Source organism: Silene latifolia, chromosome 3, assembly GCF_048544455.1.
Source record: "Silene latifolia isolate original U9 population chromosome 3, ASM4854445v1, whole genome shotgun sequence".
NCBI lineage: Eukaryota > Viridiplantae > Streptophyta > Magnoliopsida > Caryophyllales > Caryophyllaceae > Silene > Silene latifolia.
This window is the reverse complement of record NC_133528.1, coordinates 140,204,983-140,277,071: the sequence shown is the minus strand read 5'-3', so window position 1 is coordinate 140,277,071 and position 72,089 is coordinate 140,204,983. Positions and strand designations below refer to the sequence as shown.

The 72,089-nt window shown below is 37.9% G+C and overlaps 1 protein-coding gene and 1 non-coding gene across 4 annotated transcripts; both read left to right on the top strand.

The window, feature by feature from the left end:
• The first annotated feature begins 6,018 nt into the window (after positions 1 to 6,018).
• Positions 6,019 to 6,125, top strand: LOC141650761 (small nucleolar RNA R71). Its single transcript, XR_012546777.1, has one exon. It is a non-coding gene; the product is annotated as a small nucleolar RNA R71 (small nucleolar RNA).
• Positions 6,126 to 38,619: 32,494 nt separating this feature from the next.
• LOC141648182 (protein ROOT HAIR DEFECTIVE 3-like) lies at positions 38,620 to 66,079 on the top strand. 3 transcript variants are annotated; one of them, XM_074456674.1, is made up of 21 exons: positions 38,620 to 38,741; positions 49,078 to 49,221; positions 49,416 to 49,482; positions 49,577 to 49,679; positions 50,646 to 50,716; positions 50,812 to 50,875; positions 51,056 to 51,121; positions 51,224 to 51,271; positions 51,366 to 51,425; positions 51,502 to 51,558; positions 51,772 to 51,930; positions 52,002 to 52,070; positions 52,179 to 52,270; positions 55,036 to 55,114; positions 55,262 to 55,427; positions 55,790 to 55,914; positions 59,534 to 59,796; positions 60,746 to 60,836; positions 61,204 to 61,347; positions 62,456 to 62,572; positions 65,737 to 66,079. In XM_074456674.1, the coding sequence occupies exons 1-21, from the start codon at positions 38,738 to 38,740 to the stop codon at positions 65,866 to 65,868; spliced, it is 2,121 nt and encodes a 706-aa protein (XP_074312775.1). In that variant the 5' UTR covers positions 38,620 to 38,737; the 3' UTR covers positions 65,869 to 66,079. The 3 variants fall into 3 exon arrangements, with proteins under 3 accessions (XP_074312775.1, XP_074312776.1, XP_074312774.1); XM_074456675.1 differs by lacking the exon at positions 38,620 to 38,741 and adding an exon at positions 48,610 to 48,774; XM_074456673.1 differs by lacking the exon at positions 38,620 to 38,741 and having other exon boundaries at positions 49,068 to 49,221.
• Positions 66,080 to 72,089: the final 6,010 nt, after the last annotated feature.

The window sequence follows — 72,089 nt, the reverse complement described above, 5'->3', positions numbered from 1 at the left end:
CCTACCAAGGAAACAAAACCTCAAAGAATATGCAAAACAAAGGACTAAAGATAGTAAATGACCCAAATATGCATTAAAAAGAATAGGAACGAGGCTAATTCGGGGACTAAATATGCTCAAATATTTGTCACGTCACTTTTTGTGCCCATTCCCTTTTGTTGACAAAATGTGGTAGAATATGGAAGATGGTTGCATGGTTTCAAGGGTCACCTTGGAATAAACGGTAGCCAAGGAGTTATCACACCACAAGGTACTCTTGACTAGGCCTTAATCCATGGGTCAAAGGATACTAATATGACACATCCTAGGGTGTTTTACAAGTATTCTAACAAGCAAAGTCTTAAGAAGAAAAAGCATCTACTAGGGCCTATATACACTTGTCAAGCATCCCAAATAGACGGTTTTACAAAATTTTTCTAACCATGCAAACTACATGGCATGATGCAACTAGCATTATATACATCCTAATGCATATGCTTCTACCAACTAGTATGCCAAATAATCTAAATGCAAGTCCTAGATTCACATTGTTTATACCGCATCAATCAAAATAAAGCCACATAGTCATTAACATAAAGAGGAAAAATGAGATTGGAAAGATCATACCATGCGATTTTCAATATCCTCATGTCTCGGATGTGGCGTGGTCAATCAATGTGAACAAGGATGAACAAACACAATATATACAAAACAATATATACAAGACTACACTACAAAGGAAATGAACTTGTTTCTGGATTTTCAATTTTTCAATTTTTTTGAATTTTCAAATTTTTTTGATTTTTGTGGATTTTGAATAAGAGTTAAGTTATAATTTCCCATCCCCACACTAGTATGGGCATTGTCCTCAATGGCCAATACGATAGGAAATTATGCAATGAATAGGCATGATTTCTAAGCTAAATGCAAACTACACTAAACTACACTATATGATGCACGTGTTTTTGTTATGGTGGAAAGCATAATGTAAATTAGCTCCCAATGCATGGACTTCCCCAAACCAAAATAGACATTATTTCTAATGTCATGAATTTCGGGGGAGTTTATGCACATGGAATGCAATGCATGAAACTACAAATTGTCATTTTGGATTTTACAAGTCGGGAACAATAAAAATGAACACCTTAATGAAGCCAAGGTGTTAGTCCTCCAAGTTGTTAGGACTCTACAAAATGATCATGATAAAATAAGAACAAGAGAAGTAGACAAACTATAAGGGAGGTGTAAGAATGTAGGAGCCTCCAAAGTTTGCTAATCTTCACCCATCGTATCATTATCATCATCATCAACTTCTCTTGAGGCATCGTCAACCTCCATAGATGTGAAATCATGTCCACTCTCACTTTCACTTGCTTGTTCTTCCTCACTTTCCTCTTCTTGGACTTCTTCTTCTTGAACCTCTTCTTCTTCTCCTTCTTCGTCACCACCCTCTTTAACAACCATCTCCTATCCACCCGGTCTACCACCACTAGAAATGCTAGGAAAGAATACTTCCCTATCCGCCCAACTAGGCAAGGGATATGATGGATCAAGAAGTCCTTGCCTAGCTAGATGTAGGAGGGGCAGATATTGGGCCTTGTAAGCATCCACTCTATCATTGTAAGCTTGCTTATGCATTTCCCTCATGAGTAGAGTCACGTAATCATTTCCCATTTCGATATCTTTGGGTTTGAACTCGTGATATTCAAATGGGTAAGGTGGGGTGATAATGGAGGAGGAGGGTTCGACAATTTCGCCTCTTTGTTGTTGAATGATATACTCGGTCTCTTCGGAGAGTGGGAGAAGGTAGTTTGGTCGGTGAACATTCAATCGGCAAATTTTGGAAGGCAAGGTGAAGGATCTAGCTTCATTGGTTAACCACCCATATTTGTTAACAAGGGTGTCATGCTTGACCCATTTAAACTTGTGAATCATGATGTCCATATCAATAAGGTGGCCTCCTTTAACCGTCACATAAGTGTTGTCTTTGTTGAAATTTGGGTTAAAATGCTTAGCCAAATTGGTAACTAGTCCTCCATTGACAATAAAGGCGGTGCCTTCTTTGCCACAATCGACATTAAGCCATCGTTCAACCAAAAGTCTTAGAGCATTGTATGGCTTGGTAAATTCCCTTCCTATGTTCAAGGCCGACTCAAGAAGAATACAATCGAGTTTGGTAAGATGGTTTGTGTCATTTCTTGCTATCAAAGTATTCCCAATTACCTTATGCCACACTCTAATGCCCGGATGGTGGACTAAGAGAGCACGACAATCATGAAACGTATGAATTTCTTTCCGGAAATTGCCTCCCAAAGAGGAGCGGGGTCATATTTGATAGGGATCTTTGTATATTTCGGGTTATCACTAAGGCCTAATATCTTACCCAATTAGCCATAAGTTATGCGTCTATCAACATTTTCAAGACGAAACTCGATGTTGGTTCGAGTCTCCACCCTTGTGACTTTCAAAGAACTTAAAAATTCCAAGGTGAGGGAGGGGTATGTCAATTATTTCATGGTAAACAATTTACCCAATCCCATAGACTCAAAGAAGGTTTTGTTTTGTTCAAGAACACCTAACTTTGACAATGCATCTTCACAAATAAACTTAGTAGGCATAATGGTCTTCTTAGCAAAGTGAATGAATTTCTCCCTATGAGAGTCGGAAGTGAAAATTACCTCCGGATAATCGGATAATTGTGCAATGACCGGAGTTGTTGATGTTGTAGCTTCCATAGGGGGGTCTTGTTGTTGAACCTCCAACCTTGCATTGTGGATTACCAAAGCCTTTGACAATTTTTTTTCCTGAAGAGCTAGTTGCCTTTTGGAAAGTGTCTTCTTTTGGGGTGCCTTGTATCCTCCTTTAGTTCTTGCCATTCTCCTTTGCTTGATTACACCAATGAAAGATTGAAATCTTCAATTTTTAGTGATGCCCAAATCGATTTAGGATGAATAAATGTTGCTTTGTATCCTATGAATCGACTCAAAAGTTGAAGACTTTGGTGTTTGAATCACTTGTTGTTGCAAAAGGAGTGATTAATTTTTGTTGTGAGGAAGTTTGGATTTGATTTGGTTGAATTTGGTTGAGGAAATTTGTTTTTGTTGATGGAGAGGATGAGGGTTTTGGGGGTTTTTGGGGTTTTGGGGGTTTTGGGTTTTGGGTAGTGTTTGTATCTTGAAGGAATGAGAATGAATGAAGGAAGGGGGTTAAAAAGACTCGTTATATTTGAAACTGCAGGGGAAGACGAGCGGACCAGGTATCGGGACGCTCAGATTCTTCGGAATTTGGCTCAGGAAAAGACGCCACAGGACGAGCGAATTCCTAGAGAGACGATCCGATTCTTCATTGTGGGACGAGCGTCTTTCTAGGTGGATGCTCGGATTCCTTTACAGGGGAAAATCCCAAATTTCAGCGGCAAAAAGACGAGCGGATTTCTTGAAGGACGACCATCCAGTTTGAGACGAGCAGATTCTCAGCTGAGACGCTCGGATTCAAAGTCAGACCAAATTTTTGAATTTTGCAGCTCTACCAGACGAGCGTCCGGTGACATTGGACGCTCGGGTTTCTTGAGGACGAGCGGATTCTTCATTTGGCCGCTCGGATTCTTCCCTGACCACACGGATTCAGGTCCATCCGTGGGTACTCCATAACCCGTGTCATTTTCATTCTTCAACTCTCGTGTTCTTCATTGTAGGAGCACTACAAAGGCATGAATAGCCTAGGCAATTGATATCCACACGTTAAGGTAAGTCCCTCCCTCACTTCTCTCAAAATGATAAATATCTTGATCGAGGCACAAAAATATAAATCCAAAAATGACAAAAATGCAATGTAATAATTGAGATGCAAGTTAGGGAGTTAGAATATTTACAAATGGTGGTTTAGGGAGGACTCCACCAAACTCTCATCCAATGTGAGATGTCAAGGGGGCATGTTCAAGGTGTTGTTGATGTTACTCAACACCTTGAAGAAGTAGTCGAAAGCTTGCTCATTATCATGATAAAGGTGCTCAATAGATCTTTACACTTATTGTTCTCCATGATGGTCTTGGTTCATAGCATTACCAATATAGGGATTGAATATCCCTTCAAACTCATCATCCCAAAGACCGCAAACTTCGTCTACTTGATCACTAAAAATTTCTTGAGTTGATAGAGACAAATCTCTTTTCTTGTCTTGGCCTATGAGCCATCTTCTTCACTTGTCATGGGTGAGCTTTTCAAGCTCTCTTTGTTGCTATTCCCTTGCTCATTGAACGAAGCATCATCAACTTTCTTTTTCCATTGAAATTCCAATTTCTTCCTATCATCCTTCCGGCTAGAGTGATCAACCATAAAGCATGGCTCATGCAATCGGGGAGCTCTCATGGTCTTGTCAAGATTGAAAGTAATGGTTTCATCTCCCACTTCAAGGGTGAGCTCTCCATGCTTCACATCTATCACCGCTCCCGCGGTGTGCAAGAAATGTCTTCCTAGGATAATTGGAATGTTGGAGTCTTCTTCCATGTCGACAATAACAAAGTCCATCGGGATGAAGAATTTCCCAATTCTCACGGGAACATCTTCCCATACTCCTAAAGGTGTCTTGGTTGATCTATCGGCCATTTGAAGTGTGATGTTGGTACATTTAAGTTCTCCCATCCCTAGCCTCTTGCTAACCGAATATGGCATGACACTAACACTTGCCCCAAGGTCACATAAAGCTTTGTTGATTGTAGTGTCGCCAATAGTGCACGGAATGGAGAATCTTCCCAGATCCTTGAGTTTTGGAGGTGAACTCCCTTGAAGGATGGCACTACTCACCTTAGTGAAGGCAATAGTCTCAAGCTTCCGGATTGATTTCTTCTTCGTAAGAATGTCCTTCATGTACTTTGCATAGGCCGGAACGTGATTGATTAATTCCGTGAAAGGAATCGAGACTTCCAAATTCTTCACAATCTCCATGAATTTTCCAAGTTGGTCATCAAACTTAGGCTTAGCTTGACGACTCGGGAATGGAAGTCTAATCACAATGGGCTCCTTCTCTTTGGCCTTTTCTTCACTTTTCTTTGAAACTTCTTGATTTGTTGGTTCTTCTTCCTTAGAGTTTTGCACAACTCTTTCCTTGTCACTAGCTTCCTCAACTTCATCCTCAAATTTCTTCTTTGGTCCTTCATATCTTGTACCACTCCTCAAGTGGATGGCACTAACCGATTCATGTCTTGGGGGATTACTTTGAGGTGGTAATTGCCCCTTTTGTCTTTGAGAGCTTGAAGATGCTAGTTGGGTCATTTGAGTTTCCAACATTTTTGTGTGGGCTAGGATGTTGTTGATGGTGATGTCTTTTGCTTGGCTATCTTTTTGCATTTGAGTGAAAAATTCTTGTTGATTCTTTTGCATTTGGAGGACCGCTTTTTGAACATCGAAACCTTGGTCATTTTGTTGATTATATGGAGTTTGATTTTGGTAACCTTGGTTTTGGTTGTAAAAGGGTCTTTGATTTTGGTTTCTCATAGGAGGTGGGGTGTATGTTGGTTGAGGGTTTTGAACATTTTGGCTTTTGTATGAGAGATTTGGGTGGAATTTGGTGTTTTCATTGTAATAGTTGGAATAAGGGGTACCACTCTTGTATGCTTGGAAAATATTCACTTGCTCACTTGTTCCCCTACATTTACTTTTGTCATGTCCCAAAGTTCCACAATTCTCACATATCCCACTTGGGATTGATGAAGATGCCACCATGCCATTAACATGTTGCTTTGGTGATTTTGAGGCTTCTTCAAGCTTAGCCATAGCCTTTTCAAACTTCAAGTTGATGGTATCAATATGAGCACTAAGTTGAGCACCCAATTGAGTAATAGAGTCCACTTCATGCTTTCCTCCTCTAGTAGCCTTGCGAGGCCTACTATATTGTGAATTATGGACCGCCATTTCCTCAATCTTATTCCATGTTTGATTATCGTCAACTTCGGTGAACATACCATTTGATCCCATGTTGAGAATGTTTCTTGAGTCTTCATAAAGATCGTTCCAAAATTGTTGTACCAAGAACCACTCGCTAAGTCCATGATGAGGACATGAGCGACAAGTTCCTTTAAATCGCTCCCAAGCTTCATACAAAGATTCTTCGTCCCTTTGCTTAAAACCCGTAATTTGAGCTCTTAGCATGTTTGTCTTTTCCGGAGGGTAGAATTTTTTGTAGAAAGCTAGAGCCAACTTCTTCCAAGAGTCAATTCCAAGAGTAGCCTTATCAAGGCTCTTCAACCATTGTTTCGCGGTACCAATTAGAGAAAAAGGAAATAAGACCCATCGAATTTGGTCTTGAGTCACACCGGTTTGTGAAATCGCATCACAATAGTCACAAAAAGTCTCCATGTGAGAATGAGGGTCTTCACTAGGCATCCCCCCAAATTGGCTTCTTTCGACTAATTGGATAAATGCGGATTTTGCAATGAAATTTCCGGTTAAGTGTTGTGGTGTGGGAGTTCCATTGGGTAGGTTCTCCTCGGTTGGTACGGAATGTGATGAAAACTTAGGCATTGTGGGTTGATTTTGTGGTTGATTTTGTGTTGGATTCTCCACACCTTCTCTTGCAAAAGGGTTGATGAACTCAAGAGTATTTGAATGAATATCTACAACCTCACCAATACCTCTCGAGGTGTTTCTAGCAAGTCTTCTATTGGTTGTCAAAGTTCTTTCAATTTCGTGATCAATGGGTAACAAGTAACCTTGTGATCTTCTAGACATGCAAAATATCAAACAACTTGAAAACAATTAGAACAAACCTTGAGGAGTTTTACTTCCCCAAGGCAAAGAAAGACACAACTAATAACAATCTAAGAAAATCAAATCAAGTTAACACCGTCCCCGGCAACGGCGCCATTTTTGGCCGGACTCTCTTGTAGCTTAGATTTCGGTTACTTGTCGTTAGGAGCACCTAGACCAAAACAATATTTATATCTTCACAAACAACTCTAATATTAGTAAAGAGGCAAGTAAAGGTCGGATCCCAAGGGACGAGTATTGATGTAGGATTTTCGATTGCAAGTAGTGGTGTCTAGGGGTGTCACAATTTGGATTGAGATAAGAAGATCACTAAACTAAATAGCAATAAAAGTAAACAAGCAAGATGATTAAAAGGAGATGTAAACAATTGATTAAAAGCACTAGGGTGTCATGGGTTCATAGGGGATTCATGGGATTTGATCATACAAACATGTTTTCAACTAGATGCAAGCAATTATTGTTGTGATGGGATCGAGTTAGTGTATATCTTACAATCCCTAGGAAGGTTTGGGTCCCAGAGCCGAATCGATTAGATTGTACAACACCTACAAGATGACTTAATCCTCCCTATCCAACAATATGCATGGTCTAATGAGACTCGAGTTGGTTTATGTCTTACAAGTCTCATTGAAAAGATAAGTGATGGGTAAAAAATGCAAGGATTCATAGGCTCGCATTTCATCAAACATAACATGTGCATAAGTTGAAATCACAACAAGCAAGCAAATTAATTATGAAAGTATATTAGATTAAGCATGAATCATTCCCCATGTTGGTTTCCCCTAATTCCCCATTAACCCTAGTAAAGGAAACTACTCACTCATTATCAAGTTTAACATGTTAACAAGGTTGTCAATCACATTAACAAAGCAAAACATGATGAATAAATGAAGATGATTAACAATAATTAAAAAGCGATTAAGAGAGTTATACCTAATGATGATTCCAAAATAATAATGCAAAGAATAATAGAAGTACTTGATGATTGATGGAAGGTTGTCAATCTCCCAATAAACCCAAATAATCTTCAATTACCCAAAATAAAAGATGAACAATAGAGAAATTAAGGAAATGAGATTTGTATTAAGACTTGATTAGAAATTGATTACAAGATTAAAGATAGATTAGAATAATATAAACAACACTACAGATTGATAAGAAGAACATGATAATCTAATTAGACTAATGGGGTATTTATAGTGGGGATTAGGTGCACAAATTAGGGTTACTAAGGGCTTAAATGACGATTAAGTCCTTGAGGAATCGCCCCTCTCAAGAAGAGATGAGGGTCTTCTTTTAGCTAGTCTTTCAAAAATATGCGCATCTTGAATGGAGGAAGAAGAGGACGTGTTGCTCTGGAAGACAATCTGAGCGTCCAAAGGGTCGGGACGAGCGGATTGTGCAGTGGCTGGACGAGCGGCCTGGCAGCTTGGACGCTCGGATTCTGGTGCTTTTGGACGGGCGTCCCGACAGGTGAGACGCTCGGATCTTGGTCCAGCATGGCTTTTCTTCTTTTCTTCTTTTCTTCTTTTCTTCTTCCAAAAATCCTTCGGTATCTTGTCGGAGATGCAAGGATCTTCTTCATCATTGCCCATCTACTACATTATGTACAAAGGCCTTCCAGTCTTGTCTCCACTTTGATGCTTGGTCATTGGATTCAATCAATTTAGCTCTATTTTGCTATGAAAATGCAAGGTTTGCGCTCCTCTCCTACCAAGGAAACAAAACCTCAAAGAATATGCAAAACAAAGGACTAAAGATAGTATATGACCCAAATATGCATTAAAAAGCATAGGAACGAGGCTAATTCGGGGACTAAATATGCTCAAATATTGGTCACGTCACTTTCGTTCATCTCTTTCGCATCAGTTTCATCGGTTGTAGACACCTCGTTTCTGCACCTCCCGCAAACCACCCGGTGATGATTGGGCCGCATGTTTGGTACGCGGAACGATTTGTGACAGTTCGTAAGTTTATCGTCAAGTGATTGCTCAAACATTAATGTCTACCTCTTAGTTGTCATCTACGTGTCGATGCGGTCGTTTTGGCAGTAATTAGAGTACATTTGGAGTCCGGGTCAAAAACCGTCTTCATTTCCTAAAACCGTCAAATCCCGAGTCAAAGCAATGTCCTTGTCTACCTAAGGTTAGAATGTCATAAAATGTTGAGATTATATCTCATTTTGAGTCACATGTCACTTCTTTGGGCTAAACTTAAAGTTTACATTACAAGATGTGCATTTCATTTAGCTAAAATGACAACCCGACCTTTAAGCCCGTTTTACGAGGTGATATCGACTTTTTTGGGTCAGGCATATTTCACAGAAAGTTCTATATCTCTTTCTTAGCTTTCCAACGCCACCGAAATCACCTTATTCCGAGTCTTGTAGAGAAAGTTATGCCTAAAATACGACAGGCTGTCAAACGCGTTTTCTACGCGCAGAGGAACCTACCCGGGAAAGGACGCAGCAAGTGCTGCGCCTTTTCCCAGGGCTTTCTTTTTGTCCAAGTTTCCGTGTTTTAACCTAAGTCGGTTATTTCCGGATCTTTCCTTCCGTATCCTAGTCTTACCATAATTCCTTCGTGTGATTAGTATAAATAGAGACCTTCGGTCTCACATATTTCTCACGCGAGTGTCCGCCCTTCTCTTCTCCCTTTGCATTCTAGACCTTTGTTCTTACTTTTTGGCGTCTACGTGCTTGAACTTTCGACCACGTAAGCTCGGATCCTTCTGAGTACCAGCCTCGTTTGCATGACCGACCAATTTGACCAACTCCACAATCAATCAACTTAATTAATCTGATCGTTTTCCTCTTACGAGGGCACTTTCTTTACATTCGCGTTGAGCATCACTAATCGATATCTTAGTCCTTCTCGTTTCGTCAAACATGTAAGTCTGAGGGTGTATAATCTCTCTTTTATTTATTGTATTTATTTTATTGTATCATTAATGAAAGGTTTATGTCGAAGATATCATTAAAATCGATTTCTAAAACCATGTTCTAAAACCCTTTTTACGGATTTCCAGAAGACGAACCGTCGAGAAAGGACGCAGCAACTGTTGCGCCTCTTCGAAGGATCGCAGTTCCTGCTGCGCCTCTTCGTGAGGCTGCCGCAGTTCCTGCTTCCTTTCTTCTTCCTTCGTCCTCTGTAATTCGTCATTCTTATTTGTTATTTGTTTGTTCTTTAATTCTTTGACACGATAGCATATTAATTCATATGTATATTATTTATCATTCTTTAACACGTTTTAATTCATCATTAATTCCGACTTGAATCCCTTATAATCTCATATTTGCGGGTTTTCGTCATTAAATTCAATTCCGGGTTGTAGAAATTCGATTTGTTCATATTGAGTTTCTGGAATTCGACCTTTGATATATTTCCATCTGTTTATTGTCATATCCGTCATTAATTTGTTATTAATTAATCATGTTTAGTTTGTTTCATTCACCCATGTCACTAATTAACCATTCGTTCATGTAATTAGTTCGTTTAATTCCATCTCATCCATGTCTTTATTGTTTTATGACCCATTAATCACATGTAAATAACCTATTAATCACTTTCATCCGAGTAAATAATTTAATCAATCATTAAATTTATCAACGAGTATTAACAACACGCAATTCCGGCTTCACAACCAGAATTCAGGTTAGGAACAGACGCAGCGTCTGCTGCGCCTATTCCAAAGGACGCGGCTCTGCTGCGCCTGTTCCGGGTTGAATTCTGTCCCTGAACTCCGTTTTTGCCTTGACTTAGTTATTAGTTTACGTATAATTAACTATTAACCATATTATCACCTTCTCTTTGGTTCGTTAATTTATTCTTTTATTCTTTTTCTCAAATTGTCCGTTTTAAAGGTATTTTCGACATAAATCGCCTATCCCAATGTAATTATTGTAATTTTATTCATTGTAATATTTATTGCCTTGTATCATTTGTATGTTTTCACATGTAATTGAGCATTAAATCCAACTTTGACCTAATTGCATGATAAATTACTTGTTCACCGACTTAGCCTAATTCTCACATGTTAGGATTAAAACTTGGATGTTGCATTGCATGCATATAATCGACGATATATCAAGTACGAATAACTTCCCTAATCATTAGTAGAGGCCGCTATCGAGGCGGGCGGGATTAGGTGTTCGATCAAAAGAGCTTCCTAATACGTACCATCACCCCTTACTCCAGATCTCTGTGAACACCCGTGTTCATTGGCATCCACGAGAGTCATTCTAGACATAGAATGCTAAGGGTAACGATTGCTTAGTGTTCATGTCACTACTTTGTGTCTTGACATGACACGAGGTATTCGAACGGTTCCAATTTCCCATAAAAATTGGTAGCGACTCCAACACAAAATGCAAACGCTTGTTTCTCTTTCCTCCCAAGCGCCCCCGTGGGCCCCTGCTGTCCACATCGGTAAGTCAATAGTACTTTAATTTGTCATTTGATTAGATTTGTCTTTTAGGGATTTGCCCTAATGATTAGATTTGGGGAAAAGGTGGATTGGTATGATTGTGATTAGAATTGTTGTGAATGTTATTAGGTGAAGGATTCGTAGAGGAACAATTCTAGCTTTCGCTATGTGCTTGTGATTCGGATTCGTGATAAGGGAGGGTTTCCCTACTCAGTTGCTTGTTTAATTGATTTAAGACGGTGTTAATTATTGTATTGGCATGATTGGAATTGTTATTGGAATTGTCTATCTTGGATGTTGGAGTGGTTGTTGTTTGTCTAATTTTGCGAGGTGCGTCCTCGGCTGAGTGGAGTCATCTTCGGGAATGGCTTCACACCCTTGATTCGCCCCTTGTGGTTCCCGTCACAAAGAGGGATGTGTACATTAATGGACATGGGTTATTACTCTGCGATGAGCGGGCTTAGGCGGGCAAGGCTGCGGTCCCCCTCAGGCAGTGAGGATTACCTTTGCGATTGGTAATCTGGCAGGGCTACACATTTAGGTGTAGTAGAAAAATAAACATAAAAGAATGGAGTTTGAATTCATGAAGAGGAGGTGGTATAGGATTTCAAGCGGTTGGGGTGAAGATGGATTCTAACTCCATTCCAAAATAGCCCAACCAAACACTAGAATGACTAAAATCTATTCCGTTCCATTCCAAACCTCCCAACCGAACACGCATATGACTAGGGATGGCAATGGCTCGGGTCTAGTAAGACCCGGGCCCGGACCCGGGCCCCCAATTCTGGATCCGGACCCGACCCAAACCCTATAGGGCCTAAAATTATCAGGCCCTTACCCATAACCAATGGGTCCGCGTTCGGGTCGGGTATACCCACGGGTCTAGGGTAGATGATGCGTTTTTGTAATTTGAATGGTGAACATTGTAGTATATTGGCAAATTCTGAAATCTAAATGGGCAGTACACAAATCAATATCAGTTGAAGGTGTACCAATACACATTACTCCCTCCATTCAACTCCACTTTACAAGTATTCTATTTTCTTCCATTCAACTCCACTTTACAAGTTTCCTTATTTGGACATGTAAAAGACCTTTCTATCCTTATTGAAAATCTATATTTACAAAAAATGTCATTCATACCCCACACAAATCCAAATAAAACTCACCTTTATATTTTTTTTAATATCTTTAACCCCACCATTCCCTTTCCCTATGTACTTTTAATAGTTTTTTTAATCCGTTTCTTAATACCCGCGCAAAAAGCAATGTTGCAAAGTGCAGTTGAATGGAGGGAGTATAATATACTGGGTTTTTTGTAATTTAAAAGGTTACATGCTTCATTTCAAAGATAAATCAATACCAGTATACAAATCAGACCAAGCATATGAAATTACGAACATATTTAATATTAATTGAATATCAAATTTATCAAATTAATACTAATTTGAGGGTAAAGTAATTTGAATAAAAAATGAATAGAAAGTTAGTATGAGATATCAATATAAAATTAAGAACAATAAAAAGATTAAAATCATACTAAATAACTAGTTGAGATCTCGTGCTAAAGTACGGTATTTATGAGGTTAACTTATATAGAGCTAGTAAGAATTTAAAATATTTATATAAATGAGTTGTAATTATAATATATTGTTGTAATGTGCTGATTATAATGTTACTGATATTATAAAAAAATTGTGTTATTTAAAAGACTTTTAGATTAAGTTATTTTTGGGCGAACCTATTTTTATTATTGAAAATAATGATAGCCGACTATTATGGAAAACGTAATCTAATATAGGGTCACTACTTTATCATTGCATTGATCGAAAAAATTTATAGATGGGTTAATCTTTTAGTTTTAGTCATTTGTAGGAGGATTATAGCCTTATAGAGGATAAGAGGATTGAGTTAGAAACGAAATGTAAGTAAAGCGTATATTGACTTTATAATGGTAGTGTATAATATAGGCCCCACTTTCTTTTGTACTCCGTATATCAATTGCGTTGAGTTCGGAAAGAATAATTTGATTAGACTTTATGATTTATTGACATATTTTATTATGTAGCAAATTTGTTAGTCACTCAATCATCAATTATTATACTTTTAGCATGGTCCACCACTATTGTCAATTATTTGGGCGAGAAAATATTGAAAAGTTCTTATTCTTTTAGTTTAGTGGGGATTGAAGGATTGGAAATAGGAATAGAAAACCCTAAAAAGAGAGGGATTTATTATAATAGAAGAAAAGGAATACATAAGAGATGTCGAACTTATTGTTGGTCATCGTCCTCGTCGATCGCCGTCGTAGGTCGGCCGTCGTAAAATGGTAGTTTAAGGTTTATTGTTAGAGGTGAGATTATGGTTAGAGCCGTGGAAGGTGGAGGAAGTTGATTGTAGCAACGCCGTTATTGTTGAGTTTGCAACTGAAAAAGATAATTCGATAAGAGATGAAGAAGTTGAATAAAAATGGAGGAATTTAGGTGTTTGGTTCACGCGTGGGTATGGGTTTGGAATCGGGAATCATACCTGGGTGGTATTGGGTTGGAACTTGATACCTCATACCTTGTGTTTGGTTCAATTTTGAGGGTATGGGGTTAGAAACTAATCAAAGCTAAAAACTCTTCAAAATACAATATTTTTAATAATAATTTTTATACTATTAAATTATGTAGAGAAAATTTAATCAAATAAATATATAAAATAATTTTTTTACAATTGTTTTTAACACTTTTTAATATTTGTAATTTGATACCATGAGTATCAATCTCATACCCACCCCCCTCCCTGGGTATGAGAAACCCATACCTCATGGGTTTGAGGTATGGGTATCAAACCTTTAATTTTGTCAACCAAACACATGGTATGGGTTTGGTTCATTCCAAACCCATACTTCATACCTATATTGGGTGAACCAAATAGGAGTTTAGTGTTGAAGGAAAGGATTGGAATTTGGGAATGAAATGGAGAAGTGGAGAACGCTGTGGTATGTGTGTTGGTTGAAGAGTTTTTTTTTTTTTTTTTTTTTTTTACTGGTCTAAGGGTCGGGTCCGGGTCCCATAAATCAACTCGGATCCGAACCCGAAATATTAATATAAGACACTTACCTGCCCGGGTCTCAAAAAGTAAGACTCAGACCCGACCCATTAGGGTCCGACCCGAAGGGTCTGGGTCGGGTCCTCGACCCACTGCCATTCCTACCTGTACCTGTGACCTAGGTAAGAAAAAATAATTGAAACTTGCACACTCGTAATATATACTTTGTATCAAGTACTCCCTCCAAAAACTAATGTTCTTCCCTCCTATTTTTTAACATCTTCCACATTTTCTAAAACGGCAAATTCACTAAGATCTTCCACTTTCCTTATTTGTCTATCTTTTGTGGTTACAATATCTTATGACCCCACATTCTCTCTCTTACTTTCATTTACATCCACATATCATACCCCACTAAATTCTACCCAAAAACAATTGTGGAAGAACGTAGAGAATATGAGGGAGTAGTTTTTAGAGGGAGTATCAAACATTTCAAACCTAATACTACAGAGGTAATACAACCGACGTACGTGACAACAGAAATGAATACCATTTAATTAAATCAATAACACACCATTTTTTATTTCAAAAAAAAAAAATTTACACACCATTTTACATTTCAATCATGTACGTAACGAGATTACAACAGAAATACAAATTTAAGATATTGCATCGGATAATTCCGAACTCAGTATCCCATCTCACTCAATTTAAATTATTTTAATAATATATGATTATATATTATTAAAATATTATATGCAATTACGGTGGTACTGGTTCTCCTACGAAGAACCCAACTACGGCTTCACAGGCCTGACCTAGATCCCCGGACACTAAAAACCGTATTATAGCGATTACTGTCGAAGTGACTGTCCAGAAACTCCAATCTTTCACTTGTCTACGGGGCTTAGGTCGCTCACCATCTTGTTCCGATCGTATGGATGAACCCTCCGATTGTTTGGACGAACCCGACATTTGAGGCTTCGTATTCTACGTGACCTATACATCCAAGAACTCGTTAGTTTTAGCCACACATTCATTTCTGTATATATAGATTTAGTACCACAACTAGCTAACCAGCTTTAACTTCCTACATACCTTTGCTACAGCTTAAGATATAGAGTCTACTACTCTCGAGACACTTATATCATAGGCTAGAGACACGTCACACGTGTATTGATAATTTTAACACTATGATCAACTCTGTTACTTCCCCCAATTCACTTTATTAGATTACGTTTGATTAAATAAATCTCACAATATAATAATGAAAATTCGTTTTTACTCAACGGTCTAAGTAAAATATTATTAATATGATATTTCCTCACATTTTCTTTATTCTCACTTTTTAAATTTCCAGTCATATAATTTGAAAAAAGGAAATAAAATTGAGGAAATAATACCTTCACGAAACTAATAACTTGTAATTTGTTTCTCGTTTCTTGTTGCCGTGAAGGCTTGATATCCAGCTTATACTAAATCGAAGTCTCGGCTCCTATTTATATACGAAGTATATGCATATATTGAGCTGACGGCTTCTTTCTGCATATGGACTTTTTTTCTTACGTTCAAGACACGCTGGTGACGAAGCACAGGCCTGGCCAGGCGGGCCATGGCCCGGGTAGGTTTTCTGAAAATTTTCCATACATAAAAAAAGTTTACAAAAAAAAAAAAAAATTTCCTTTAACTTCTGATTCTTTTCCATACTCATTGCTGCATCACAAATAGAAACAAAGTTAAATTTGTACAAAAACTAATTGCAGGATAACTACCATAGTTAAAACTTTCTATATTATGGGTCAAATTTCCGTAAATTGTTATCATACTCTAAAACTAATTACTGGAAAACAAAGTAAGTAAAACAAAGAGCCATTATAAATAAATAAATAAATAAAACTCGTGGAGTCTCTTGCATTGATAGGAAGTCCAAACTTCGGAATTTGGAGACTAATTACAAGTAATTTCTCATCTAATTTTATTTCTCCTTTTGGTAAGCAAAAATTACTGTATTAATTTTAAATTGGAGTTGATTCAATTTTCAATTAAACTGCTGAATCTTTATTTTTCATTGTAAAATTTTCTTAGAGTAGATAGATTTGCATTTAGGTTCTACCAAAGATTGCTGAAAAATAATTAATTACAGTGAATTAATATATTACTTTAGGATAACTCAAGAGCATCGAACCCCATCGAATCGAATCATTTCGCTTGATTTTGTGCTTGTTAGATGACAGGATATTGGAGATGAAGGTTGCTGTGTACTGGGCTTAGAAATGGGATTAAGAGTTTGATTAATTAGATTTAGAAGTATGGCGAGTATTGTGTATTATGGGGACTTTAGTGGGTTAATTTTGACGTTTTAATTAGTTTTGATTTCTTCTTTTTACTAAATACAGTAAAACGTTTCATCATAACTTTAGTGTTTTGTATTTTTTTTAATAGTTATAATGGGTAAACTCCTATAATAATCGACAAATGAACCATCAACAAATACAAAGAGTAACGAGAATACATCTACAACTTCAACATTAGTCTTATAATCGCTCCATAATGAATTAATATTTTACTGTATTATATAAAGTTTTCATATTAAGGATTGAAGGCGATATTATAGTAGATGTAACAAAAATTTCGGCCCAGGGTGTAATTTGGTCCGAGCTTCGTCCCTGGACTCGTGTGAGTCATGACTCGTCTCCTAATTGAGAGAATTAATGATGGACCAATTAGATCCTTGTAAGAATTATCGGCCTAAATACAATATCGTTTTCTTAGAGAAATATTACAAGATTAATTTATTAATTATGGTAAATATTAGTCTTTACATTATTTTCTAATGATATATTTTTAAGTAACATTTTTTAGTTAACTTCTTTTAAGAAAATTTAGCCCAAAATAAAGTGACCATAAAAGCGGAATGGAGGGACTAGTTTACTAGTTTGTGCATGATCTAATATTTTACTCAATAGCTCCAAGTTCGATTCGTTTGCTCAATGGCCACTATATTTTCAGCAAGTCTCCTGAGAGACTGTCTATCACTGTATTAATGATAAACAAACCTAATAAATACACTAAAAACTAACTAAAAAGAAAAGGATAAAAATAATAACTAGCTATTAGAACAAGTCCAATGATAAGCGGTAACCTTCTAGCTTAGCAAATCACATCATACCCTAAGCTACAAGCCTACAACCATTCTAATCTGCTAAAATACTAGTTTTATGCCTGTGCAAAAAATGCACGGGTTTAATTTTAATAAATTGGAAATATCAATAAGAAGGTGAATATATTTAATAAAAATATGATTTTAGTATTACAATTATATCGATGTAAGAAGTAAGGAAATTTTATACGCTTAATTTAGACGTAAATAAAAACAACGCATCAGCTCGACATTATAATAATATTGGTATCTATGTTAAATTTGGTGTATAATGATATGAATTTGCTTGTCTATATTATTTCATTTGTTATTATTCATTCGGTTTGTAATTTTCTAATTTATTAGTTTGAAATTTATTGTAGTCGTTTAACATTTGGATTTCTGTACAGATATTCATTTTTTATTTTCTTTTTTAGCATAAAATTTTATGTAAATAAAGTTTTTATCATAAACTTAACATATGAATATGAATATTTTGAAATTTGTAAAATGGAAAACAAATGAAATTGGAGGAGAGATAGTAATTAATTGAGAGAAATTATGATAGGGTCCATTGCCCTAAAACTAAACAGCCAATAGGAAACATCTAAATCCTTTGTCTTTTATAGATAGAGGATTTCAATGTTTTAGCTAGTTTTTATACTAGCTTGATGGGATCCACGTGTCAAATTCTTTTTTCAAACCTAAATTTCTATTGGTTGATTTGTAAATGCGCGAAAGTGGTAATTAAACCCCTTAACATTGTTCAATTGTGAAATTAGGCCCATAAGTTTTATTTGGAGCAATCAATCACCTTAAGTTTCACCAAAAGTGAAATTCAACCCCATTTTTAAAATTTTCACAAGAATTTAATTAAAAACATTTTATATTAGTATTAAACAATTTATTAAAAATTAAAAATTACTAATTGCAACTTTACGAATTTCTACATAATTTATTAATCATTGAAGAACACTTTTACATACATATTTAGTAAGTTGTTTATAATTTATATAATATTCATACATATATAATAGATTGTCTATATACTATAAAATTCAAAATAAGACAATTCTCAATATTTAATATAAATATAAAAGTTCTAAAATTATAAAAAAAATATTTTATATTTGATAAATTGTATTAAAAGTGATTTTAATATAAGGATTTGGTGAAAATTATGAAAATGGGGTTGAATTTCACTTTTGGTGAAATTTAAGGGGCTTGATTGCTCCAAATAAAACTTATGGGGCCTAATTTCACAATTGAACAAAGTTAAGGGGCCTAATTACCACTTTCGTTTGTAAATGTGGGTCATTGTAAGCAAGTAGCTTAATGAATCAATTAGCTTAAGCCAAGCCATCCTAATCGGCCTTCTCCAATATTGGCGTAGCAACTATCTTGTAATTTTAAGAAATTGCAAGCAAATCCCTAAGTAACATCATTGGACTTATTCTTATAAAAGAGGCTCCCACTAACATTAACGAGAAACAGTCTCTCTTAAGAATTTGTGCCCATATTTTAGCACAACCCATATTTTATTGTGCACAAATTATACAATACATCCGTCCGTATGATAGGACCATAAAAAAATGACCATTTGTAGTAAATCATAATTATTTTACGATAAAAGGTAACCAGTATTTAAGGCTTGTTTGGTTGGCATAAGAGAATTAAAGTTCCTAGCACATGAATTTTCAATTTATGTGAATTTTCAAAAAGTGTTTGGCTTGCACGTGGGAAGTTATTTCATGTGGAAGCGTCCAATGACCAAGGGGGCTTGGTGAGTGACTTCCCACATATTGGAGGAAGTAGATTTATGTGCAAATTTCTACTTCCCATGATTTTGGCAACCAAACAACATCATGATTTTACACTGCCTAGGAAGTTTAAGATCCCAGAATTTAAATGGGCAATCAAATAAACCCTTACTATAAATAATACTTCGTGCTTACTAATAATAAATGACAACTTTTAAAAATGTCATTTTAAACTTAAAACTAGTTTTGAAACCCGTAAAAAAAATCACGGGTCTTATATAAATTTCTCTCTACTGGTTAATACTACATGTATAAACACGAATTATTTGGAAATATGGCAAATGATAAAATAAGATAAATTATGAAAATTAAACATAATTGTTCCGGGTGTAATTCCAGAGCAAGTATTGTTACCACCCGTGGCTTGTAGAATGATGTCTTGAGTTGGGTTCCTCACGTCTCTATCGTTCCTCTCGGCCTCTCCTGCAACAATGAACGAACTGAGGGCTTGGCTTTGTGCCAAGCGTACTCACTCCGACGCTCAAGTCAGCGAACTTAGTGGGATAAGTTGTTATTACTTGGCTAAGGATATATTGTAGAGAGATAAGGAAGATATTACCAGATGAATAGTGATTCTTAGGTTAATTTGTGTATCCTTTCCTCAATGAAGGTTGAAGAGTATTTATAGGCTTTCACCTTTTGTCACGTAGTGGCCAAGTGGCCAAGTGGCTAGCAGGTGGAAAGACCGTTCTACCCTCGGCCGATGGACCCATGGCAGGCCGGCCGAGGGTCTTGGATATGAGTACGCGGATATGTGTCCCGGCTGGCTGGTTGCCAGGCCGAGAGCCCAGGTGACAGGCCGATGGGTTGCATCGGCTAGACTGTCTAAGTCGTTGACTTGTTGTGGATATCCTTGACCTTGCTCAATATGTTGACTTGGTCAGCGGTGCAGAATATGCCCCATCAATTTGCCCCCAGCGTAGTCTATGCCGTGGTATGGGCTCCGATGTATGCTGAGCGTATATTCTGCGAAAGTAATTTCTGAAACTTTTCTGTATCGGCTTCTTCTATCTCGGCCTGGTTCTTATTAGGCCGTACCATATATATCCCCCCTCCGCATGGATGTGTAAAGGGCATCCGATGTGGAAGAGAAAGTGACGCTGGCCGAGACCAGGGTTGGGAGTGCTTAGGTTGCTTTTGATTGCCCCCGGTGCCCTGCTCCATAGCATGGTTGATCGTGTGGCGGCGGAGAGCAGAAAGATACCTAGGAATTTGTTGAGGAAGATGAATAGGCAGAGAGATATGAAGGGGCGTGTTGAAGACGCTTGATCACTGTTGCGTTGATTGACATGTAACTGTTGCGACGATTGACATTCCGTGGTTGCATGTCCGACACGTGTCTGTTCGCTGATTGGCTGACGCTTCATGGGCTGTTCCCTGATTGGTCCTTCTTTATGGGCTTTTCCCTATAAATAGGGCAGTTATTCCGTGAATTTGGCCACCAATTTCATTCTCCAAAATTTTCTTCTCTCTAAACTTCCAAGGCCTTCTTTGTCTTCTAACTTTCGGGGTTGCTACTCCGGCGAGTGTTTTTCTTCAAGGTAAACAAACAAATTTCCTTTCTTCTCTTGTTAAATAATCATTGCTATCATGTCTTCCGCTGACGCTGGGACTAGCGCTTCGGCGCCGGGGGGTTCCCCGTCGCGTCTTGATGGGGAGGGGATACTAGAGGCCATCCCGATAAGGTTTGGGGGTCCTAGGTCTCCCTCTCCCGTAGTTGATCCGCCAATTTTGGAGGAGTGGGAGGATGAGGATGATGATGCTGATGATGATGAGAGGACTCCTTCTGATGGTGAGAGGACTCTTTCTGTTGTCGAGAGGCCGTCTATCCCGGATCATGGCGAGGCCTCGCACAACCGGTCTTGATCGCGCCGGACTAATAAATTCGCCACTGCTCCGGCGGGACTCTTTTCGAAGGCCATTTCTCCTTCGGTGATGGGTACAAGATCGTTATCCCCGAGGAGGGTCGGGCGGTCTGTTGCCCTCCCCTAGTCACATCGGCGTGTATATCGGGCATCCGGAGTATGGGCTCCGGTTTCTCTCGAATGAATACGTCATGGCCATCATCAAAGCTATGAACGTCGCTGTGGCCCAACTGCATCCGTTGGCCATGAGGACGATAGTTGGCTTTGTGTGGCTTTGTCTCTTTAGGGGGGAGATCCCAACAGTAAACTTATTCCGCCGCCTTCACCATCTACGGCCTTCGATCGCCGGTAAAGTGGGGTGGTACAGCGTGCAGACGGAGCCAGGCGTTGTCTCCGTGTCCAAGCTTACTTCTTGTAAGGACTGGCAACGGCGGTGGGTGTACGTCCAAGTGCATGAGGACTACCCATTGCCTCGGTCCTTCCAGAGCCTTGTTTACTTGCGGTGTGAGAACCGGGAAGAATATGAGAAATGTATCTCCCGGGGTAAAGTTAAGATGGACGCTTCGATGGTCCCTCTTACTGCGGAGGAAGAACGGGCGATGCAGCTGTTTGATGCTGAGAAGGGATGGCTGCCCCCGACTCAGATTATCCTGCAGGATGAGCTGCTTTGCCGCGTCGGCCTCATACCGGCCCTCAATCAGGGTGAGTGGGGTCGGTGTGAGGCCCATCTTTGCCTGTTGTATTCCTGTTTTAGAGCTTTGTTTCGCTTCCTTTATGTAACTCTTGCTTGATTTCTTGCAGACCGGTTTGGCCAGGATCTGTCCGAGAAGACCTTAAAGAGGTTGGGGCTTGATAAGGACGGGAAGGTTGTTCAACGGCGTCCTACGGCTAACAAGCTTGATCGCAGACTGGCTCCCAACGAGCTGATGGACAGGCAGCTGAAGGCTTTGGATCCGGAGGCGGCCCAGGCACGGGTTCTCGGAGGCGTGCCGAAGAGAACGAAGAAGGCGGCGTCCAAAACGGCGGCGGCGTCAGTGCCAGCCCCCTCTTCGACTCCAGCGGTCCAGAAGGATCATTTGGAGGTCGTCGATATCACTGGTGGGGTGGTGACCGTTGCTCAGGTCCCTTCTCCTCTGAAGAAGAGGAAAGTGCCACCGTCTGCTTCCACCGTTCTTTGGGGAGAAGATCGCCCAACCGGCCCTCCGACTAAGAGGGTCCAGACCGGTACGGACCTAACTTGCGGTTCGACCTAGGCCGGTTCGTTGGACATTCCCGATGACCGACTTTCTAATGTGTCGATGCGTGTTGACGTGGATGCTCTGTGTAAATTTTTTGTAGATCCGCCGTCGGCAGCTGCCGTTCTCACTGAGCGGCGGCTCGAGAAGCAGCCTGAGAAGACGGGTGATAGAAATGTCACCGTTGACTCCTCGGTTCAGAAGATTTCTTCCGACGAGCTCGTGGCGGAGGGTGAGAGAATATATAAGAGGCTGGCGAAGTGGACCCGTCTAGCCGGCTCCCACATTATGGAGCAGGAAAAGACCGTGGCCCAATCTGCGCCGCTGATCGCAAAGCTCAAGCTTGATCTCTCCGCTTCAAGGGGGAAGCCGGGAAGGCTAAGCTGGACCTCTTTGCTGCCAAGAGGCGTGTGGAGGAAGTTGAGAAGCTGCTGGTGGCCGAGAGAGCCAAAGTTGAGGATGCTGATGCTGCCACCGCCAAGTTGATGGAGGAGCGAGACCGGTACAAGGGCGCTTATGACGCCGTGGTTGCCAAGAGGGACGAGTGGAAAGATTTGTTCCATAACCAGGTGGAGGCGCTTAGGGATACGCGGGCTTCCCTTGCTCAAAAGGAGAAGGATATCGAAATGCTTCAAGATGATCTCCTCCCTAAACTGTGCGCCCAATACCGGGACCAGGCCGAGGAGGCGACCAGGGAGGCGATCAAAAAGCTCGTCCCCGACGGCTCCTTCCCGTGGGACAAATTTGATCAGCTTCTGGATGAGATGGCCGAGGCTGTTGAAGTAGCGGCTGCAGAGAAGGCGGAGGCAGCGAAGGCGGCTCAGATAGCTGAGGCCAAGGCGGCCTACGATGCAAAGGTGAAGGAGGGTGAGAGGCTGAAGTCACTTGAAAATGTCGAGCCCTCTTCTGAGCCGGCCGCCGAAGATGTCGCCACCGATGGAGGGCGAGAACGAGGCATAGGGAGACGGGCGGTCGTCACCAGACTCACCCGGCATCTCGGATAGCTTTAGCTGTTCGGGGGCCAACTATTGAGCCTTTCCTCCCTGCCACTTTTGGCGCTTCAAATGATATGTTTGTAACCTTTTGCTTTTCTTTCCCTTGTTTTGTTAGTAAAACTCTTGGTAGGTTGTGTTTAGGCTTATCCCTATGGGGACGGCCGTCGTCTGTACTCTCTCTGTAATTGTTTTCAATAAAGTTCGTCTTATCGGCCTTTGGCTTGGCCAGGGCTTCGATCACAATTCCTCGTTTGTCTTTTTGCGTTATTAATTGAGTGCCTTCGTTTTTACCTTCGGCATGACCGAGGCAGTTTGAATGCATGTCCCAACTGTGTTTAACGTCTTTAGCGTGTCGACCGGCGTGTTCCCCGTCGCTCTCGGCTTTGACCGAGGTAATCGGGGTTGCGGCTTCGACAGCGTTCGTAACTGTGTAGGCATATTGATCGCTAGATTTGCGTCTCAATTGCACTGAGTATACGTCTCTTTTTAGCGTATCGACCGGCGTGTTCCCCGTCGCTCTCGGCTTTGACCGAGGTAATCGGGGTTGCGGCTTCGATGAAATGTTAGAATCGTGTAGGCATATTGATCGCTAGATTTGCGTCTCAATTGCACCGAGTATACGTTTCTTCTAGCGTATCGACCGACGTGTTCCCGTCGCTCGGCTTTAGCCGAGGTAATCGAGGGTTGCGGCTTTCGACGGCGTTAGAATCGTGTAGGCATATTGATCGCTAGATTTGCGTCTCAATTGCACTGAGTATACGTTTCTTCTAGCGTATCGACCGACGTGTTCCCCGTCGCTCTCGGCTTTGGCCGAGGTAATCGGGGTTGCGGTTTCGACTATGACTATTTTCAACTCCTTTTATTTGTTTTCCTATTTAATCCTCGTTTGCTTTTAAAGGATTAAAATTATTAAATTTTAAGAGATTTTGCGGTTTTTATTTTAAATGGTTTTTTTGTTATTCTAATTTTTTTAATTGTGGTCTTTATATAATCAAATAATAACTAAAATTAATTATAAGAATGTCAATGCTTTAGTTAGCCTTTAACTATATTGTATTGTATAGGTTTAATTATTATTCTATAGATAAAAATGCTAGAAATTAATGAATTTACAAATTCCATGTGGAATAAAATTAAATCTGTTAAGATGATGTGGAATAAAATTAAATGGGTTAAGATGATGGTCACTGTAAATTAAATAAGATGATGAATTGGGAACTCAATTAGCGCTCGACACAATCCTCTTTAATAAAGCAACAATCAGTTGAAATTTTCAAAGATTCCATTTTTGTTCCTAAATTTATACACCTACGTTTTATCATGTACAAGTATTTAATTTGCTAGCCATATGATAAACTAGTTTTACGCCCGTGCAGAAATTGCACGGTATGTTTTGATAAAATTTGTTATACATATATTTTATTGTCAGAAAATATATGTCCATGTGCCCTTCTTGGGGATTTTTGCTACACATGCATATCGAACAATCCTCTGCATCCAATATTGTAACACTACGGATTTTCCTTGGTGACTACTCGACCGAGTAGAGCCTACTCGGTCGAGTAGTGCTATGGTTGTGTGTTATTTTGGTTCTGCCGAGGAATACTCGGCCGAGTATAGTGAATACTCGACCGAGTATTGGACACTCGGCCGAGTATGCACTTACTCGACCGAGTGTCCGGTTTGGCGAAGTGTTATTTCGACGGTTTGATTAGGGAATGTTTAGGGTATTTTATATTTCCGCGTCAGTTTCTAATATCATTTTCAAAGCTTTATCATTTCTACGTTACCCTAATCACACCCAAATCATTCCCTAATCCTTCTCTTAAGCATTTCGTAGCGTCATTGTGTGGGTAATCGCTGTGATTCTTGCGTATAAGTTCTTGTTGCACTGTTGGTAAGTTCTATCTTTGTGATTATTGTACCTTTTTGGGTTACTGTACATTTATATGGGAAGGGGATTTTGGGAATTGTGCAAAGTGTAATCGTGTTGTATGATCATTGTATAGGAGAAGACTTCGTAGAGGAGCCTTTTTGATTGTCCGTGTTGCATACTACTGTGATTGCTAAGGTAGGGTTTCCCTACTCAGTTACTGTGCTTTATATGACATGTTGTTGTAATTATCGTTGTCTGTTGATCATCGGAATATGGAGATTGTTGTGACGATGTTGGTGTGAGGGGATTGAGATGACTGTGATGTCTTGTGGTTGTGATTGTGGTGGAGTCACTTGCGGGAGTGGCTTCACACCCTAGTTCGCCCTCCGTGGAACCCGCCACGAGAGGGGATGTGCACATTAAGGGACAGGGATCGTTGTCGCTCGTTGAGGAGCCGGACTAGGTGGGATCGGCCGCGGTCACCCATCGCGGCGAGGATTACCTGTTGCGATGGGTAATGGCGGGGGCTACACACTTTGGTGTGTAGCCTACATTCTTGTGTGAGATTGGATGATTGGGAATTGGTGATGATCAGACGATTATTGCATTTGTTTGTCTTATTAGTTGAGTAATACTGACCCCGTTGTTGTTTGTGGAATATGCTGTGATCCATTCGGGGATGGTGAGCAGGCTTGACAGGTATTGCTAGTGAGAGCTTGGGGATTGTCTCGGGAGAGTTTTCATCTCGTGTCATAGCATCACCGTCTGAGTCCTAGTTGGATTTCCTTTATTGTTAAGACTTTGCAGTTGTATTTGTTAAACAGTATTTGGTTTTGGAGATTGTAAACTTTACATTTCACCAATGTTGTCAGGATCGGGATTCTACTTTGGATCGATGGGGAGGGCAGGATCGAATCGGTAGAATCGGATCGTAGAATCGCAAGATTCTACAAACTCACTAAATATAATTTTTTATTTGGTAATAACATATAATTGAAAATCAAAACTCTTATTTATTAATATTTATTCATAAAATATTGGTAATTAATGATTTTAGTATCATTGTATGAACAACGTACACGAAATTTGGGTTTTACGGTGTCATTATATAAAAATATATATTAATTTTTTTTATTATGGAATCGGATCGTAAGATCGTAAAATCGTAGGATCGTATTATGATCCCAACTCTAGAAATTTTCAAATTAATAGAATCGTAAGATTCTACATCTATGATAGAATCGTAGGATCCAGAATCGGTCAAGCATTTTTGGATCGTAAAATCGTAGAATCGTTGGATCGAATCGCGATTCTGACAACAATGCATTTCACAGTACTTTAATAATTGTGCTCAGTTCAGACGCTTTTGGTATGTACTAACCTCGGGCAACCGAGATGGTAACACACTTTCATGGTAGGGTGGTCCTGGTAAGGCACCTTGGTATGAGGGGGTGTTACAAAGTGGTATCAGAGCCGAAGATTCCGGCACCTAAACAAATGAATTTAATGAACCTAGGGAGTCTAAATAAAATGAACCCGGGGAGAGTTGTTTGGAGCTACCGCAAAGACTCGGGAGACGTCCCGGAGTCGCAAATTGGCCCTCACTAACTCAAGCCGGTAACATGGGAAAAGTGGTGAGAGTAGGTTTTGTATGTACATGTATGTGATGATGAAGGTTGGTAAAAGTTGATAGTTGAAAGTATATGTGTTAAAGTTGTGAATGCGATGATGGGAGAAATGGTAGATGAGACGGATTGTGAATGGTTGTCATGTTAGAACTCGAATAAGCATGAATTGTATGCTGATATGATTACAATATGGCATTAAAGTTTTTGATATATGCATTGTATGCTGAAGTGATTATAACATGGCTTTTAAGTTCTTAAGACTATGTGTGTGCTACGGGAATAGTGAGCATGATAGGGGAATTGTAATCTGTAAACCCGTATATATCGTAACTCGGCCGAGCAGGGCAGGTACTCGACCGAGTATGGAGTACTCGGCCGAGTAACCAAGCACTCGACCGAGTGTTGTTTGATGGAAAATAGCAGTCGCTACTGTTTGTGATAACTCGACCGAGTATGAACGTATACTCGACCGAGTAGTGTCCACTCGGCCGAGTGTTGTTTCACTCGACCGAGTGTTGTTTTTGTGTTTTGACGTTTGCTTCTGGAGTCGAAACTCGACCGAGTATCTGGGGGGGGTACTCGACCGAGTTGGCTTTACTCGACCGAGTATGACGTATACTCGGCCGAGTGTTCTTATGGCGGAAGAGTGTTAAATTTTGAGCCTGTGTTTACGTTTCTTTAATTCTTATCAGCTCAAAATGCCGCCCAAAAGAACTCCTGCGCAGATCCAAGCTTCGGAGATGACTCTTGATGAGATTGCTCGCATGATTGAGCAACAAGAGGCTCTCCTCGAAGCTCTCAAAAATGTGGGAAAGGGAAACGAGAAGTCGATGGATGCAACTCAGCTCAGCATCATCATTGCTCGCTTTAACCCTCCCACATATGACGGGGTAGGCGAACCTAAGCTACTTGAAAAGTGGCACCGTGAGATTGAAGCCCTCATGGAAATGGTTAAGTGCCCCGAATACATGATCGTCGAGCAGGTAGTGTACTACCTGAGGGGTGAAGCTGCAGTTTGGTGGCAAAACGTTAAGGAAGATGCTAGGGCTTTCTATCAAGCTGAGGGAGCTATTCCTTGGTCGGGGTTGAAGAGTGCTATGAGGGAGCAGTTTGTACCGGAACACATCCGACACAAGATGAGATCCGACTTTGATTCTTTCACCATGACTGAGGAGATGACAGTTACTGACTACTATCATCGGTTTTTGGAGCTATCTCGTTATGTTGAAGATATGCAGCTAGGGCAGAGAGGTTTGGCTCTCCGTTTTTAGAGGGGTTTATCTGCTAAGATCGTGAGTCGTATGCCAGCCGGGGTTGCTACTGATCTCAAGGAAGTGTATCTGAGAGCAGGCCAAGTAGAGAGAATGGTGGATCTCTCAAGAGAGATCGAGGAGAGAACTGCGGTAGAAAAGAGGAAGGCTGATGGAGGGAACAATAGTCAGCCGACCAACAAGAAAGGGAACTTCAACCATGATAAGGCTTTTTCTGGTGGAGCTGGTTTCTCGGGAGGATCTCGTAGTTGGGGCAAGAATGGGGGTAGGGTCGTGAGTGACAACTCCAACCTTACTTGCTTCAACTGTGGTGGGATAGGCCACAAAAGACGGGAATGCACGAGCTACAAGCCCGGCACCGGTACAGGAGCACGGGCGGGGAACTTCTCTCAGGGGCCGACTCAGAGTTTCGCTAGTAACCGACCGGGAGGTTCATGGGGCAACAGAGGTGGACAGGGCAGCCATGGTGGTTACAACCGCGGTGGTGGTGGAACTTATCAGCGCCAGAACAACAACACCACAAAGGATTCAACAGCCAAGCCTAGTACCTCCAATGCTTCAGTTCAGGGTGGAGGACAGAAAAACAGTGGGAAGCTTTTCATGATGGACAAGCAAGAGGCGCGGGATGATGCTCATGTAGTTACCGGTACCTTTCTTGTTCATAATGTACCGTCCTTTGTTTTGTTTGATTCCGGGGCTACACATTCTTTTGTGTCTAAGAGTCATGCTGTGTCTATGGGTTTGGGGAAGTTCGAGGTTGTAAAAGATGATGTCTTCATACCTTCAGAGGAGTCTGTGTCGTGTCTCAAGTTATATAAGGGTATATCCATGGTGATTGGAGGGGTAGATTTACCAGTAGACCTGTTAGAATTTCCTATGGATGGGTTTGAGGTGATTGTCGGGATGGATTGGCTAGGTAAGTATGATGCCAGGATAGATTGTCGACAAAAGAAAGTGTCTTTAAAGGGTCCCAAGGGTGTTAGGGTGTCCTATAGAGGGTTTGTGGTAAAGCCGAAGTGTAGGTTCATAGCGGTGATGACCTTAAAGTCATGTTTAAGGAAGAAGTGTCCCTTGATTCTTTGTCATGTGAGAGATCACCGAGTAGAGCCGTCGACAGCTTCTGAGATATCGGTGGTGAGAGAGTTCGAAGTTGTTTTTCCTGAGGAGATACCGAGTCTGCCTCCCAAGAGGGATGTTGATTTTAGCGTGGAGCTTAAGCCGGGAACGGGTCCTATATCTAAAGCACCTTACCGTATGGCACCTAAAGAGTTGGCAGAGTTGAAAAAGCAGATACATGAGTTGTTAGGCAAGGGTTACATCAGGCCTAGTGTGTCACTGTGGGGAGCTCCAGTTCTTTTTGTAAAGAAGAAAGATGGGAGTATGAGACTGTGCATTGATTACAGAGAGCTCAATCGGGTCACAGTGAAGAACAAGTATCCGTTGCCGAGGATTGATGACTTGTTTGATCAGCTAAGTGGAGCAGGTGTGTTTTCCAAGATTGATCTGAGGTCGGGGTATCACCAGCTGAGGATAGCAGATGAGGATATTCCTAAAACAGCGTTCCGATCTCGATATGGTCATTACGAGTACGTGGTAATGCCTTTTGGATTGACCAATGCGCCAGCAGCTTTTATGGATTTGATGAACCGGATCTTTACACCGTTTTTGGATAGGTTTGTGGTTGTTTTCATCGACGATATCTTAGTTTATTCTAAGACTAAGGAAGAGTATGAAGAGCATTTGAGAATAGTTCTGCAGACCTTGAGAGAAAATCAGCTCTATGTCAAGCTATCCAAGTGTGAATTCTGGTTAGAGGAAGTGGCTTTTCTGGGCCATGTAATATCTAAGAAGGGGGTATCTGTGGATCCTAGTAAGATTGAGGCCGTTACCAAGTGGGAATCGCCGAAGAATGTTGCTGAAATTCGGAGTTTCTTAGGCCTTGTCGGATACTACCGGAGATTTGTGAAAGATTTCTCTACCATAGCGCGGCCTATGACATCCTTGATGAGAAAGGAAGTCAGATTTGTTTGGGATGAGAGTACTGAAACGGCGTTTCAGACCTTAAAAGAACGCTTGACCACAGCTCTTATCCTATCCTTGCCAGAGGGTTGTGAGAACTTTGAGGTGTATACCGACGCTTCAAAGAATGGTCTTGGTTGTGTTTTGATGCAGGGAGGAAAGGTCATAGCCTATGCCTCGAGACAGCTGAAGCAATATGAGGAGAACTACCCTACTCATGATTTGGAGCTGGGTGCAGTTGTGTTCGCTCTTAAGATTTGGAGACACTACCTTTATGGAGCAACTTTTAAGGTGTTCTCTGATCATAAAAGTCTAAAGTATATCTACACTCAGAAGGAGCTTAACATGCGACAGAGACGGTGGATGGAACTGATTGGAGACTATGATATGGAGAACATCTATCACGAGGGTAAGGCTAATGTTGTTGCAGATGCACTGAGTAGAAAGAGCGTTCATTCGTTATGTTCAGCCATGTCCTTACTGAAGTTGAGAGATGAGATGTCTAACTTGGGAATCTTTATGATTCGAGAGGGGGATACCATCGGGGATCTGACGATCGAGCCTGAGTTGTACGAGAACATCAAGAGCAAGCAAGAGCTTGATCCTAAGATTCAGGAGTGGAAGTCAAAGGTAGAGAGTGGAACGGTTTCAAGGTTCTCTATACACCCAGATGGGAGTGTTCGTTTTGATGGGAGATGGTGTGTTCCTGACGATGCAGAGTTAAGGAGAATGATCTTGACAGAGGCTCATTGCACTCCCTATTCAGTTCACCCGGGTGGTGACAAGCTTTATAGAGATCTTAAGAAGACTTTTTGGTGGCCAAACTTAAAGAGAGATGTAGCTGAGTTTGTGGCTAGATGTTTGACCTGCCAAAGGGTCAAGGGTGAACAAAGGAGACCACAGGGTAAGATTTAGTCTTTGGCAGTACCTGAGTGGAAGTGGGAGTCGATTTCCATGGACTTCATTGTGGGGTTACCTAGGTCACAACAAGGTAACAACATGATTTGGGTGATTGTTGATCGGTTAACCAAGTCAGCCCATTTTGTTCCAATGAAAGATACTTGGTCTAAGATGCAGCTGGCATTGGGTTACATGAGGCATGTGGTTCGGTTACATGGTATACCGAAAGATATCGTTTCTGATCGTGATGCGAGATTCATATCCAAGTTTTGGCAAGAACTGCAAGAGTTGATGGGTACAACGTTGAAGATGAGTACAGCCTTTCATCCGGCAACCGATGGTCAGACAGAACGGACCATCAAGACCTTAGAAGACATGCTAAGGGCATGTGTTATGGACTTTGGGGGCAGTTGGGAAGACAGACTTGATCTGATCGAGTTTTCATACAATAATAGTTATCATACAAGCATTAGGATGGCACCTTTTGAAGCTTTGTATGGCCGAAAATGCCGAAGTCCAGTTTGTTGGGATGATAGTTCCGAGGCAGTGGTTTTAGGACCACAACTGGTTCAAGATATGGTTGAGCAAATCCAGTTGATTCGACAAAAGATGAGAGCAGCTCAAGATCGTCAGAAGAGCTACGCCAACTTACACCGCAAGGACATTGAGTTTTCGGTAGGTGACAAGGTTCTTTTGAAAGTGTCACCTATGCGAGGTGTTATGAGGTTTGGGAAGAAGGGTAAGCTAAGCCAAAAGTTTATAGGTCCTTATGATATTTTGGACCGTGTTGGCGAGGTAGCCTACAGGTTAGCATTACCACCAGCTTTGGATAGAGTGCACAATGTTTTTCACGTATCTCAACTCCGGAAGTATGTGAGCGATCCGTCGCATATCCTTGAGATGGAGAACATCGAGCTTGATGAATCCTTGTCCTATGCCGAGATTCCTAAGGAGATTCTTGACCGCAAGGTTCGTAAGACCCGGAATGGTGAGACGGTCTTACTCAAGGTCCTTTGGTCTAATCATAATGTGGAGGAAGCCACATGGGAACCCGAGGAGGCTATGCGAGAACGTTTTCCTAACCTTTTTGACCAGGTATGTTTGGTTACGGGGACGTAACCGTTGTCTTTTTAGGGGGGTAGGAGATGGTCGCGATAGTGTTTTTGTTTTGTTTTTGTTTTGCTTCGAGTCCGGAAATGTTTTGTGGTGACTTGTTGTGGTGACTTGTATAGTTCCTTGGAGTTGTCTTATGTAGTTGGTATAGTCTTGTGATGTAGTGTTGCGCTTGGTTGTATAGTAGAGTGTGAACTTCGGGACGAAGTTCTTTTTAAGGGGGGAAGATTGTAACACTACGGATTTTCCTTGGTGACTACTCGACCGAGTAGAGCCTACTCGGTCGAGTAGTGCTATGGTTGTGTGTTATTTTGGTTCTGCCGAGGAATACTCGGCCGAGTATAGTGAATACTCGACCGAGTATTGGACACTCGGCCGAGTATGCACTTACTCGACCGAGTGTCCGGTTTGGCGAAGTGTTATTTCGACGGTTTGATTAGGGAATGTTTAGGGTATTTTATATTTCCGCGTCAGTTTCTAATATCATTTTCAAAGCTTTATCATTTCTATGTTACCCTAATCACACCCAAATCATTCCCTAATCCTTCTCTTAAGCATTTCGTAGCGTCATTGTGTGGGTAATCGCTGTGATTCTTGCGTATAAGTTCTTGTTGCACTGTTGGTAAGTTCTATCTTTGTGATTATTGTACCTTTTTGGGTTACTGTACATTTATATGGGAAGGGGATTTTGGGAATTGTGCAAAGTGTAATCGTGTTGTATGATCATTGTATAGGAGAAGACTTCGTAGAGGAGCCTTTTTGATTGTCCGTGTTGCATACTACTGTGATTGCTAAGGTAGGGTTTCCCTACTCAGTTACTGTGCTTTATATGACATGTTGTTGTAATTATCGTTGTCTGTTGATCATCGGAATATGGAGATTGTTGTGACGATGTTGGTGTGAGGGGATTGAGATGACTGTGATGTCTTATGGTTGTGATTGTGGTGGAGTCACTTGCGGGAGTGGCTTCACACCCTAGTTCGCCCTCCGTGGAACCCGCCACGAGAGGGGATGTGCACATTAAGGGACAGGGATCGTTGTCGCTCGTTGAGGAGCCGGACTAGGTGGGATCGGCCGGTCACCCACTCGGCGGCGAGGATTACCTGTTGCGATGGGTAATGGCGGGGCTACACACTTTGGTGTGTAGCCTGTTACTGTGTGAGATTGGATGATTGGGAATTGGTGATGATCAGACGATTATTGCATTTGTTTGTCTTATTAGTTGAGTAATACTGACCCCGTTGTTGTTTGTGGAATCTGTTGTGATCCATTCGGGGATGGTGAGTAGGCTTGACAGGTATTGCTAGTGAGAGCTTGGGGATTGTCTCGGGAGAGTTGCCACCTCGTGTCATAGCATCACCGTCTGAGTCCTAGTTGGATTTCCTTTATTGTTAAGACTTTGCAGTTGTATTTGTTAAACAGTATTTGGTTTTGGAGATTGTAAACTTTACATTTCACAGTACTTTAATAATTGTGCTCAGTTCAGACGCTTTTGGTATGTACTAACCTCGGGCAACCGAGATGGTAACACACTTTCATGGTAGGGTGGTCCTGGTAAGGCACCTTGGTATGAGGGGGTGTTACAAATATACCCTGGACCGGGTCCGCCACTTCAGAAGTCCTAGAACACAAACGGTCTCTGGCATCCAACCTGGAAAGGACCCACCAGACCCGTGGCACCCAATCTGATAAGGCTCCACCTGATCAACAGTTCTAGTACACAAATGGTCTCTGTCCCACAAGACCTATGACGCCTTTCATCCATTTAGCCCTAGATCGGGCTTGCTCAAGGACACTTCCCGAGCTAGGAGTTCCATGCCTTACAGTGTACAACTTCAAGTCTTAGGCCAACTGATGCATCCTCGTGTCTAGCCCAAGTCGAACCTTGGGCTCTGATACCACTTGTTGTGCGGAAGCGTGAATACCTTGTGTTGGGGCTCTGCTGCATCTGTGTCCACTGACCATAATAGTACGATATTGTCCGCTTTGGGCCAAGCCCTCACGGATTTACTCTTATGCGCGGAAGGGTGTTGAGACGATGCAATAACAATAGCAAAATAAAGAATACAAGAATTTACGTGGTTCACTATCAATATGATAGCTACGTCCACAAGGGTCAGGGAAATATTTCACTATGTAGGGAGAGAATTACAGATTACAAAAGACGAACCCTCAAACTTGCCTCACCAAGTTTTCTACCTTTCTCTCTTAATTAACCTAGAATATAGTCGGGTCTTTATAAAATTACTAAAGATCGCCCCTATATTACTCATCTCGCCCCTAATGTTCATTTCACTTTCCAACTTTGCCCTTTACTCTAAAACATTCTCAAAACTAATTTTTATCGGTAATTCAAAATATGAGTGACGGTGACCCATTTTACGATAATTAATAATCAAGCACGATTAAATTCGAAACAAAATTGACGATTAGAAACGTAAAAACTTCAAACGATCATAACTTTGTGCTCGGGTGTCCGATTTTGACGAATTTTTTTTTCAAATCACTTAACTCGACGAGACGAATGCAATGGTAAAAAAAAAAAAAAAAAAAAAAAAATTGAAAAGTGGGCCCATTCGTGTGAAAAACACGAACTGGCCTAGGCCGGTTCATGTGGTTTACATGAACCAGCCTTGGCCAGTTCATGTAAATCACACGAATGGGCCTAGGCCAGTTCATGTGGATTACACGAACTGGCCCAGGCAGGTTCATGTAAACTACATGAATCGGCCTAGGTCAATTCGTGTTTTTTACACGAATGGACCATTTTTCAATTTTTTTTTTTTTTTTTTTTTTTGTTACCATTGTGTTCGTCTCGTCGAGTTAAGTGATTTGAAAAAAAATTCGTCAAAATCGGACACCCGAGCACAAAGTTATGATCGTTTTAAGTTTTTTGGTTCTTTAATCGTCAATTTTTGTCAAATTTAAATCGCTATTTTGAAGTATTATTTTGAGACGGTTTTGTTTTTGTTAATTTCTGAAGCGGTTTTTTTGAAATTTTAAATTTAAAATCGAAAATGAGTAAAAAGGAAAGTATATGGGGTTTTAATTACTCAAGGGCAAAAAGGTAATATTTAGGGCGCGAGATGAGTAAAACTAGGGGCGATCTTTAGCAAACCCGTAAAAAAACCAAGCTTAAGAAATTAATCAAGCACCAATCAAATTTTAGTGCACAGCCATCATGTTTCATACGTACACACCCCATGAAACAATTCTAAGGTCAGAAACATGTGCGGGTGACCCCATGAAACAATTCTAAGGTCAGAAACATGTGCGACCCGCATAGATAAACAACGGACTCCATATAGCTGCTCTTCGTCCTCTGTCTTTGCTTTTATTCCTTAGTTTATTTTTCTCCATCTTTTAATCTCACTCTCACATACCCAAATCAAAAACGACTCGGACGAGTCATATATTTCTTCCTTAGTCTATTACTAAAAAACTGTTTTGCCAAAGGAGAAATTTGAAAATTTCAAACGCTTAAAATTGCTGGAGTTTTGAGTACAAAAATGGCCAAGAAATCCGTCACCATAAATTGACCACGGAATGTCCACGGATAAAAAATGCAGGTAGTAAAAAGTCCACATATTCGAAACTACATGTGACATGATACTTCCAAGTATTGGAATATTTCTACAACCAACCTTTGATAATCAGTGACTGATCTTAAAATAAAAAACACAAGGGTTAAAATATAAACATTTAATCGCGTGCTAAAGAAATTGTTACACCTACGCATGTAACTAAAACAATTTGAGATCGAGCTCCATTTGGAAGTCATGGAGCATACAAAAGTGTACCAGTTTTAGCTACTCTGTATGTTCCTAATATACCAATGAGTCTCCTTGTGCCGGGTATATCCATCACAAGCTTGTGACGGACCAAATATCATTCACATGGGTACATAAAACAAATATTAAAGTGCTAAGGAATTACAAATAATTTGTCTTATTTACCCATGTGAGTTTTACTTAACCCGTCACAAGCTTGTGACGGATATCGACTGTCACAAATGAGAATTTGTTTAGAGCCCAAAATTGGATTGTATCTTTAAAACTCTGTGATGGAGGAACTTGTCAAACATGAACAATGAACTATAAACTACAATTACAAGTCACATCAAGTAATAAGTATGTGTTGAAAATTTATATTGGGCTAAGAATTATTCCATGATTAATGAGAGATGAAAATTTTGACCGTGTAATTTATACTTTCTCAGTTTCAATGACTTATATATATACACATTCATTTGTTGGACATTATTGTTAAGTAAGATGAATCTTCATTATAACTTCTAATATACTCCCTCCGTCCCGGTCAATTGTTGTTATTTTGTTTTGGCACAAAGACCAAGAAAAGAGGAGGGGTCAATAACTAGATGACAAGTTGAACAAATTGAATGTGAATGATCAAATTGTTCATTGAATTCATTTTTAAAATAGAAAGGACAACAAATGACCGGGACAGAGGAAGTATAACATAAAAGATAGTCATGTAAGATCTTTTTGAAATTGTCTTATGAATACGTTATTAACATCAAATTTTATAATTTTTAATAATATGTAGTTGAAGATATGAGCAAAAGAAAACGTGCATTAGTGTAGGTGTATAAAACAAACGTATACAACTTATTGGAAATTTGGAACGGAGGAAGTACGAGTATTTGATTTAATAAATTATTTGCTCATAATTTTACCTTTTCAAAAAAAAAGATAAGAAATGCGTAGTGACATCCTCTAGGTATAAAAGTCAAGTTTTTTAGAGGGATATGTAATTTCTCTTCTCTTCTTTACACTTCCTCTTTTTCCATGACATAATCTTCTTGATTTCATTATTTTCCCGATGTTTCTAATTTTAGTATAAAGTAGATATAAAAAATATGAAGTATCGACTTCAAAATAAATGCAAGCAAATATTAAAAAAACCAAATATAAGTGACGGATCGTACTTACATGAACATATTTTTGTCTAGGCGATATAACTATCTAATAGAAGTACTACATTTATATTTATGTCGAGTTTTGAAACTATCTAAATTTTCAAATGGTAGATATATTTTTATTTTATTCAAATTCTTGCATATTAAACCCCTTACAATTCTATCCGCATTCGCTTAATTTATAACAATATTATTATTGTTATCGTACCTGTGCATTATTTTGCACGGGCTTAAAACTAGTTTAGTGGTAAATTCATGATACAACTCATTTTTATGCTCCCTTCTATTCCAGATAACCGTCTCATTGTGAATATGACACAAGAATTAAGAAAATGAGTTTAGACCACACAAAACGGACAATGAGACAGTTATGTGAATAGACGGAAATGAAATTGAATTTGGACCACACAACACTTACCAAGAATGAACAATTGGACATTATTGTGAATAGACGGAAATGAACAATGAGACGGTTATCTGGAATAGGAGGGAGTACTTTTTTTTTGTGTAGCAGTAAATTTATGACCCTTAATTTCAATTTTCTAACGCACAAAATGTGGTTTAACATGAAAAAAAAGGAGTGTTTTTTACCCATAAGTATTAAATACGGGGTTTATAGTAAAGAGCAACTTTATTTTCAAATACGTACTACTAATATTTAAGATTTAAAAATATGTACAAAATAAGATTAAATTGTAGCCAATGTACTTTAAGAGACGGAGATATATTTTTCTTTTAATTACGGAACTTCAATACCCTCTCCCATCCACTCTAAAGGGAACATGGATTCACTTTTCCTCTCACAAAAAGTGGGTTTATGTTACCTTTGAAGTGAATGGGAGGGAGTATAATCTAAAGTCGTTTATTCAGTTAGCAATTTTTTGATAACGCAATAAACAAAACGACGACATTAGTCCAACTGCATATTAATCCATTTTTCACAACAAACTACTCCGTATACATTTTCTTATGATTAGGCAACTCGCAGCTACTAACGTTAATTTGATGCACAGGTAAACCGCCAAATATACTCCCTCCTATTCCGAAAATGGCAAATGAGACAGTTATTCGGAATAGGAGAGAGTACATGATAAGTCAACCACAAGTCAACCACGCACTCATTTGAACGGATAACAGATTCAAAATCCCTTAGAAATTTGATAATTTTTCCAACATGGACCATACTTCTAGATTATATTTTGAAACACAAATTCTCTTTTGTGATGGATATATTCATCGTAAAATTGCGACGGGTCAAATACTACCATTTATGTGGGTATATGACATAAAAGCATGGTGTCTAGAAAGTAGCAATCTATTTTATTTTATCTACGGTAGTACTTAGCATGTCGCAAGCTTGTAATGAATACTCTCTCCGTCTCGATCAATAGTTATCTACTGCTTTTGACACAAAGATTAAGAAAAGAGTAATGAGTGAATTTAGACCATACAACCTATAACCCCACATTTATTGACACACCCAAAATATAAATAGATAACAATTGACCGACACAGAGGGAAGGGAGTATGAGACTCGCTCATTTTGGAAATTTCCTCAAAACAATTTTGAAAAGAACCCGCGCTTCTCGTACTTGCCTTATATATATATCAACTTCCCTACATTGTTTCCCTATTTTCTATTTCTATCACTCTTTTTTTCCGACAACAACTTTGATTCTGGTTTCACAAGCTCAACCAATTCAGGCCTTGGGTTATTTTGAATCGAACATACCATGGGTACTCTCTATTTTCCCCCTGTTTTTACTTTTTACAGCAACTTTCGATTTCGGTGTGATTTAATCCCGACTATTTGTGTATTTGTTTATCTTCTACGATAATATTGCAATTTACAGTACTTAATTGTTGCTTAAGTTATAGATGACGAAATTCACCATTACAGTTTTATCATTTCTAATGGTGGAAACTTTGTGCTTAACGGTTTAAACGCCTTGGGTGCGTAAAAGAGTTGGGTTGCTGATTTGTCTTGTTTTAGGTTGTGGACAGTGGATGTTTTACGATTATTATACCTAGGTAAGATTATTGGTGAGTTTTGAGATAAAATGCACCTATAGAATTATAGACTCTCAATAATTTACCATAAAATTATAGACTCTCAATAATTTACCATAATCTTAACAAAATCTCAAGTTGAGTTTTGGAAATCCAAATCTCAACTTAAGATTAGGCTATATTTGGTAAATGACATATTGGCCAAATTTCAGCATATTGGAAAGGTTTAGCTTAGCATGTTTGACTTACGAATATGCTAGTTATAGCGTTCGGTTAATGACATATTGAAATAGCATATTGGGGTCCAATATCCTATATTTTGCAATAGGCTGCTCCTACCAGCATATTGGGTTAGGGGCCGGGATTAGAAATAAGAAAATTTGTCTTCTTTATCCCCTGAAAAATATTAACATTCCTTTTATATATTTAATAAATAATTTATTTATATCCTTATTTGTAATTTTACAAATATAATTTTACAAAGAATCTAAACAATCTGCTAATCCAAAATTATCAATTACCAAACATCCTCTAAAACAATTTTAAGGCTTCGTTAGCCTCTTATACTTTTCCACTTTATCCCTTAAAACACACAAAAAATATTAAGACTCATAAAAACATCCACTACAATATATAGGCGTGTGTAGAGTAGACAATGGGCCGTGCTGGGCCGGCCCGCGTGCCGGCCCATCGTGCCTTCCCCCAAAATTGGCCCGCCTGTGCACGATATTGGGCTCCTCGTGCGTGCCGTGCCCCCACTAATCCAAATCTACGCCGCGGCCGCTCAAGGCACGGCCATTTTTCGTGCTCTGAGGCCGTGCCTTTTCCATGGGCTTTTCGTGCCTTGTCCGTGGGCCACCCATGTCTTTAATATTTTTTTTATTTAAAAAAAACGTTATATAATTGATATATTTTTAATACTTTTTGTTTAATAAATAATGATTAATGGTTTAAATATATATTTTATTAAATATTATTGTACTTTTTGTTTAATAAATGATAATTAATGGTTTAAATATATATTTTATTAAATATTAATGTACTTTTTGTTTAATAAATAATGATCAACGGGTCATTCTTCGTGCCCGTCGTGCCTTGTCCGTGCTGGCTCCACCGTCTTGGGCGTGCCGTGCTTGCAGACGGATTTTTGAAGAAAATCGCGCCGGAGCCCGTCTCAAGCCCAGTCATGCCGTGCGCGTGCTTCCTCGATTTTCTCACCGGGCCGTGCCGTGCCGTGCCGTGGGCCGTGCTTGGTCGTGCCGCCCACCGGCCCGCGGCCCTTTATGCCAACTCTAGGCGTGTGGATCCTCTCCAGTTCTAAGAAAAACTGGAGGGTCCAGTTCCACCTTCATCTGCTTACACGTGGACAAGACACAAATCAAGGGCTCTGATGGGATTTTATTTTTCAGCCTAATAAAACAGAACATCTTCATCTTTATTTTTTCATTTATACTCCCATATTTCACAGTCCACCACTCCACCGCCTTATCAATAGCTGCCACCAGAACCACCACCACCACCATTTCGCCGTTAGCACCGCTTGTCCATATCTACCAAAACCGTCAACGCCGACATGCGTCACCTTCATCCCCAAACCAACTTTCCATGACAAATTAAATTAATTTCCCAAAGTTTTTGGTTTCATCTTCCTCCATTTCAATGGTGATCCAAGAAATTGTATTATGTTCTTGCCACCATCACAAATACCCACCCTCCTGAGATTCACGGGAAAAGCACCGGACCGTCATCTCGTTCCTGGACCGTCACACTGAGAAAAGCCGTCATTATCTCACTTATTTCCACCTCTCCCTTCACCATTGAAGCAGTAGTTAAGGTGAAAATGACGAGATTTGATGAGGAGAGATGATAAAATACGGAGTCGTGAATTGAGGAGATTTCTCAAGTGGCAACGATGGACAAGAGATTGCGTAAAATCGTACTCGAAATCCAAAATTGGGATGACTGAAATTTTATGATGGTATAGATATGGGTTCATCATCTACATTCATAGATTTCGATTACTCCATTTTATTTGTTTTGAAAATTTGAGTTGAAGAATTGAAGCAAAGGCATTAGTTTCACACTCTCTCCCAGTCACTATATTGTTCCCATTTGATATGGGCACAATACTTAAGGAAAAATATTAAAATAGGAGTAAAAGAGTTGTGTGGGGTTGGTGATAGGAGAGAGGATGAATTACTAGTAGTTAAATAAAGAAGGGGGGGTCAAAACATAAAGGAAAGTAATAAAATGTGAGTAAAAAAGTTGTGTGGGGTTTGGTGATAAGAGAGAGAAATGAATAAAATAAGAGTAAAAGTTACCAAAAAAAATGGGAATATTAGTTGAATAATCCGTTTCGAAAAAATGAGAACATTATAGTGACCGGGAGGGAGTACATCATAATTAATGGTGGACAAGTGAGAAATAAAGAGGACAAAATATAGGGAAGGAGAAATTGTCATTTGCAATTACAGCCATTGATTCTGGCTTATAGCACGTGGCAGAATCTGAATATAGGTACTGGACCCTCCAGTTCCTAGAAGGACTGAAGAGAATCCGCGCTCAATATATAGGACCCACGTCTAATCGTCGCATGAGTTTGAAAAAACTTGTTATTATTAATTTCTAGTATTATCAAAGATGTGAAGTTAGACCTTCATTTTTTCGATGAAGTGATAATTAAACATTGCTTTCGTGAAGCCAACAAGGTTGCTGACTTCATGGCTTCAGTTGGACATTCATGTCCAACTCTTTCGAGTTGGTTTGATAGCCGGTGGTTTCAACTTACCTCCCTCATTCGAAAGGATGAGATAGGTTGGTCCTACCCTAGAGAATCAACCTAGTTTTCTTACCTAATCAAAAAAAAAAATAAAAAAATAAAAAAAAAAATATATAGGACCCACATTTCACCTCACAAAATAATATTCATGCATGAGTCTTGGATTTCCAATGACCCACCAAAATTTTGAGCGCATATCTCCAGTTCCTACAATAACTGGAGGGTCCAGTTCTGTCATTAAGATAATGACACGTGTGTTATTGTGGAATCAACGGCTATAATTGCATATTAATTTAATATATCTATCTAATTTTTGCTTTTCATAGGTTTACAGCATTATTCCTTCATATAAATCCAGGGGCGGATCCAGGATTCGACTAAAGGGGGGCACACTAAAAAAAAAAAAATTACAAACAACATTTATACATTAAAATTCTAACATAGTCATAAAGAAAAAATATACCAAAAAACTCTAAACCAAATAGCAACAAACCCAAGTGTATTATTCTAGAGGAAATATCCATTTTCGGCGATATAAGTTGAAGAGGCGAAACACCAAACTAATGATTGCAACGATGTGAGTATTATACAAAGCTAGAGGAAATCATTCAAGTCCTTTGAATCAATCATTAACTCAGCCCGATTGTTACCATACCAATCAAACATAGACTAATAGCACAAAGTTAGATGTAAAGGGGTTATTGTTTGAATCTCTTGGTTTGGTGGGTAGTTGAATAAATCAAAAGAAAAACCAAAAAATACAAAGATCATTAGCTAAATCTTAATAAAATCACACGACCAAAATCAATACATATAAATTACCTATTAAGTACACCCGTCAAGTCTTAGCCTTCATCAACCATATGCTCGCAAAAATTACAATGGTGAAGATGACGATGTGATTTTTTGTGACTTCCGAGTTCCGACTCCCAAAAGACTAGGAGCTTAATAGGTAATTTACTAATTGACTATCTGCCTACAATAGCTAGCAAAAGACGAGGAGCTAAATATGTACAGCATTTTTTACTAAATCATTGAATAAGACCCAAGGGAGGCCCTTTGTGAAAATATCAGCACATTGATAGCGAGACGGGGCGTGTCGGACATGAACTTCACCGAGGGCTACCTTCTCGCGGACAAAGTAAATGTCGAGTTCAATATGTTTGGTACGTTGGTGATTGACAGGATTACCGGAAAGATATATGACACTTATATTGTCGCAATACACAATATAAGCTTCTATAATTACCGAATGTACAGAAATTGAACTCAAACAAGTATCCTACAAATCGAAATTAATTGATAAGTGAGTGATTGATTTAGGGTTTGAGAAAAAATGAGATAATTAACCAATCATCTAATCTAAACTAACTCAAATCTACAATTACACAAATAGATAAATAGATTAACAAACTAATAAGAACAATTAACAAATTAATCAATCAAATGCTCAAAAATCAAATTTGGGGAAAAAAAATTACTTACCCACTACCCAGTGCGGCACTACGGCGGGTGGAAGGTCGGAGGTGAGGAGTAAGCCGTGGTAAGGTGGAAGGCCGGAGGTGAGGAGGTGGCCGACGGTAAGGTGGTTGTATTTTGGATCTTGGTTTTGTTTTATTCGTAGAATGTTAATGTTTCTGTGGTATTCTACCATTCTATGCGCCTTTCCTCTTTTTTTCAGATTTTCAGTTTTTTTTTTTTTTTTTTTTTTTTTTTTTCGCGCGTGAGGGCACGTGCCCTCACTTTCCCCCCCGCAAATCCGCCCCTGTATAAATCATAGAGTAAATTAACAATTACTCCCTTTTATAAACCACTTTTCTAAAATAACTCCCTTATGAAAACTTTTTAATAATTTACTCCCATAAAATGTTCTCAGGTCAAAAATTGCACCCATTTCAACATTCCGGTGAAAATTCTTTTATTATGACCGTTTTGCCCCTGCGTCAATATTTAGAGATTAGCTTTAGACATCCCATCTTTTCACTTCTTACCTCATTTTCTGATCAACAATGGGATTTCTGTTAAACCAAAATTCAATTCATAAAATTCATTTACAATTTTACAGTTTTTTTCCCTCTATGCCACTTCCACTTTCATTGCCATTGATTTAGATAATTAAAATTAAAATTCATTTACAATTTTACATCACCACCATAACTGTTCATCATCATAGAAACTATTCGATTCACATCCATCTCCGTTTTAAACCCGACATCGGAACGAGTTCAAATCAACAGCGTGAAAACCTGACACCGAAGCTACACCAACGATCCAATTTCTGTGTTTGAACCCCTTAATTTCTGGGTTTGAACCCGTAATTTCTGGATTCAAAACCCCTAATTTCTGGGTTTAAAATCCCCAATTGCTCGTCATCCAAAGTTCACCCGATGGAATCAATTAAATCCTCTTGCTTCCTTCTTCCTTACTTCTTTACTTCAATTTCATACCCAACTAGGCCAAGCCAATTCCTCGGGTCACTTGAACACAAATCACGACCCGACCACGATGATTGATGACGATCGTCGGAGATGGCGGTGCTGTTTTCTGGTGTTACTCGCACCTGATGGCCGTCTTGGTGACAGACGCCTGGTCACGGTGGTAGAGGAGTATAACGGTGGTGATCGTGCCATCTGGGCTCAACTAGTGTGTCAAACGGCGTTCAATGGTGGCTGCATGTGGTTATTGCGAGACTCGGCGAAAGAGTTAAAAGAGTAGGAGGTTGTCAGGTGCGGATGAGCAAGGTGGTGCCGTTGAACTGAGACCACCAGAAGAGGGGAGAATTGAAGTGGATGAATGATGGGAAGAGTATAAGGGAGATAGAAAAGACATGAAGTATATAAAAGAGTAAAGAAGGGCATTTTCGTCATAAAAGTATGCTTTAAATCAAAAAAGTTGAATTTTGACGGAATTTGTCACCGGAGTGTCAAAATGGGTGCAATTTTTGACCTGAAAACATTTGAGGGGAGTAAATTATTAAAAAGTTTTCATAAGGGAGTTATTGTAGAAAAGTGATTTATAAAAGGGAGTAATTATTAATTTACTCTAAATCATACTCCGTATTTCTCACACTTCATTCATACTACACTAATCTTTTTCTCTCCATTTTCCCATGCATCCTCCACCATTTGTTTCTTCGACCAAAAACATTTTAAACTAATGTTAGAATATAGCAGATCCAATAACCTGAGATTATAAGAAAATGAAAAAACCTCAAAATCATAAGTCATAACTCAAATTTCTCAAAATGGATCAATTATTTTCACAAGAAAACATGCATGAACAAAAAAATTTACCTGAGCTTTCAAAAAATGATTTTAAAACAATAGTATCCTTGTCTTATTTTTTTTTAAAAAAAAACCCAAATTTTAGAACACCTAAAAATTAAATGGAAAATTGAGTTAAAGTTCGGAGCCTCGGAGGTATAATCATCTTCTTTGCTGTGACAATCTTAAAGAAACCACATCATTGGAATAATGGTTTATTTAAAAGTAGCTAAGAAAAGAAAAAAAAATGTTGCGATTGTGTTTGTGAGTGACAATAATCAGGGCCATGTCTTCATTTTACCCAAGGAGCAGGTTCTTACTTCTTAGAGTGGGGAGTTGGCCAATAAATTATCACAACCGTTGATTGTGAAGTAAGCCACGTGTCATTATCTTAAGGAGGAATTGGACCCTCCAGTTATTGTGGGAACTGGAGAGGATCCCCACGCCAAAATTTTACCCGTTTTATTGTAAGTCTTAGTTAAAGAAGATCAAATCTGAGCTTCAGACCCATGTTAAGACTCGGATAAACTTAGTCTAGGGCTCTGTTTGACTATTTTTCCAAAATGGGGTTTTCTAACAAACAAATTAGCAAAATGGGTTGTTTTTCAAAGTATTTTCCGAAAATGGGTTCACGTAGGATCGAATTTGGCGAAGCTAGGTTAAGAATTCAAGTCGCTTCGTCGGTGAGCGATTTTAGGTTAAGTCGCTCAACCACTGAGCGACTGTAGCGAACGCGAAAAAAAAAATCAAAAATGGGGATAGCTGGAATCGAACCTCAGACGTTTCGTCTCAACTAAGAGATGTTATGTATACTACCAATCTACCAATGATACACGCGTATTTCAATGTTAAATAGTAGCACTTAAATACATAACTACCATAGTTATTTGTCCATTTGCATTAAATATTTAACTTAAATGCCTAAATATAATAATATATCATAATAATTGTCTTTGCCTGGAGGTTCATTCATGAATATTGTGGGGAAGAAGTCTGGTGTTCGACTCACGTTAGCAACATTATTTATCTTTTTTATTGCAAAAGTATTTTAATAAGGGAGAAGTCGCCGGGCCCCTAAGCGATTTGGGCTCAAGTTGCTGGGCCCCTAAGCGACTTGGGCTAGGATCAAGGGTCTTTAAATGCAATTGTAATTTCATGCGAACCAAGATATAGTCGCTTAGCGGGAAAGCGATTTGAATACAACTCTAGCTTCGGTTATGACGTGGATCCATTTCGTGTAATAACTTTCAACAAAACCCCTTTTTGTTAATTTCTTTAATTTTAAGCCCTATTTTTGAAAAAAAATCGCTCTGTTTGGCATACCTTTTCAGGTAGCTGTTTTGACTAAAGTATCATTTTTCCGGTGATTTGGATGAGTCCGAAATTACACTCATAGACTCGAAATCCCTTCACCCGCCCCTTAAACTATCATATCTAGTGGTTTCATGAGTGTTTCGAGTGTATGAGTGTAGTTTTTCGATGATTTGGATGGGTCCGAAATTGAAGGGTGTGAGATGGGTGTCGATGGGTGAGGATGGGGTCGGCGGTTGTGTCGGACAAGGGCGGTAGTGTCGGGCCTTGACTTCGGTTGTGATGCCGATAATGAAGGTAGTTTTGGAGTAGGGTGGGGGTGGTTAGGGTGATTTTCTTATTCCCTTACTTATCTTAACTAAATAAGAGTAATATTAACCAAATAAGAGTAATAATCGAAGTGTATGTATCTCATTCCTTTTCTTTTATTGATCTCATTTCCTTTCTCCTTTGTCAACTAAATGCCCTCTTATTTATTACTCCAATATTTATCTATAAAATATTGGTAATTACTAATTTTAATATTATTGTATAAATATGTTTCTACAATTTACACGAAATTTGGGTTTACAATGTCATTATATAAAAATGATATTTTGTTTGGTCGTAGCATCGTATTATAATCATACCTTTAGAAAGTTTCAAATGAACAAGATTGTAAAATTCTACACCCATGACTCGAATCTCAGGATCAAGTTTATAGTCTTAGTCTATCCTTAACTCGACCCATGACCAAGTTTCCTTCAATCCATTTAAAATAGGGATGTCATTAGCGTGGTGGAGGGTGCTCTTCCCATATTCCTACCCTTGGAACAAAACTCAATTTATACCTACTTTTAAAAGTGGAAGTGAGCATGCATGTTCTTGGGCTGGCACGTCCTAGCACGACCAATGAGCCATTTTAATATGATACGAGATTGCACGGCCAAGCACGATACGACACATCCATGGGCTGTGAATCGAAGTTTGAGAAAAAAAGATCGTGCTTAATCCAAGCACAACACCCTTTAGCATGCCTAGGCACGTTCCAAATACAAAGAAATAATGCCTATAGTGGAGGAATTGCTTAGGCACACCCAAACATGACACGATGTGGGTTGTGCCTGACCCCATTTTCATTTCATCGACATGACACGACACGACCCGACCTGAATCCCACTTCTATGTACCTGGATCGTGCCATTTTCTTCTCCTAGCGCGGTTGGACAGCATGAGGCACGCCTTGGTATGAGCCACTTCCATCTCTACTACCTCACCATGCCATCGCCTACGGCAGCTACAAGTTTTAAAGACTCATATCCGCTCAAATCGGTGGAAATAATCTAAACTCATATCCATCCCTCTGTCCACTAACTCGTTATACCATTTCTTTATTTGATAGTCATCTTCAATAAAAGTTAGGTTGATCTTTTCAAAAGTTTTTAATTTTACTTGATAGTCATCTTCAATAAACATCATATAAAATAGTCATAAAACTGATTCTTTTTTAATAATTGGCGAGCATGCGCATATGCACTAAAACTTGGGAAAGATGATTACTCACTACATTATTGAGAGATCACTCGTTCATATATATCTTTAGGGAAGTGATTAAGCCACGACCCTTATTACTAATGCCACGAATTGATAGAGTAAATGGAATTGGTGGGACCGTGCATTGCATGAGAATATGTGATTGTTCGTGGCATTAAAGCATTCCTCCTTGGAAATATGTGAGCCTAATCTTTTATCTGTCTTTTGTGACTCTTTTATTGTTGACCATTAATTGTATGATACGACAAATTAAAAGTGATAATTTAATAATAAATAATGATCATTTTATATTAATAATAAAAAAAATTATTATTTTTTTGATCAATTTTGCCATAATGTAATTTGTTCCTCACCACTCCAACCGAGATAAAGGCAATAATACCATACTGCTTATATATGCCCTAATGTCTTAGTGTAGAACTGACAAACGTGTCATTTGGATCGGGTTTGGGTTCTTGAGGTTTGCGAGAATTCGATTGCGTTAGGTCAATTCGGGTTCATATCATTTTCAAATGAGTTTTTTTTTTTTTTTTTTTTTCGACAAAAGTAAACCATATATTTAAAGAAAGAAAGAAACATAAAAGGTCCGAAACAAAGAAATACAACATGAAACTAACCAGTAGCTAAACTAACTAACCATATATTCAAATGAGTTGTTATCAATGCGGATCTCAGGTCATACTCGAGTCCTCAATTTACTCGTGCCCCACCGCCACACCCTTTTTAAGTTTGAACTTTTAACCTCCTCCTCGTTTTCACCCTTTGGCCTTCACTATGTACCGCTAGCCTTTTAGATACACTTTTGCACGTCGTCATGTACCTAGCCACCTATCGTCCCCCTCGACCTCGTCATCTCCTTTACGATGAAGTTAAGGTAATATTGTTCTCCCTCCGTATCAATCATTTGATTTGTTTTGTTTAGTTTAGTTTAGTTTTTTTAGAGGAGCTCTGGTACCCCTCCCGAGTATTTGTTTACATTTTTATTATGTATGAAAGTATCCTAAATTCCTAATCAACCCTAATGATTGGGTGGACGGAGGGAGTACAAATTCTGCGTGTCGAAAGGTTTTGACAATTTAACAAGCGACATGATCTTCTGCAGTTCTGCATGACTGCATATTACATGAGTTCTTAAACTCTGCTGAGTGCTGATTATTTGTCTCTGATATGATCTCAGAAGACAAATGCTGTTCTACTCAATTGATCGATGGAGACGGCAATTTCAATGTCACTGGACTTGATAAGTATTTGAAAAGAGTAGAATTGGAAAAATGCGGGATTTCATATGCCGTTGTTTCCATCATGGGTCCCCAAAGCAGTGGTATGTGCGATCACATCTTACAAATTCTCATTTAAGACGGTTATATTTGAACGATTAGCGATGATAATTAATGTGGTTTGAAAATAAGTAATTGAATCCGTTTCACACAAACTGTTATTGTCTTGCAACTTTGTAAATTATGGAGTTGTTTACTGGTGATGCGGAATTGGTTACTAATGTTCCTGTTTTATCAGGGAAAAGCACACTATTGAATCATCTATTCCAAACCAACTTCAAGGAGATGGATGCATTTGAAGGAAGGTAATCGACTCGTTTCTGCTTTGAGCTGTTTCTTATAGAGGATGAAGCAATTAATAAGAGGGCTTTTTTCACATAATGATTCTTCTCTTTCCAGGTCTCAAACTACCAAGGGAATTTGGATGGCGCAAGGTGTTGGGATCAATCCGTTGACAATTGTTATGGATATAGAGGGTACTGACGGAAGGGAAAGAGGAGAGGTGATTTCCTAAGCCTTGTATATCACTAGCTACTGAAAATTTGAGCTTTTCTTTTGGACTAGAAGCCTATATACAACGGCATGTTTTAGTACCTGGACATTATGGTGACTTGAAACTTTGAGTGTTTTGACATAAGCTAGTGTTTGGGAAGACAAATGGATTTCATTTTCATGATTGCAATTGCAGACATTAAATTGTTTTTAACTCAATTTAAAATCCAATGTTTGGAGATCATGTGGAATTTAATTCAAAGTTTCAATTTCTTAATGATGTCTTGGAACCAATGGAATGGGAATTGGAATTGGGCGGGTCGTGTCGGATCGGATCAATGACCCACCCCTTCTATTTGACAAGTCTAAGATAGAAGATCAGATAGTGATGGAACTATAATGACTAAGAAGGGGTAGTAATTGGAGATCCTTTAACTAGCTTGTAATTAAAAAGGAATCGAGTCCAATTCCAATTCCAAATTTCCAATTTATGTGGGAAACGCTTGAAATTTCACAATTACTTAATTCATTTCCAGATTTTTGTTCCCAAACATGCGCCATTATGTCATTTAGTTATCATAGCAAATATGCTCCAATTGCCCAGGGAAATTTAATCACTAGTCTTTGATGTGACACCATGTACGTTGTTCAGTCATTGAAACCTTATATGATGTGATATCAATATTGGTTTTTTGGGACCTTGGTAACTTACTTATGCTCCCGGTGGCTATTCGATGCCCAACAATGACAAAAAGTGAAAGGGACAATAACCTCTCCGGGAGTCCAGGCTGCTTGTCCGAAGAGGCATCTTAACATACTCAAATTCAGATCGGGTGTTAAGGCTACTTGAATTGCTGTAAAGATCTATATAACTGTAATGAAGACGTAATTTTGTCTGTCGCTCAGATTTTTATTGTGATAGTTATAGTTTACTTGTGTTACTAATAAGCGATGATGTGGCCGGCTTACATTACAGGATGATACTGCTTTTGAAAAACAAAGTGCTCTCTTTGCTCTTGCTGTTTCGGATATAGTGCTAATGAACATGTAAGAGCAAGGACTACCTCTATACAACTCTTTCTACCACTTTGACATTCTTTTCTGTATGGCCTTATCTCTGATGTTTGAATTTTGCTTTATAGGTGGGGTCATGATATAGGACGTGAGCATGGTGCCAATAAGCCTCTTCTAAAGATTGTATTTCAAGTAAAATCTTTTTTTTTTCCTTTACTTTTTTCTCATTTTTATGATTTTTCATGTCTGTAAACCTTTCTTATCAATTATCTTGCCACCTTTGAGTTGCTGGATAGGCCACTCATTTTGTTGTTGCAACAATGGTTTAGTCTTTGAATTGAGATAGTAATTTCTGTTGCTTCTTGTTAATAGGTCATGATGCGAGTGTTTACTCCTCGTAAGACTACTTTGATGTTTGTAATACGAGATAAGACACAGGTAGGTTCAGTTCCCACTTTCTTGCCTTTCTTAGAGTATTATCCGTCTATGCTTCGATCTTCACATGCACTGACTGTTGTAATTCTTCCTTTATTCATACAGACACCTTTAGAAAAATTGAAAAATCAAATACAGGTTGATACTCAGAAGGTGAGGGGAGTTGAGTTTGTGAATTTGTGCTATACCACATCATGCCGAAGGCTAATTCTTTGTATTTTACCTCTTTATGATTTTTGTCCATCAGATATGGGATTCAGTTCCCAAGCCACAAGCGCATAACACCCTTCTAAGTGATTTTTTCAGGGTAAGATAGTATATGTTTAGATATGTCTGATTTATTTGTGGGGTTACCTTGTTACATTTGCTTTTAACTTCTACAGGTTGAGGTAATTGCTCTTTCGTCTTGGGAAGATAAACAAGAAGAATTTGAAACGCAGGTATGCCATGTTCTTGGACTTATTATTTATTATTTGATATTTGCTGAATATATCTTTGTGATAATAGCTTCCAACATTTTTTAAGGGGTTAATCAACTCTGATTACTACTTTAGTTCTACTTCTGTAGATACTATTGTCCTAGGCTCCTATGTCTGCAAAGTGTTCTTAAAAGCTAACTTAATGATCTGGCTAACTTGCTGTTATGGATGAAGGTTTTTGATTTGAGGCAGCGATTCTTCCACTCTATAGCTCCTGGTGGGCTTGCTGGAGATCGAAGTGGTGCAGTTCCTGCATCAGGTTTTCCCATTAGTGCTCAACATATTTGGAAAGTTATAAAGGAGAACAAAGACCTCGATCTTCCTTCTCATAAGGTTAGTTCTCTAATTACTTTCTTGGTCAATAAATTGCGGAGTTATGGTTTCATGCAACAAAATTGTTCCAGGTCATGGTCGCTACAGTTCTCTGTGAAGAGATTGCCAATGAAAAATGTGCCGGCTTTACCCTAAACCAGGTAAGACAGCCCTTATTCACCTACTTGTATTGATTCTTTCTTTACAGAGTCCTATTTTGTTCTTTCCCTTACCTTTTCAGCTGGCCTATGTGCTACTAATATTTGCAGGATTGGCTTCTTCTGGAAAAGGCCTCAAAGTCTGGTCCTGTCAAGGGTTTTGGGAGAAAACTTAGTTCAATTCTCGGAAGTTGTTTATCTGAGTGAGTAGCAACCATAGCAAATAACTTGCTGACGTGTCATTTTAATAATGTTAAATCATGCTATGTCCATCCCATTGTTATTGTCCCTATTTTTCAAAACTTTGAGCATTACCTTCTACACCAGTATGTGTTTGAAAATATTTGATAAAGTTGGCACTATTGAGTCACTACAGTTAAAATAGGTAGAAATAAGTAGAATATAAATAGGATGGATGGAATGATAACTAACTCTATACCTTCCATGGTTTTAGAGTGTGCAATAATTTTTGTTTTGTAATCAAGTTATTTAAACTCAGCTTGAAATATTCACATAAACTCAGCTAGAAGTATCATTGGTGTGTGTCCTAGTGTTGGTTACGCCTACTTTGGGAAAAATTTTTCACTTTCTGTCTTTTTGCTTAAATTGAAGTGAACGAGTGTCTACAATGTCAAGAGTTTCAACTCTATCTTGTACGTGACTCAAGTATCTGAGGTCATACCATACGATATCCTTACCAACTGACGCCATCGTCTCATCATTCCACATCACCAACATATGGACCACTCTTACAAACCTACATTCATCAATGAAAATCATACTACTTTCATCCCAGTTTTGTTGCAATTCGACCAACTTTCACAATTAGCTTCTCCATCTAAATGATCCAGTGTAGAGGTTGTTTAGCTCGTTTTGTCAAAAACAAAATATTTTCATTTGAGAAGTTGATTTTACAAAAAAATATTCGACTTTTTGCACTATATATTTATACTTGCTGATTTACTATTACTGTATATTATAATTATATTTAATCTTCTTTTCATTTTTTAAATAAATCAAATTAAGTTATATTTTATATCTTAGTTTTTGTAATTTACAAAAACGAGTTTCTGATTCTTATACTTACAAGTTAGATGGTCTTTCTGAGAAGGTTCCCTTCCCTTTTCACCCTTCCCATTTATCTTCTGGTATTCTGGGTGTACGATGTTCAAATAGGTTTTAAATGATGATTTATGTCAGTTGACCCCAAATGTTTTGAGTTCAAAAAGTCTCACACAAGTACGTGAGAATAATCTCTTATAAATATCTAAAGGACTTTAACAATTCAAGGAGCATCACATTGTAGCCATATCTGTTGATGTGTTACCTCTCTTGCCCAGTTTATGTGTGGAGTGTCCTTGGTTCTCTTTCTAATTGGATAATGACATTTATGGTTGTTTGGGTTATGTGGAGTATTTCGAGTGTGGTTCAAGTAGTATTGATTATGACACTGGTTCATATTTGATATTCTTCTTCAAAATATTAAAACTTTGTATTTTTTGTTGGATTAATTAATGAGAATAATCCATACTATGAGTGGTCTTCCTATATTACTCCAAACTATGTATTAACCGGCTATAATCCTAACTATCTTACACCGTTCTCTTATTGCACTTGGTCAATTTTTTACCTTCTAATACCAGTAATTTGTTATTACCTTCTTCTTCTTCTTCTTCATGGTGTTACGTCTTCTCTCTCGTTTTTCCTGTCCTTTCTCCATTACTGAGTTCTTCCGCATCATAATTTTTTTTCCCCAAATTATAAATTCAATTTTCCTGCTATTTTCATTCATTCACTTTTCATAATTTTATACACCAAATCTTTCTTTCTTTCTTTGTTTTTCTTACCAGTTTCATTCATTCTCTCAAATGAGTTTTCTCTCAAAATCTTGTCTTTCCCCTCACAATTCGACATCTTGTAATTTCTTTGTTCCTACGCTAACATTCTTTGTTCAAGGTTATTATTATTCATTATTTCATTTGAATTTGTTTGGGTAACTGTTATATAAGACCGTCTTACAATACCAAATCTCCCATTCCAATAGTCTTAATCTTAAAATAATCATCTCCAAGCTTACCGATTTGCTATGCAACATCAATGCACCTGATCCCTTTTAATCATCCTCAAATTCAACATGTTAAATTCTTATAATTATCATTTGTTCCACTTCCTTCTCTTTTCTTCTTATTATTCATCTTTCACAAGATTCATTGAACACTCCAATCAAATTAATGAAATTAACAGTCAAACCCAGAAAAACTAATCAAACTCTAATGTTAAAAGTGAATTTTTTCATGGTAGATGATAAAGAACGAACCTGTGAATTGATTAATTTAAAAAAGGGGATGGAATTAGGGTTTGTGTGGAGAAAAACTAAGCTTATTCATAAGGGTTTTGGTATAAATTGGGGAAAGATAGCTTGAAATTAACGGAGAAAGGAAAAGAATGAGGAATTGAGATTTGTTGTGAAGATGGAAAGATGAAGAAGAGTTTGTGGAAAACCAAAATCTTTGGATTAATTTGATGAAGGCTCTTGTTAATGGTGTTTCAATAGTGTTCTGAATTTTGATGGATCAATGGCGAAATAAAAGGACAGATGACATTAGGTTAGAAAGGGATGAATGATAACCTGTTCTTTAGGTAGCAAGTCAGTTAGGTGCAATTTGAGAAGGGCGTAAGATAGTTAGGATTATAGTCAGTTAATACATAGTTCGGAGCAATATAGGAAGACCACCAAAAGTATGGATTATTCTCATTAATTAATCCTTTGTTGTTTACTCATTTCTAATTATATGTGAGGCAGATTTAAGAAAAGTAGTGCACCAAAGTGCTTAGAATTGGATATAGGATTATATGGATATACGGGTTCTAATTTTCTCACTTCCTGCTTTTCATTTGTTCATTCACCTTCACGATGGTTATGGTTACGGTTTTGGCCCGTGACATGTATTTATCTTTCTCGTTACAGGTATGATGAAGAGACTGTATATTTTGATGAGGGTGTGAGAACTGAAAAGAAAAAGCATGTGGAAGACAAGTTACTACAGGTATAGTCCCTGTCAATATTTCATATTGATGCCTGCATAGTTATGTGCCGCATGTATCATCTCAATCTTTATGCTCACGTACATTTGGGATAAGCTCTGGCATAAGAATTTTGTATTGCTTCTGCTTTTCTTCACTCTGTTGCATAGCTTGTTCAACCTGCATTTCAATCTATACTGCGACATCTGCGTTCTGGATCATTGGAAAAATTCAAAGAAGCATTCGAGAAAGCTTTGAAGAATCGTGAACGGTTTTCTGATGCTGCCTGCAGAGTCAAACAGTCTGTTCTGGATATCTTTGACAACGAACTTGCAGGTATTTCTTCTCTTATGGTCCAGTCTAGATCTGTTCTATGTGAAATCACACCCCCCAAAGTCTATCCATGCATTTTCTAAGACATTCAATCAGGCTCTGCTGCTCTCCAATATCCCTGCAAATTTTTATGTGGGGATCATGTAATATAAGTGACTGTTTGGAAGGTCTCTCTTGATGTGTCATGAACAATTGACGTAGGGCTTCTTCTGATCCAAGGACAGCTTTTAGCCTAGTATTGAATTCATATAATCCCTTGAAAACTGAATTATTTTGCGGACATTCGTCAACTGGACTCAACTTCCTTCAATCTATAGAAGGCTCATTTAATCAAAGCTTCAATACACTTACCTTGCTTTACACAGACTCTGTGGTTGATCAAGCAAATTGGGATACTTTTGAAGCGAGGTCAAAGCTTGACCGTGACTTGGCTGAACATATCACCTCAATTCGTGCTTCAAAGTTGGGCGGACTTACATCCGATTATGAGGTACAAAGTATATAATATATAATTACAGTTGAACTTTGTAGAACAATCCCACAAATTCTCAAATAAGAACGTTTTGGGGCACAATCATATAATAGCTTATGGCTTATGCACCTCATTAAATGTTATGAGTAGCGCTTTTTGTCGCCCGAGTTTTTACTAATGTCGCCCAAATTATGACAAGGTTTCCAATTCTACCCCTCATCTTTATTTCCACTAATTAAATACGGAGTAATAGTTATAATTTTTTGGTTTTTACACTTTTATTGGATATACAACTCCCAAAAGTTATTGAATTGACAATTAATTTGTACTATAATTAGATTAAGAACTAGATGATTGCTAGAAGATGTAGGATTCATGACACCAAAGTACCCAACAATTTTTTTTCCCATCAATTCATAATGAATTCGTTCAAATTTCAATTCATAAATAAACCTCCATTAACACCACCACCATGTCCACCAAGTTCTATCCTTCACCCGCGAATGGAACCGGACAAACCCAATTTAGCATAACCGAGCCATCATCTTCCACAATATCTACCGAGCAAATCGTCTACAACACACGTTGCTACCATGGAGGGTTCGTGTGGCAACCACGCCGCCACCGCGGAGAGGTCGTATGATAACCTCGCTTCCGTCATGGATCGTTCATGTGGCACTCACGAAATGCCCTTGGTGTGTTCGTGCATCACACACGACAAAGCCAAAGGTGTCTCGTGAAATGTGCATGAAGCCACGAATGCGCCATTGTTTTTAGTGTATGCGTATGAAATGCCCTATCATTATGAGTGTGCTTCTTTAGTTTATTCAATTAATTCATTTTCGATTCTTCTTTTGTTCAAATGCAGCCTTAGTGTCCAAATCATTTTCCAGATTTTTTTTTGCCGCAATCTCAATCAATCTACAATTGTTTTCATCAACCGATGCAAATAACTAATTAAATTAAGTAAACTAAAGGGATAATTCACGTGGTGCCTCTGAGGTTTGGCTTAATTCACGTGCTACCCCTGCGTTTAAGAATGTGCACATGGTGCCCCTAAACTTTCAGTTTAGTGCACAATTTGCCCTTTGCCATTAACGGTGTCAAATATTAAACGGCAGCAGGTTTGGGAGGAAAGTTAGTTAAATCCCAACAACCTTTTGAATTTCCAACTAACTAAAATCTACAACTAACTATAAGTAATTAATTTGACTTTCACCAAATACCCCTGAAGTTTGAGAATTGTGCACCAAATACCCCCGAGGTTTGAGAATTGTGCAAGAAATACCCCTGTTACCACCTGTAACAACTAGAAAAGTAGCCGTTGGACTGGAGTTATTGCATATAAAGTGAGTTGATGTTAAAATTGAGAGCGCAAATCATTGAGTGACTCTTAAAATACTACTACAAACATATTCCTACTATAATAATGAAATCATCTAATTTAAGATCTAATTCAAAGTGAATGCAAATAAATAGCAAAAATTGCCCTAAATGCAAGAAGAGATTCAATATAAGGTCATCAGGACCTTGGGAGCAAACCCCTCGAGATTAAAGAAGAGTTGAAGAAGAAATTGAAGGAACAAACAACTAGCATTTGTGACTTAAAAAGATATTATAAATTTATCTAAAATGTTTCAATTTAGTTGGAAACAATCACAATAATGTATATGTTTTTAGTCTATATTATAATGAAGTAAGTGTACTAGCATTGTGATATCAAAAATGGAGATTTCTGAAATCTAAAACAACCTTCATGCATTATATAACATCATGGCATCCAACCATCCTCAGTACCATCTTCATCCCCTTCACTCTCTTCATCAGTGGCAGAGTAATCTTCATCAAATTCCTCAATCTCTTCATATGTTCATCCTCATCCAAGCCCAAATTAACTGGCTCACCCTTTTCTTACCCCTCCCTATCCTTATCTTAGTTGCCTCAAGATTAGTTTTAGACTCTTGACCTATAATGTGGAGTATAAATCTCTTTTCTCTTAGTAGTTGATCTAGGAATTCTTTGCATTATTATAGTAGGGATATCTTTGTTATCTATTTGCACCCCTTTTGAATTAGATTTTGAGTTAGATGATTGCATTATTATAGTAGGACTATGTTTGTGGTAGTGTTTTAAGAGTCACTCAATGATTTGGGCTCTCAATTTTAACATCAATTCTCTTTATATGCAATAACTCTCAAACCAACGGCTACTTTTCTAGCTAGCCATTCTGACCTTTTATAGGTCTTTCTCGTAATGGGGTATTTCGTGCACAATTCTCAAATTTCAGGGGTATTTGGTGCATAATTCTCAAACTTCAGGGGTATTTGGTGAAAGTCAAATAAGTTACTTATAGTTAGTTGCAGATTTTAGTTAGTTGGAAATTCAAAAGGTTGTTGGGATTTAACTAACTTTCCTCCCAAACCTGCTGCCGTTTAATATTTGACACCGTTAATGGCAAAGGGCAAATTGTGCACTAAACTGAAAGTTTAGGGGCACCATGTGCACATTCTTAAACGCAGGGGTACCACGTGAATTAAGCCAAACCTCAGGGGCACCACGTGAATTACCCCCTAAACTAAATGAGTTACCTTGATTCTCTGGATAATGTTGCTAAAAAAATTTAATTTATTGTTCTTCATTAGGTTAGATGTTAAAGATGAGGAGCTGGGAGGGGAAGTAAATAGAAGAATAAAAAAGGGTATTTTAGTCTTTTACTCGGGCGAAATTAGTAATTTATGAGCGCTTAAAAGAAAAAGTGAATGTTAATATTAGAGTTGGCAAAAGCTGACCCGACACAACCCGAAAATTGGGTGGACCGAAAATGAAACCGACCCAACCCAACCCGACCCGATAACATGTTTTTTTTCCCAACCTGACCCTAACCCGAATTGACCCGTAACCGGTTTTGACTCAACCCGATAGATGACCTGATAATGAATTAGCTTAATAATGGTGTTAATAAGACCAAATTGACAAATTCATCTTAATAATTTTCAACTAAAACTACAATTAATACACCTACACATTGGTTAAACATAAAATTACCCGCCTAAAACTAAATACATAAGAGAAAATATATGCTGATAACCTGACCCGACACTGGCCTACTAACGACCCGACCCGACCCGACTTGCCACCTGCTGATAAACCGACCCCCGACATGAACTGTAATGACCCGAACCCGTCATTGACCCGACACAACGTTAACCCGATATGACCCGAACCGCAACCGACTGAGTGACCCGATTGCCACCTCTAAATGTTATCATTAGATATGACACATAATGTCGTAGAACGGTCTTACGAAAGACCAACTTTGACTCTCCGTCTTTTCTTTGTGTCTGAATGATAAATTAATGAGAACAATATTTTTTTGTTGTTTTTACACTTAAGATTGTTTCACCGAATCACCGGCTCTCAACTATACTTGTTTGTCGAATCACTTGGCGATTGTGTTGCCATGGTCTCTGTAAAAGTAATTTTGCATTCTCTGGATCAGGAGGGGTATTTACGGTGGACATACCATTGGCTTTTTATCCTTTATTAAGATTTGGTCATATTTTGTCAGAGTTACTCCATCCCGAAACGCAGATCTAAAATGCATTGCTCTTTAATTAATGATGCTAATTCTTCGCAGGCAAAATTAAACGAGTCACTCTCAACGCCTGTTGAGGCACTACTAAAACATTCAAATTCCAAAACATGGGAATCGATAAGGAATCTTCTTAAGCAACAAACTCAATCAGCAGCCTCTGGACTTGCTACTGATCTGTCTGATTTTGATTTGGATGAGGAACTCACAAAAAACATGTTAGCAAAGCTAAAGGATTACGCTAGAGGTGTGGTTGAGGCAAAGGCCAAAAAATTAGCAGGAATGGTCCAGATTCTTATCAAAGACAGGTTAGCACTCCACATTATATTTTTTTTCTTTGGTGTTTAAATTATTACTTACACGGATCCTAAGATTTTTGAACGAATGATAATACAACTATAGGGAATTTTAGTAGGGATAAAAATATATGAGCGCACGCACAATAATAAAGACAAGAATAATATGGACAAAAAGATAACAAGGTTCACCAATTTGGCCACGTCCTCACTGCGGTTGCACTAGGATTTTATTGATCACTCTTAGAGGAAATACAATAAGAGTAATATACACAAGATAAGGCTGCTCTGATTACTACACTTATACTCCATTTCATAGTTAACTGAGGAGAGTATGTTATTGTAACTTTGACTTTCCGTATGTTATTGTAAATTAAACGAGCCACTCTCAACGCCTGCTGAGAGTAACTCAAGAGTAATATATACACAAGATAAGGCATTGCACTCATTCCCTTTTATAGGGAAAAGCTTGGGATTGTTCTACCTATAGTCATGTACACAAGAGCAACATTTTCCTTGTGCACAAATTATACGCCTATCATTGGAGACTTTGCTGTCAACATTTTCTTCAAGCGTTTAATGCATTTAGTGGCTTGATCTTCGGCGGGATGGCCTAAGGGTCATTGAGGAGAGTATGTTATTGTAACTTTGGACTCACAAAGATTGGTGGATTCACCTCATCCTCTTCTCTCTTTACCTATATATATAGGTGGAGAGAACACTTATTTCCTAATTAATCTCAGTCATCCATCAGCGAAGATTGTTAATTTAATATTTTAATGCGACTTAGGTATGAATAATATATTCTAATTATTTTAATTCTATGATAATAGTAAAGAATATTGATTAATCTAATATTATTCCAAAAAGGTAGGATTTGAATTAGCGACATGCCCTGGCGTGGATACAATGCCTACTTTGATTCAGCCCACTGACGGTGGACTTTTCTGTCTTCTCTTAGATTTATGACATCATTCAAACCTGACGGAGGATCACTGGTTTGGACTGAGGGCGATGATGTTGAAAAAATTACAGTCTCCACTCTATCTAAGGTACAATTATGAAGCTGAATTAATCAATCAAGTGTATATTAGGGCATCCACAATAGATGAACCCATTTTGAGGTTTTTCAAATGCCAAATCATCAAAAACACAAACCTTTTTACAACAAACCTCTTACCAACAATAAGAGAGCTTCTTTAATGTTTATACAAGCGACCCACCCTCTCTCTTACCTCTCTCCACAAACCATTTGCATATATTAGAAGTATTTGCATGAACAAACCGGTTCATCCTTTTACAACAATAGAGGGGTTTGTGCATAAACCTCTAAAAAGTATACAAAGCTTTGTTGACAAACCTCTATCCATTTCTCTCCTTTTTTTTCCCATGGAAATTAAATATTGATTGCTTTTGTAGTCTCTTGAGTTACTCTCAGCTCTGGCAGCCATTCGGCTGGATGAAGAATCTGATGATGTTAAGGAATTGTTGACCGATGCGTTGTTGAAAGACAGTAGTTGTGATACGATTTTGATTGCAATGGCAAAAAGCACCTGGGAAAAGGTGGGATTTCTTATTTGATTTTTTCAACACAAAATTCTTATTTCTGGGTGCTACATATATTCTGTTCATAAGCGTAATTCTATCTCTCGAAGATGATTCGAACACAATACTCTCTTATACCTTGTTATGTGTTGTAACAGAAGCAAGAAAGAACAAATAAAACATTAAAGACAAAACGCACAGATTTACGTGGTTCACTAACGGTGTTAGCTACGTCCACGCAGAAGGGAGAGAGTTTTATTGATATGTGAGGAGTTTTCAGATTACAGATTCAGACGGTATGACCTCTAGGTAGAGGCTTAGAGAGTTTATATAATACTCTCTAAGACCTAATACAGAATGACCTAATAAAGGCCCAAGACAGACCGCATAGTCGTTCGAACGGCGACTAACAGAATCAAGGCACAAACCCGACATTATGAATTGTCCGTGTACATTCTTTCTTATTGGGTGGGATGAGGAATAGGGTTTAAGGAAAACAGAGGACGGAGATTCCTTTTTCCTTGTCATTCATTCTTCCTTTCAAAGAAAAATTAAAATCCTTTAGTTGTGGAATCACACACTTCATTCCCCTCTCCTCCGCTCCCCCTTTCTTTTAGTTTACATCCCAACTCGTCCATCTAATTCTCATAAAGTTATATCAACACACTGATAGTCTCACTTAGATTTCTTTAAAGTGCTTTAAGCCTTCAGATTAATTGGACAAATTGTTTTGATTAGAGGTCCTTTTTTTTAGAAGGGGAGCCTTGGCGCACCGGTTAAGGTGTTGCTTTGTGACTATGAGGTCACGGGTTCAAGTCCTTATTACACCCTTGTGGTGGGACCCTTCCCTGGACCCTCGCCTAGCGCGGACGCCATCGTGCACCGGGCTGCCCTTTTTAGAGGTTGTTTTTTTGGAATTTGGATACTGGAGTTTGGAGAGAAAGGTATGGAAGAGATTTGAAAGGGCAAATTTTCTTTGTTTGTGAGACGTGGTTAGATTTGTAAGGAGTGAAGATGGATGATTTGAAGGGAACTGTGTCCCTCCATTCTCCCTTCTCAACAATCTGTGATATTCTATTGCCTACATGAACATTCTGTAAAAGCTTCCTTGTGTTTTTCTGCACAGGTTTCACCATCAAAGACATTAATAACGCCAGTGCAATGCAAATCAGTGTGGGAGCGGTTCCAGGAGGAGATAAAAGATACAGTTAACCGAGCCTTCTATAAATATAACCCCTTAAAGGTAACTCACTCCCTACATTACTCCTTCCGTAGCCTTCTATAAATATAACCCCTTAAAGGTAACTTGATTATTTGAACCCGTTGAATACTCTTCAGAGTTCATTAGTCTTCTTATTAATGCTTTATGTTGGAGGGAACTTGCTTCAAATGAACCGGTAAGGCTTTTTTCGAGCGATATCAGAGCGTCCACATTATTAAAAATTAATTTAGGAAAATATCATAACTAATATCTTTGATGTAAAAATAAAGTGGAGAATCTTTTAATTACTATAATATATATTTCCTATAATATATTCAAGAGATGTTTCTAATTTTTATGTAAAACTTTTACATTTCATTTGGCAAAAAAATATCGTTCAAGAAATTATGAAAATAATGTAATTAGATTCGTGGTAAAAAAAATGTTATCATTAGAGTATAAATTTCATATAATTTGCACATATTAAAAATTGTGTACTTCTTAATATGTTATATGTCCCACATTGAAAAATAATGTAGGTGTAGTGATTATACTACGTATAAATAATAGAATTGTCCCACATCGAAAGATTAGCATAAGATTGGCTGATTCTGTGGAACTTTGGTATCAACTCAAACCCAAAGTCTTTTCAGTCTCTGAAGCATTGTCTTAGAGAACTATTAAGAGTTTGTATAATTATGTCCACAATATGATATAAAAAATAAAGTGGAAAATATTTTAGTTATTATAATTTTATATAAAAAAACATTTTCATTTCATTTGACATAAAGTATCGTAAGAAATTATGAAAATTATATAATTAAATTCGTGGTAAAAAAATGGTATCATTAGAGTAGATTTCAAATCATTTGTACATATTTTAATTAGGATTAAAAAAAAAACGTACGAATATTAGTAGATAGTATAGTGTTTGCTCATTTCTAAATCAAGTTGGATGTCGAACTATGATGCGAAAATGATGGTGTACTTCTTAGTATGTTATTTGTCTCACATTGAAAAATAATGTAGGTCTGGTGAATATACTTCGTAGAAATAGTAGAATTGTTCCACATCGAACGATTAACATAAGGTGTGGTGATCCTATGATTATAAATAGGAGGCATCCTTGAAACGTATGTATCAACCCAAAATCTTTTTGAATTTTTTAATTATCGTCTTATAGAGCTTTTAAGATTTTGTATTATTATCTCCACAATATGATATAAAAAATAAAGTGAAGATCTTGTAATTATTATAATATATATTTTCTATACTATAATCAAGTGATGCTTATAATTTTTATAGATAAAATCTTTTACATTTCATTTGACAAATAAGTATCGTAAAAAACTTATAAAATTTATATAATTAAATTCGTGGTAAAAAAATGTTATCATTAGTTCATATCATCTGCACATATTTTCATTAGGATAAAAAGGAAAAAAACGTACGAATATTAATAGATAGTATAGTATTTGCTCATTATTTAATCGGTTGGATGTCGAACTATGGTGCCAAAAAGATGTTCTAATTCTTAGTATATTATTTGTCCCACATTGAAAAATAATGTAGGTGTTGTAAATATACTACGTATAAATAGTAAAATCGTCCCACATAGAAAGATTATCATAAGGTGGGGCGATCTTACGATTATAAGTAGGAGTCATCTTTGGAACTTGGGTATCAACTCAAAATATCTTTTGGGTCTCTTAGGTATTGTCTTGTAGAGTTCTTAAGAGTTTGTATTATTACCTCTATAGTAGTGAAATTTATTTGTTCTTGTCACATAATCAATAACTGCTTGTTAAAAATCTATGAAAATAATATAATTAGATTCGTGATAAAAATTGTTATCATTAAAGTATATACATATTTCATATTATTTGCACATATTTTAATTATGATAAAAAATAGAAAAAAAAAACATACGAATATTATAGATAGTATTTGCTCATATTATTAAATATAACTATAATTATTAGATACAATGAGTAACAATTGTTCGTATTTCGAGATTCGGGTTGCATGTCGAACTTGGTGCGAAAAAGATGATATACTTCTTAGTATGTTATTTGTCCCTCATTGAAAAATATTGTAGCTGTGGTGAATATACTATGTATAAATAGTAGAATTGTCCTACATCGAAAGATTCTCATAAGGTGGGTTGATCTTATGATTATAAATAGGAGTCATCCTTGAAACTTAGGAATCGACCCAAAATCTTCCGAGTTTCTAAAGTATCGCGAAAGAGAGCTTTTAAGATTTGTATTATTATCTCCACAATAGTGAAATTTATTTGTTCTTCTTGCATAATCAATAAACGACCGGTAACGGCAAGCCTCACTAAACTAATTTAATGTTGAGTATCAACAAAGTGTTTTCAACAAAGTGAAGTTTTTATATCACCTTTGTAGTCTTCAGCTGTCGCTTGATGAACTCGAAATAAGAGGCTTTTCATAAACTCCGTACAAGATAGCGTATTAAATTAAGAGAAATGTACATTTATAACGTGTGGAACTAAAAATGAACATTGTTAAAAAGACACAAGTCAACCCGTATTTTGACCCAAACCCAATCCCAAACCTGAAACCTGATTATCCAAATCTGAAATATGTTCAGCCCGTAATTTATCCAAACCAAAATCATCCAGCTCATAACTTGCCAGTCCGTCCTGTTCTGTTTGACAAGAGTCCTTGTAACTTATTTTTATTAGTCTCCCTAAGTAAAAGAATCCCTAATTCATGTATGCTTTGATTTTTTGGACCATTTAATATTACTGGAATCTTAAAAGGTTAGCTCATTTTCAGAAAAATGTCCTAACATTTTATTTTCTTGCATTTTGCTACCTTATTTCATTGCAAGTTTGGTAGTATAGTTAATGGCTAAAGTTGAAGCAGTATGAATTGAAAGAATGAGAGGGAGTATTTCACAACAAAACCCTTGTAGTCATACAGTTCAATTTAGGTCAAAACTTGCTTTCCAAGCCAACATAATATTTAACACTTGATTTTACGTCCTAATCAATGACTCATGAGACACTTCCGTTTGAGCGGCTCCGATATTTAAAGCCAAGCCGAAGTATATAGGTTTCATTTTTATCGCCCTGTTATACTGTTTCCAGTTTGCCACATAATAGATCACTTTTGTAGAAGATTGTGTACATACATGGCAATTTCACTTATCTTGGTTGTCTTTTATTTCCCCAGAGAGAAGCCAACACGGGTCACACATGGAAATTTTGGGTTTCAAGAGGACTAAGTGTGGGCGGAACGGTTGCTATAATGGTCGGTCAAGGTCTGAAGGGTCTCTCAAGTTTCGTAGGTAACTCCGAAAACTAGTGAGAGTGCGAGGCTTATAAAGAGCTCGTGTGTGACAGTGTGAAGTTAGAGGACCAACTATAAAAGAGAAAAAAGATCGCTCCTTTTTTTTTTGTTGACAGCTGGTGCTTGTTTTTAATTATCTTGTATATTCTCACTATTATACACTGTATTTTATTTTCTTACCCATTTGACATAAATACTGGTATATTTTGAGTTAATTTTTGAGAGAATAAGATGAGAAATATTTCTATCATCTATGGATGATCGAGTTCCTTCCAGTAAGACTTTTACCTTCAGTTTTAGCATCTGAGTATCTGACCACTACTCTCGGCCAGTGATTTCTTACCCAGTGGTAGACACTGCAAGTCTTGTGGCATGGCATTGTATTTTCTTTGCCAAGGGACTCCGTTCGATAAAAACATTATCCCAATTTGTCAATGACTCTTTTCCAAACTGGGGTAATGAGGGCCAGTTGTACGCATTCTCACCCCTTGTGATTGTTCTGAACTATCTAGGACGAAAATTGCATTGAATGATTGCAACTGAACGGTAAGAAACTAAGAACCACTTTAGTATTGAATCGGCTGTTCAAGGCTCTGCGTCATTTAGCTCTTTTCATGATAGTTTCAGAACCCAAGACTCCGTTTGCTTCATCGCCGCTTGACCTTGTCTTAGATTAGGCAGTCTCAAAGCGATTGTTCATGTGTCCGTATCACCTGTGGCTCTTTCCGCGACAGTTTCAGTAACCAAGGCTCCACATGGTTCAACACTGCTTGACCTTCTCTTTAGACACAAATTCTTATTATAGACGGCCACTATCCGTTAGCTATAAACGGATAGTCCCTCTCACAGAGGGCAAGTGGGTGAAAAATGAATGCCCCCAACTTTCATTTTGTGAGAGGGTCACTATCCGTTTATAGCTATAGACGGATAGTGGGCCGTCTATAGCTATAGGCTGGCCTGGGCAACTTATTTTTATTCTTCTTTTGCTTAATCTTCAGCAGTTCCACCGGCCAAAGTTTTGGAATCATATAATTAAGATCATTCAGACGACTAGTGGCTAAGATGTTCTTCATTTCCACCCTGGTATCGATGCAGAATCCTAAGCTCGACTTCGTATCCTCCAAGCAAAGGCGAAACTACGCTTGGGCCCTTGGGGCCATGACACGTGTCAATAATAAATAAATTTATGTATAAGTATATAGTCAACTTTTAATGGTGTAGGATAGATGGTAAATCAATGTCCTATATGTTGGGAAAAACTCGTATTTCCCTCTTTGTGTAATTATGGGAAAAATAAATAAAGTGAGTAAATTAAATTGACAAAGACACAATAGAATTTTTGGTTACGCGGAAAAACCCAAATAGGTAAACAACCGCGGGACGAGTGTCCAATTCTTCCACTATAATATTTGTAGTTGGATTACAAGTCGTCACCTTAATAAGGTGGATATCTCTCACTATTAATGGTGGCTTTCTTCTCTCTCAAATGAGGATAACTCTCACAATAATAATACTAATTATTGTGGATTAATAATATATGTTTTTTGTGTTTTTGATTGATGAAATAAGCTCTCTAATCTCACGTATATATAGGTGATCATGAGAGAGTAACATATACTTCCTTAATAGCTCAAATGAATGTTTCTCATACATTCATTCAATGAGGAGTTTTTGTGTATTGAAGAAATGAACGCATCAACCATTCAATAGACGAGTTTCATCTTATGTGAAACATCTTGATTCACTTATTGTGTTAACTCCCTTAATTAAAGAGAGAATAACCCAACACTATATATTTAGTTGAGAGATCACGGGTTCTATTCCTTTTACTGACAACTAGTATAGGACCCGTGCTACAGCACGTCATTTTTAAGATTTTGTTTATAAAGAGTGAAAACAATAAAATTGTTTTTGGCATAAAATATATGGTACTTTTAAGTTAATATTATAATATAGTAGATATAATATTAGCAAGGAGGAAAAAAATAAAGTTTATTACCGTAAAAGATAGTTGAAACTAAGTTAGTCTTGTTTCGAACTATTAATAATAATACTATAATGTTAAATCAATAAGGGGAACTAATTTATGAAATTAAATTAGATGTAAATTATAATTAAAAAAACCTATTAGCCTTATAAAAAAACGGTCGAAATAATATACTACGCGTTTAAAGAGACGATTTTAAAATTATTAAACTAAAATTTCTATTTCTATTTCCTATAAGAAAATTCATCAAAATTGACACACATCAAATTATTGTATATTTGGGGTAATTTATTGTGATTTGAAAAGTCAGAGAAATTTTTTGGTTCTAACGTTAGAATGTTAGTAATGAGATCTGCCAAATTATATAGAAACAATTTGTTTCCATATAGGATTGTTAATTATCAAAGTCGGAATTTTTTTGGTTATACGATGGAATGGTAGTAATCAATGGGAAATCAATTTGTTTCCATATAGGATTCTTAATTAGAAAAGTCAAAAGAATGTTTTGGTTATACGTTGGAATGGTGGTAATAAATGAAAATCAATTTGTTTCTATATAGGATTCTTAATTAGAAAAGTCAAAGATTATTTTTAAATAGTGGGCTCAACTCAGAATCTTATTTGTGGTGTTTTCAGTCCATAAAGCACAGGCCCATTAAAGTAGGGAGCAGTTGGGCGGGAAAATACTAAGAGAATTTTATTCTCTTAGTAGTAGGGGGCATTTCTGGTATATTTTTTATGTTCATTTTCCCATCTTACTTATTATGCTCTTTGTTTTCAACAATTTATGACCGATTTTCCAATAAAGCATTTTGCTCTTTATTTCTTAATCAATATTCTCCTCTATATTTATTCTTCATTTAAAAAAGTAAGTTATTGCAGTACTTTGCATTTTAAACATAACTTAATTGTAGGACTAATATTACTTTTCGACCCCCTCACACTTTTCATTCGAGCTTCGTCCCTGGCTCCAAGCGCTTCGGGTTGGCGAGGTAAAGATCTTAGCCACCTTATCCAGGCCACTAATCGCTAAGCAATATAAGTGAACCGATATTTTTCTAAAGTTCTTACATTTAGAAGGTTTTTAGATTCACAGTCAAGGTATTCACAACTTGATTACTAAAAAAGTAAATGTTATCTATCGATTTTAATGGAGGGGGTAATTTTTATATCTCAAAATGTTTAATATAGTTAGTCTCATACTCTCATACCACACAATTTTATTTGGGCGAACAAGCAATTGACCAAAATATGTTCAACTGGAAATAATTGCACGCTAACTAAAATTTAAGGAGTCATCTAATACCTATTGAAATGTTTCTGAATAAATTGTACATATAAAGCACGTTTGAGGTGTGTTTGTTACTTCCGACGTTTTATATGTGTTAATGTGAGTCAAGTAAGTAAATTCACAATTTGTATAGTATTTGTAAAAGTAGTATATATAAACCGCATTTTTTTTAATAAAAACCGTTTTCAATTGCCACTTTTCAGCATTTTATAAGCCAGTACAATATATAATTAAGGATAAGCGTGAATCTATAATGGAGGAGTTAATTGGTTATTTTTTTTTTTTTGATTAGGTAAGAAAACTAGGTTGATCCTCGGAGGAGTTAATTGGTTGATGCATCATTTTTGTCGTATTTTTATGGAATTAGTAGAAATGCTAAAATTTAAATAATTATTTAGCATTAACAAGTCGTTGACACAGTTTAAATAATTTGCAGTTAAATGTCTTGCTCTAAAGAAGGTTTGGTTGAAGGATTTAAAATAAAAATTTTGTCCTAATTTATATCCCTAATGGATCTTTTGAATCTTTAATTTGTTAGATCGAGTTTCCTAGAACAAATTCGTTTGCTTGTTATGTTGTTCATGGAGAAATACTTGTTAGTTGTTTATCTGATTTTACTTTGTTTTTTTTTAATGCTATTTTTGTCTTGACTTTTTATCAAGTCACTCTCATTTATAGTATGATTGTATTCTTTTTAGTGTTCTGTAAGTGCTTGGGTTTCGGTCACCCTTGTATTGGGAAGGATGTTATAAGTTGGTCTTATTTAATAAGACCATCATAATTTCTTTACCTTATTAACACTTGACAGTTGACATTATGATAATATTCTGGCCAATTGCTTCTCAGGATTGTAGGAAACTACTTCCTCCATTCAACTCCACTCTACCTATTTCACTTTTGTACACTATTCACAATTGTGTGTTCAATTTCGATTTTCTCTCGATATGTAAGTGGAAATATATTCATGTGGGATCTTGTTTGATTCGTCTTTACGAGTATATTAAAAATATCTAACTTTTATATTTTTTGCAAATACGTAGCTAACGATATTTAACGCGTAAAACACGCGTTGACAAACGTGAAAAAAGAAAGTGGTAGAGTGGAGTTGAATGGAGGAAGTAGGAATGTGTTACTCTCGACAGCTATGACACCGTTGTCTAAAAAAGACAGCTATGACACCAGTATAATTCATAACGACATTTCAGTAATTCAGTGTATAACACCATCTTGAGATTCCCGACGAACATTCTTTTCCAATATTCGACTTTGACAATTGCTTATTGTGTAAAACGTTTTTTTTCCAACAAACTAGTTGTTGCCCCGCGCCCTACCGGGCGCGGGACCGCAAATTGGAAAACGTTTGAACGATCGTATATGAAAGCATCAAAATGGAAATAAAATTTTCATACTATACAAACATATGTAACTTTGTACCGTAAGAAATGGTTTAGTATTTAGTAGCCATACAATTTTATTCCACTGCTGCCTAAGAAGCAATGTTCCACCCATAGAGGAAGCGGGGTTAAACTTGTCTCTATAGCTCAATCACTCTCTACTTACAATTCACGAGTTCATGGCTTGGAACACACTTACAATTGAATTTTATGCATTAGTTATTTGTTGGTCAACCATTGTTTGGGATGAACCCTTATTGTATTTGGAATTTGGATGCTTTTTAAATCCCAAGGAAGTAAACTGCATCATCTTTTGTTGCAGTCCACGGGCAAGTACCCGTTGGAGGATGGTTGATGGCTAGCTAGTCAGTATAGTTATGGTTTCTGATTTCCAATATTCGTCCAAGCTTGAATAATGCGGAAGTGTAAGGATTATTGGTGGTGCTAAATTCAATAACCACTACGCCCCTATATCTGAATCACCCAAGTGAAGTAACTTAGTATTCAAAGCCACGTAAGTATTAGCAACTTGTATGATATTATAAGAGGTATCTAATTCATAAGCCCCATGATATAACAACTATACAATGTAGCATGTTTATTTGAAGTAAGATCAAGTTAGTAACGCAAAACATTCTTAGTAAAGTGCGGCATGAGCACTGAATTCTTTTAGCGTATGTTTCATACAATGAAAATTGATAAATTTTACAACCATCACCTTGACTCCTTGAGTAACTATCGACACGCAAACGACCACCCTAAAAGCTACCAAACTCCAGTTAACAATCCCTAGAGTTCTTTTTTTGTTCACCTGACCATTATCCGCTAAGAAGGTATATTGCAAACATCATTTATTGTATTTGTCATGTCGCATATCATCCCACTCTATTTTATCATTACTTCTTCACCCCATCACCATTCCGCAACTATTCCGTTTAAAACAAAAACATTATTCGAACTCTGTAAACATAAATTATTTCGAGTATTATCATCAAGGAAACAAATAAACAAGCATATTAAGTAAAACAAGTACTGCTTTCTTTATACCTTCAAGGGAAAAAACACATGCAAACCAATATACTTTACAACCTCCTAATAGTATGGAACATTATTGTAAGGGAATACAAAATTGATCTTACATTCCATGTGATATCAACATCACACTCACACCACCACAAACACACGCTGAAGACAAGATACAACTAAGCTAGAACACCAACAGGGTTACTAATATCGATTTGCAAAGACGACAGACACAAAGAGAAGGAATGGTAGAATTATGACATGAATTGAAAATAACATGGAGTTAAGTCTAGGAACAAAAACGCATCATACACACAAACTTCAACCCAAAACGAAGCAGCTGACTATTGTTCAAAATTAACAGTAAGTTGGCTTAGCCGCAATCATATAGCAGGGACACGCCGACCTTCAAAACACAGCTATCTGCATCAAGCAACCAAGTGAACCTGCCTCAGTAGTTCGGAAGTTCAATATATCCGCCCGGGTTGTACTTATGTTCTATTCCAAGTGGGTTAAACACTGCATAAAATATTATAGTATT

What these genes read in the sequence shown, in the direction of transcription:
- LOC141648182 (XM_074456673.1), top strand. Translation starts at nt 49,068, where the DNA reads ATGATCTCAGAAGACAAATGCTGTTCTACTCAATTGATCGATGGAGAC. An exon ending in CCGGCTTTACCCTAAACCAG is followed by an intron (nt 52,071 to 52,178) that starts GTAAGACAGCCC and finishes TAATATTTGCAG; the next exon opens with GATTGGCTTCTTCTGGAAAA. An exon ending in GACTTACATCCGATTATGAG is followed by an intron (nt 55,915 to 59,533) that starts GTACAAAGTATA and finishes AATTCTTCGCAG; the next exon opens with GCAAAATTAAACGAGTCACT.